We start from the raw sequence: 69,910 nt of genomic DNA on the forward strand, positions 1-69,910 counted from the left end.
TGACCCCACACAACTAAGTGCAGACACCAAGCTGCTGATGTTACTCATGTTTCCCTATACTGACTATGAACTTTGCAGAAGTAGGCTGTTAAAATAGATTAGATAGATTGTGAGTGCACAATGCACAGTAATATGTGGAGGATTCAGTTAAAACAGAATAAAGTTTTAAGAGGCTTTTAAGTAAGTAGGTTCATTAATCATTTGTTCTAAATGATGGTTCTCACCATAGCATTACATAGTATGAACCATATACATTGAAAAATAAATAACAGCATAGTAATCGTGTATGGATTCAGAGCCTTTGCTCACTGCTTAAGTGTGAGTGTGTACGTGAAATCCTAGTCTTTTGTGCAATACTGATGAATAACGAGCCATGCAGAATGCAGAGCATAACTACAGCCCCTGCATTGGTTCCTGTCTCACCACGTGACTTCCTTTCAGGCTCTCTGACTTTTTCCTGTCGCGAGCTGCTCAGAAAGGTAGTCGAGCCTTCCTCTGTTTCCATCAGAGCTCTGAAAGCCGTGAAACGAGAGTCACTCACACACATCCCCATCCTTTATTTGGGGCTCTTTTGTGTTGACACTGCCAGCCACTGAAGAAGATGCTGAGGAGGAAAACTTCCAATGCCTCAGAGAAGGACTCGGGACAGGTTTCAAAGAGGAAGGTAAGCAAGATGCCAGTCTGCTCTTGTTGTTGTTGTTGTTGTTGTTGTTGTTGTTGATATTTAGGATGATACTGCTGCTGTTGTAGTTTTCGTCCCTCATTTAGTTTTCTTGAAACTTTGCAGTAATGAGGTGATATGTGCTTTGTGTCATTAAGTGTCTACTCCAATGCAGATTTTACATTTTGAGTGAGTTTTTATACGCAAACAGATATAAAAAAAAAAGGCTTAAAACAAGTATTTTGTTTTAGGCATAAGAAGATGAAGACACAAAGTCGAAGACGGTTACGTTGAAGTTCCTCTAATGACTCAGGTTGCAGAAGTTTCTTGCAGCCTGAGTCATTTCATTTTCGTGGCTTTGCGTGCCTCTTGCTAGTGGTGACCTCAACTCCTACACACCCCACACCAGATCTACATTTCAGATTCTGCATGGTTGGTTTTGCGGTCTGATCAATGCTGTAAAACGGTTTGCCTTCACCAGCGGAGCTAGAACATAAATGTCAGGAGGAGGTTCATGCACATTCATACATGTATTTGGTGATGAGGAACAGAGGAATACTCATGTTTGTTTAGCATTGGGTTTGTGTTTAGAGATAAGTGCTTTTAAGCAGAACTCAACAAAAGTGAAATGCAATTAAATAAAATATAGCTGGGTTGATTCCCCAAGAACAACACACACACACACACACACACACACACACACACACACACACACACACACACACACACACACACACACACACATGCACACACACACACACACACACACACACATCTAAGGCCGAGGTTGACTACCAAGGTTAATGCTTAATGTCTGATCTCATTGGTGGGCGACTGTTGCTCAAGCTGCATCTGTTTCCTGTGGTGTCAACCAAGACATTTGCAGACAGATTGAGTTATGCTTGTAGACTGTGAAGTAGCTCAGGGCCACATAGAGATGCATCTGTATCTTCCAGTACAACAATAGAGTCACTTCTACATGTTAGGAGCGCACCAGGGCGTTCATGTTACAGGACGTGATGCCAGTAGGCCATGGCGTTAGGCAATAACAGAAAATAATATCTAAGTTACACAATATCTTAATTTTTGATATTTTTTTACTCTTTCTCAATAAGGGTGACTTTAAAAAGTATTTCTCTTTTTGATGTACTATCCCACCTGGGATTCATCAAGTAAATCGTACTTCAGACTGGAAAAATTGGATAAGCTTAAAAAAAAAAATAATCTTAAAAAAAATCCCTTTGTGTGGTGATTCTTATATAACTATTGTGTAATGATTCGTCTCTCTTGGGCTCTTCCACCAACAACAATTAAGCTGCAACCAAGAAAATTATAATCTTCTGATTACCGACACTGATAAGCAGCACAGGAAATTGTATATCCTAGTCTAGTTTCTATTCCACACACTAGTACCTCACAGTAACATAGTATGCAAAATCTAAATGGGTGTTCATAGATGAATGATTTACGATGATGATTGAGATCAAATCATGAATCAAAATACATTACTGTAGATGGAGCTGTAGCTAATTACAATGCATAACAATGTCTTTCCAGATCAGTCTTCAGAGGTCCAGCAGCTTCAAGGATTTCATGAAGCCCAAGTCTCCTGTAGTGGCAGAAGAACTACACTGGGATGAACCTGTGAGTTGGAATTCACTCATTCACACACATGGACACTGGCTCCCTTACATAGACACTCACTCACTCACCCACTCAATCATTCACACAGACATTCACTCAGTCTGTCACCCGCTCACTCACTCACTCACTCACATAGACACTCACTCACATAGACACTCACTCACTCATTTACATAGACACTTACTCACTCACCCATCCCCTCCCTTACATAGACAGGCACATATACACTCACTCAACTCTCTTGTTCAACTACTCCCTCACTCACACACCCAATCACTCACTCCATCCCATGTACACTCGCCCCCTCACATATATTAACACTCACACAGCCACTCACACCCTCCAATTACCCATCACTCTTTCACCAACTCACCCACTCACCTACCCACTCTGTTCACTTGCCCATTCACCCAACCATTCTCACACACAAAGAAAGAAAAGAAAAGGGAACACATATATCGGAAGGAGCAGCACAGTTCCCTTGTGCTGCTCAGTTCCTAGAAATAGGTACTGGGAACTCAGCATGTTTCCCCAGCATAGATGTATTTAAATGAAATGACACAGTGCCTTGTAGCCGCAGGCAAATGAAAGCGCAATTTCATTGAGATTGAAATTGTGGATTCTAAGATTATAAAAGCGCATCATTTGATAAAATATCCTCCTCCTCAAACGTTCGTGTCGTGTGGATTGTGTTCGTCATACTTTACATATCGCGGGAGGAAGTCAGGCAAAACATGAAATTCAAAAGAAAGAGAGTGACACTGAGGATGATGGTGTTGCACTGCATCGAGCCATTACGCTTCTGCACTCAGACAGGATGTCCTGTGTCAGCCAACCAGGCAGAGAACCTGTGTCTCAGAAGCACAGGTTAGCAGACATGCTCAGGCAATGCCAGGGATTATTGCCTCATAAAAACTGGCAGCAGCACTCTCAGCTTTCACTCAGGTCTCAAGTCCATGTTGCCTGGTTTATATAGCCTGATGTCCCTGGTGATGATGGTCATGCATGTGTATTTGCATGTGTATGCGTAATTGTGTATGCAAATACACATGCACATGCAAATACACATGTATACACCAGAAAATGTACATATGCACATACATTTTCTGGTGTGTGTGTGTGTGTGTGTGTGTGTGTGTGTGTGTGTGTGTGTGTGTGTGTGTGTGTGTGTGTGTGTGTGTGTGTGTGTGTGCAGGTGCGTGCCTGTGTGTGCGTGCCTGTGTGTATATGCGGATGTGTGTGAGTATTTGAGGGTTCATTTGTGTGGAAAAGTCAACGAGTTATCATTTCTATAATACTTAATTGTATTCAATGAATGTTATTGTCAGCAAAAATGACATTGATATTAGACCTTACATGGTAAAATGTCATTGAATCCTGCCAAGCATTTGCAACATTTGAAACAGTTTGACAATTTTAAGAAACATACCAATATGTAATAGTAACCATAACATCAATGGCATTTCAGGAGAATGTCACTGTGGATGAAGCTGTGAAGAGTGGCAGCAGGCAGGGAAAGTCATGGCGAAACGTCATCTCCCGCACTATGACCCGAAAGACATCCAAGCAGGTCCAGAAGGCTCTGGCTGAGGAGGGGGTGAGGCCTATCAAAGACATTCCAGGGACCTCCTTCAAATAATAAATAGTCTACATTCTGTCTCGTACAGTTTAGCTCATATTTGTCAATATGAGCAAATATAGCAAATATATTATACACATATTTTTAAAATAAACTTTTGAGATACATCTTTTTTTATAAACATTGTGTACAGTGGTAGCTATGATGTAACATTAGAGAACAAACATTTAAAGAATTGCTTGAAACTGTTTAATACATATGAGCCAAACAAGTTATTTTAGTTGAAATGTGAGGTAGCACAGAGAAAAAAGTTCGTACAAAAGTAATACAGCAGCTTTAACGACCTATACTTCCTCAAGAGCTACATCAGCCGTTGCCTTCGCAAAGATATGTACAATGCTGCCCCCTAGTGATCACATGGTGCACATAAAGTCGTCTTTATTTTGATTCAGAACTACTGGAAGTTATAGAGCATAATCAAATAGTTAGTTAAAAGTTTAAAAGTTGTACTACTAATTAAATTCAAGGTCAAACTTGGTTAAGGCTTGAAGATCTAAAACTATCCACCATTAAGCTACTACATTACCCCAGTAGGCTACCCAAAAGCAAGACACAAGAGTAATTAGTTAGAGATTTATTTTAATGTCGATAGTAATAGAAGAGAAAAGCAGTTGAGGTGGAATTAGGAGTACAATTATGTGCGATGAGGTTTCCAGTCCCAGTTTTAAACTTACCAGAACTTTTCCATCGTCCTCCAAGAATGAGAGCTATGAGGAAGGCCCCCTATCTCCATCTGACTGGCTTCCCGATCAGAGTGCTGCTCGGAACAGATCTTCCCTCTGTTCCTCGGGATCCGAAGAGACGGTGTCAGGCCCTCCGTCCAGACAACTCTCTGCAGGTAAACATGCGTTAGCAGACCCTTTGATCCAATGTGACTCAGAGTCATCTCAGATACATGTCTTTAAGGAAAAGCTAGGTGCGAGGGCCTCTAGTTCAAGGATGCCACCACTAGACTTCTGCGATTGGAGATCAAAACCAATATCTCTCGAGAGGTGAACTTGCATAATAATAATATGTTTATTTTACATGGCGCCTTTGTCACACTCAAGGTCGCTTTACAGATTCATGAGATCACACACTGAGAAAGACAGAGAAAAACAGGAAGTAAAGCAACACAAATATAAATAAAAATAAATAATATATACAGAGGGTCTATGCAGTGGTTGAAGAGGAGAAGTGTTCTTGAGACAGAAAGGTCTTGAGGTGAGATTTAAAGAGAGGGAAGGAGGGACAGTCACGGAGGGATTAAGGAAGGGAATTCCAGAGTTTCGGGGCGATGGCGCTGAAAGATCCGCCACCCAGGGTAGAAAGTCTAGTGCGGGGGGTCAGAGAGGAGATTGTGGTAGCCATTATACTGTCCATCCTCCTTGATATCAACCCCCATGTATTACGTAAAAAAACAAGTATAGCAAGCAACTAAATCTGATCTGAGTGTTTCTGGAATATTTGAATACAGTGTTGGGTTTGTTTACGTCTGTGTTTATCAGGCAGTGACAGACAGAGCCTGGACAGTGGCTACAGCCAGAGAGACAGCATGAGACTGGAAGAGCAAGGGGCCTCCTACCTGGGACCCTTCTGTGGTCGCGCCCTGGTCCACACCGACTTCACCCCCAGCCCATATGACATGGAGTCACTCAAACTACAAGTACGGCCCCCCTACATAGCAGAACCCCCCCCCCCCTCTCTGTAAAGCAGTGGTCTTCTTCTGGGGGTGATTCGAAGGCATCATATTATGGTCCCCCTGTTAAAAATAAATGTGTATTACCAATTGCTTATCTGGCTGTTGAGCAGTCTAAACCTGCCAAAGAAGAAACATAAAAGGTCTGGTCGTTCCAGGGTGATTAAGGGGGGAATAGGGCGACTTGGCCCCTATTTTCAGAGTCTGAAATAGCTAGTAAGAGATCAGGTTTATGAGAGGTCATCCAACGCACTAACGTGCGTTGTCATGAGCATAGTTGTATAGCGTAAACATAGCCCATACATACATTACGTCGGTGAGTTAGCCACAAGGCTTGGTTTGGCTTGTGATAACTGTACACCTTATCATAGCTTATACTGACCTTCACAGCGCAGGACTCAAAGGGGGTCAAACCGTGTTTCTGCCATCCTCCAAGACTCCAGAGTGCTGTAGCTTCACTAAATCAAACCTCTCCCTCACAGAAAGGTGACATAATCCAGATCATCGAGAAGCCCCCCATGGGAATCTGGACGGGGAAATTGAACACCAAGGTGGGGTCCTTTAAGTTCATCTACGTCAACATCTTGCCGGAGGAGAGCCCGCCGGTCCGGAGGAAGAGACCCCAGGGCATGACAAGCCAGGCCCGGGGCAAACACCAGCTGCTAGAGGACGTCCTTGACAGGATCGGCCTCTGTGTAAGTTTACACCCTCCCTGGAGAGGATTCACTGCGGTTGCTCCACCTGTCAGATGATAGGGCTATGCTAGCCTCTACCACTCTCCTCGCCATAGCATAGCAATGCGCTTTTTAAGATGTTGGCTGTTTAAGATGTGTTTGCTAATTAGTGATCACCAGTAAACATCATTATGTTCTCAGTTCATCAATGGTTATGTATAATTTTAATAAAAATAGTTTTGTCTGTTTGTTTCAGGAGCTGGGGTCTCTGTTGTCCATGCATGGCTTCAAGGGCATCGATGATTTCAGGGGCTTGAAGGAGTGTCACCTGAATGAGTTGAACATCACCGATCCCGAAAAGCGCAGCAAGATTCTGAAGGCGGTTGAGCTCCTGAAAGAGTGTACGTTTACATCCGGATCATACCCACAGGCCCGCTACACATGGAGAATATACAATAGCAATCATAGTCATGGTAGTCCTGATCAGGAGAGCCACGTTTCAAGAGGTCCCTCTTTTGAGTTATTGAATATATTTTCATGAAAGTACCCTTTAGATACCCTTCTGTATTTGTTATCAGCCTTTCAGCCTTTTTCTGCTCCAGAACATTCGATAGTCGGATACATTTCATACATTTGAATCGTACACCCGTCAGGTTTTGCAGTTCTAATCATTATTGTGCCATTTCTCAGGAAGGCATTGATATGCGATCTTGTCTGCACCTCAGAATGCTCATTGTGTGTAGGCCTGTAGCGATACCTGTGATTTGACTACCATTCCGGGTATTATCCCTGGGCTGTTAGAACACAACATTACTGCATTGGCAACTCTCCTGAGCGTCACAAAAATTGATTTAGGAGGATCAATTACAATATATACTTTTTCCCAAACTGATTGAGTCTCAACAGATGTGTCATGGTGGATCCTTGAGATGTTCTGTTTCATAGTAGTCGTCATCTCTCTTCCATTCCAGCTGAAGCAGAATCAGACTCTGGGGAAGAGGAGTCGGCCGAGAGCGATGGCAAGCAAATCCGGGACTCGGGCTGTTTCGAGAGTTCCGAGAACCTGGCGACCCCACGCGAGGAGCCGAGGACAGAGGCCAGGGTTCTACATGAGGAGACAGAGGAGGAGACTGAGCAGGAGGATCAAACAGAGAAGCTGGATGAGGTCCAGCAGGAGCTACAGGACCTGACGGTGCAATAGACACACTTGAGAGGAAGAGCACCACTTACAAACAGCTTTAGATCCCTCAGTTCCCCAGGACGCCAGTAGGGGGTAAGGTACCACTGCAAATGTCTTGTACAACGGTAGAGGAACGGCTGGGAGAATGGAATGAGGACAGAAGTCGAAGAGACAATGATTTCCTGATATGAAGAGCAATACTGTTGGCTACAGTTGGGGTTCAACACACACACGTAAGAAATGTGTGTTTTTTGCTTTACAAATCGTTAACCATGTTCACATTTTACATGCAGCAATGGGTGTTTTTTTGTTTTGCAAATCGTTAACCCTGTTCACATTTTGCATTAAGTATAGGTGTTCATCTATCATGGATCAAAATTGCTGAGTTAGGATAAAGGAACGGTTACTGATTATAACGTTATGCAAGTATTATGCTTCATGGAAATAATGCTAAATAATGATAGTTGCGTATTAATGTGTATGGTTGAAACATAAACAAAAAAAAGTGAAAAGAATGCAGTTTGACACGGTGTAAGCGGTAAGTATCAAAGTTTCATAACTGTTTTTGCTATAATGACTAGTTAACCTGAAATCCAATCAGTTAGTTGTTACTTTTTTACTTTGTATATATTAAGAGTTTGACTTTGTTGTACATATAATTTGAATAAAGGATTTGAATGGTTGCTTGTATCGTGACATGTCCTCAGATTGCACTGAAAATATATATATATATATATAACTGAAAGTCAACAGACACAATCAATAAGACAATAATTTTTATTTACCAGACACGTCAATCATGTAAAAACAAGTGAAGGGAATTTAATTAAATACTTATTAATCACAGTGTTATCAACTAAACAAGGGCAACATAAATAGGAGTTCCATAAATGGCATAGTACAGTATTGATATACATGATGCTTGGGTTAATAGATTGGTCACATCGTTCAGATTCGATTAATGTTATCATGGAAATGATACAAACGATAAGCAAACGCTGACTTACCTCAAGCGACTATCGGCCTTATTCTGGTTGTTTAAAATTATTTGCAAAACACATGGAGCCAATGTGTCATCTAAAAGCCTCAGTCGTTATTCCCTTTAAAAACATCCTACACTTCATTTCAACATTAATGACACAAAATGACATGTTATGAAATCATCCATGAATAACCAATCATATACATTCTTGCTTCCCGGTGCCTCAGAGCCTTCAGAGTCATTTAAAGCAATACACTACATCGAGAGTGTCCATGGATATATCGTCAAATTTGTTTTATCCCAAATGAAACTGATGTAAATTAAATGATTTGGTGTTAGTGCCGTTTTACATTGATCATGAAAATGCATCTCAATGGAAAATATATATATTAGGGAGTCTTTCAAACTATAAAGGTCAGCATTTACTGTTATACATTTACAGAAACAATGCGCTTGGCATGTTCACAATAATTCTCTTAGGATGTCACATAACTTGATTATACCGTTCAATATATCAAATCACAACTCATTCAATACTACAGATGGTATACCTTAAGTACTGTTGAATTGAACGACTCATTCATCATCTCCGGATCTAAATCAAGAATAATACTGATGTTAAAAATCAAATATCTATACAGTTATATTTCAGAAACGTCGTCTCTTGCCTTGCATACAGCACGATGATACGAATACATACTAGCATCACACATCCCTTTAACATAAAGAACCTTTCCCTATTTTGGCTTATCATCATTAAAACAAAATGACATTTCAGGCCTTGTTTAAAAAAAACAAAAAAAACGCTTCCACGGCTGTTACAATTCAGAGGTGGATAAAAAACGAACTGTGGTGCAGTAATGTGTGACTAACTCCATCATATGCCTTATTTCATGTGATAATGGGCCAGTGATTCAGAAGTAGCAGACTAGACTGCTACACAGACCAACAGTCACAGCCAAAACAGTAGACGTGACTACAAAGAGTAGAGAGAGAGAGATGTGTTTCAAATAAATTAAATAAAAATAATTGCGTTGTTTTGTTTTTGAACAAGGAATGGACAGTAAGTAAAAGAAAAGCTCTTGATTCCCTTTAAAGAAGTGATACTTCCAGGGAGCTCTGCAGAGCCTGATCCCACTTAACACTCTCGTTCGCTCTTACTAGGAGACGAGAGGAAAAACTCCCTCTTCGCCATCGGGGCACATTTCCGCATTTTTCTCCACTTCCCATCCTGTCTGATTGGGAGAGTTTGAAAAGTTGACCGTAATCATCATCATCCTCATCGTTACTTCAGAGCTCGAGGGTGTGTCGGCCGGTATACCCTGTAGTACATCGGCGCTGTTGCCACGGATACGGCAACGTGTTTATGTTAAGGCACTGTTACTGATGACTTTAGTACGGCGACTTATCAACAGCAACCTGGCCTGCGCTCCCGCATACCCAAAGCGAACACTGTGACTGTTCAGATGTCAGCGCTGGATGTGAGCAACATTGCACAACCACGACATAGCAACGGCATCACTCCCCTTGACATGTATATAAAAATGGAAAGACGGCAGTCAACGGTAAATCGGAAAGGAAATCCAAAGTTTGAGAATAACAGTAGTAATTGCAGCAATACCAGTTTACAAAGTACGATTGATCTAGAAGGGACGTTCACTGAGATATTTCTCGGTATCTCAGTTCAGAACTCCCCCCCCCCCCCCCCCCCCCATTACTAGACATCATCATAGTGCACAGACAGACTTATGTTTACTCGTGTAGGTGCACAACTGGACTCTACACTTATAACTAATCACAGAGCAACTATTAAAACCATGGATTGCATAGGGTAGGTTCTGTATGCACTGGGGGAGAAAACAAGGACGGGGATGAATGTACGGCGGTTAATGATGTACACGTGTCCAGGGAAGAAACATTGTCTTGGGAGACACTTGCAATCCTAAGAGAGTATATTGGAACTGGCCTTGTACAATAGGAGTCATCACAGCTATAATAAATAAAGTATCATTGACAATCAGCAGAGTACACCCATAGACAACGTGTGGACACGGTTGTACACTTGTATTCTTTTTTTCTTTTTCTTTATTTTTAAGTTCAAGCTCCACGAGTGTTCTACCTATGTCTTTTCCATGCAATGCTCAAGGGACCTAAGGAAGAGTCTGAGTTTTTTCCCTGTTATATTACACACACACACACACACACACACACACACACACACACACACACACACACACACACACCTCCCCCCAACACACTGAGCGATACGGTCCATCATACAGTTCTGCCGCAGCCGCTGTTTGGAAGTGAGACGAGGAGAAGGGGCTGTGGCGTCCGAGAGGAGGGTTCCAGTGGAAAGTAGGGCAGGACTACAGAGAACTCATTAGTCACCTGCACCACAATGTGGAAAATCTGGATTATTATCCCGTCCTAGTTCCTTGTTGGAAGGAGGCTCGGCTGGGAGAAGGGAAAGCATCGGGGGGGGGGGGGGGCGGGGGGGTTGGTGGAAGAGCGGGACCAGAGCGGACATCTCTCCGCTCTGCGCCACGTAGCTAGTGCGCGGTCGCCTTGGCGATGGACGCCTCTACGTCGGTCTCGGGCGAGGCGAGGGGCGGGACCTTGTGGGCGGTGGCCTCAGACTCCTCCGTGAGGGAGGTGCTGATCTCCGTGGAGGTGGCGATGCTGGGCTTGGCGTCGTCAGGCGTCTGCTCGTTGGGGATGAGCGGCGCCGTGGGTTTCTGTGCGCAGAGGACGGCACGCATGAGCAAGGGAGACACGTAAGCGGAGATCACAGCGCCGGGGAAAACTCTCAACGGAAGCACGTCTCCCGCGAGAGGAAAATCATTCTTTGAAGGTCCCATGACATGCCCCCAGGTGTGAGTGTGATTCGCCGGTACAAAGTCAGCCCCTTCTGATGTCACAAGTGGGCGTGTCCACCTAGATGTATGACGGATAGATGGTAGACTGATCTATCCAGCACACATCTAGGTGGACATGCCCAGTTGTGACGTCAGAAGTGGGAGTTTTTCAAAACGGCTTGCAACGGCTCATCACACTCACACCTGGTGGCATAATATGTCACCTTTAAATAAATCATCTTCTTGTTCTATAAAAAAACGAAACATTCTACAAACGTCACCTCCACGAAGCACCTTGGAAATTGATCTTTTCAAGGTTGTTTGCATCGTACCATTTTCTGTTAAACAGCTTGAATCCATTTTCACATTTTCATGGAGTATATATATAGAACAGATCAGATTACTAGCAGCAGTCACTGCAGTGCTAACAAAGGGATTACTTTTTTTCCTGCAGCTTTACCTACATTACACATGCATGGCCTCTCCATCATGACTTGTCTCTATGAGCTACAGCCAACAAGTGGCAGAACATGAGATTATTCACTTCGGGGGCCTACATATAAAACCCCTTGTTGATGGAGCGAGAGGGAAAAGAAAGGGTCGGTGTATGTCTGTCTGTCCGTCTGTCTGTGAGCCTGGGTGTGTCTGTGTGTGTGCGTGTTGGCTTACTGTGGTCTGTGGTACTGTGCTGTCGCTGGTGGAGGAGGGGGTGGCAGGGGTCGTAAGAGACAGCGAATCGTCCTGCTGCATCACTCCTCGTCTGTCCAGAACACTGGTGAAAAAAACACAGTAAGAAACACCCAGTCAGTAAACCTCCTATTGTTTTATTCAACAGAGGATGGAGAAGGCAGGGCTCAGCGGAAAACCCTTAAAAGCCTTTTGGTATTGCAGTCATAAATTTAATGATGTTATTAGCTTATGTGCTTTTATGATGTTATGCAGTTAGTATCACACACGTGTGCAGATATTTAATTAAAGCAAACAAAATAGATATTTTCTTTTGTTAAACTGCTTTAATATAATCAACATGCAGCTCCATTTCTCTTTTGTTGTTGCTACCCTAGCCTAGCCGCCTTGCTGCTGCAAGTCACCGTGCTTTCTGCTCTGTGCTGGCTGGGTGGACTGGTTGTTTACCTAGGGTACGTGGGTCCACAAAGGATCTCAGAGCAGTTCTTCATGATGTTCTTGTGGCTGTAGGGGTTCTGCACTCGGTTCTTCCCTGACCATGAACCTTTGATCTAGGGACACACACACACACACACACACACACACACACACACACACACACACACACACACACACACACACACACACACCTCTGTTAGGAAAATAGATTTCCTGACAGCAGACTCCAACCTCACTTTATCTCCAACAGCATAACAAATCCTTACAAAGGAATGTCCAGGCAACAGGAGACCAATCAATTATTCCAAACATAAAAAATATCCGGTCCACGCTTCTGAAAGGCTCTTCGCCTTTCATGTCTGCATACCTGCATTCATAATCAGCTACACTTTTAGCATGATGTTCCTTAAGCCTTGGCTTTGACCTACAAATACGCTCTGGTAATGAGGTCTGGCTTGAGGGGAATATTCTACGCTACCTGTGTGAAGAATAACATGCATCCCAATGATAAGAAGACTTGAATACTTGTGGACTATTTTCTTTTGGCCGACTACTTTCATTGCACACCATATCTCTTTGACTATTCCCTTCAGAAATACCACACTTAAAGCACGCTTAAAGCACTTCAATCCTTGAATCAACACACCCACTCCACCCACTCCATCCTCTCCAAATAGCAGCATTTCAACTCAAGTGAGTTTTAACATTAAAATGAAATACAGATCGCCCTCCCAGAGTTCAAAAATGACTTAACTACATATGGGAGCATTTGTTTGTGTGAACGTGTAGTGGACACAGACATCCTCCCCAAGAGAGACCCCACCAGGCACACCACTCAAGGTGCCCTCCCTGCCTCCCTCCCTCCCTCCCTCCCTCCCTCCATCAGTCCCTCTATCTCCTGTTGTCTCCTCCCTTTTCTGCTTCTCCCTCTGATCCTTTGGCAGCCATCCCAACCCCTGTAGGAATCGACGTGTCTATTATTAGACCAATCAGTGTTATAGATAGGCTTGGGATGGACAGGATTGGTCCTCAATTGTCTTGTTTTTCTAATGGGTGTATTTGGTTTCATTACCGGTGTGGGGGACATTTCAAAGAAAAGACGCAAAAACGAAGAGAGGAAGCCATTATCTTAAACCATCCATTACCGGTTTAAATGATAAAAACTTAAAGACGCAAACCAGGCACGCTTGTCGCAGAGAATAGGGGATGATGAATTAGTCATTAGGAGGAGAGGAGGAGGAGCAGGAGGATTAGAAGGAGGAGGAGGAGGAGAGAATCTGAAGTCTTCTACAACCTTCCATGTCTGCTGTAACTGCCGGAGCTTGTGTCAAAGAAATTGGGCTAACAAAGCCCTAGACAAAACCCAGCAGTACTTATACTTAGTTGCTACATGATTGCTATGTAGTTACTAAATAATTACTACATAATTACTACATCATCTGGGGCAGTAGCTGGTTGCAAACTCATTCTCTTCTCTGCTTATCAGTCTGCATTTTTACATTTAGCATTCGTGATGTATGCCTAACCTAACCCTAACTACTCAAACTCAAACATTTCAATAATATTTTAACTCTGACATTAAAATATTATACAGTTATGAATATTTATAAAACAGTTGATTACATCGGCTGAGAAAGAATTTAGATTAGCTAGCAGAAACTAAAACAAAATAAATTCAGAGGAAGTATTCTCTCAATGCAAATGTATTGCTTGGCCCTTCTTTAATCTCGACCACAACAGGTCTGGAAACAAGTCGGTTACCTGTTGAACTTCCAAATGTTTACACAACTATGCGTGTTTATCTTTCCAACCATGAAGGCAATGGACTACACTACACAAACACACCCCGTTACTGTACTTCACTCTAATCCCCCTAGATTTATTAATGATCGTAACACAAACACACACAAACACACACCTCATAAAGCACCCACTAATGTCCTAATAAACCAAAGTTTGTTATGAGATTATAAACAAGTACTGACAAGCTTATAGGAGAGTGTGAGCTCACTTACATCCTCATTGGTGGTCTGGTTGAGAGAGATCAGGTAGGTGTGGAAGCCAGTCAGGCCAACCACTGACCAGAGAGTGAAGAAACAGACAAGCACCTCCAACACAGTGGCTTTTCGTTAAGAAAACCACTTGGATATAGGGGAACATTCTGCACGCATCATTTACAGAGACATATGTAAATGATAAACAAACGTTAAGAAAACATTCATTTATAAGTCTTTAGCTGATGAACTTATCATTACCGTTATATCTGTTTGTAGATGAATAATAAGTGCTATGTTAAAGGGCCCTTATTTTACCGGCAGGTGGGATGTTGATTAGCCATTACAAGCCATGTCAAAATGTATCCTCTAGTGACATCACAAGTAGGAGTGTTCAGCCAGATGTGTGATGGATAGAACAGTTGGTACAGTCCATTGGATAGGATGGTAGGCAGAGCAATTATTAATCTTCTACAAATGTATATTAATGTTTTGATAATGATTGTTTTTTTCTTGCATCACACACAGAACTGGTGAAAGTTTTGGGTGGTAGCCTCAAGGATATGTTCCAGGGGTTTCCTTCAAAGCGTTCAGAAATCCAGAGTCCACCGAGCCTGTGAAGGAGAACACACACACATACACACACACACACACACCTTTAATAATGGTAAAGAGGAACCTGCCTGGTTCTCCGATACAAGACACAGCATTCTAGCAGTATGATAGCACTAGCTGCACTGTTGGCATCCTGTGTACTTGCTGATTATTTTGAATGTAAATGAGTTCCCTTGCTAAAGCTTCCCGGTTCTCAACAAAAGGGCATTGACAAAAGCATAACCTGATGTCATGGAGTCACTCTTCCTCCCACGTGACATCACACTTCTCGGGGAGCCCTGCCTTAGCTAGGCTGTGGTTTAATATTTAACATTATAGATTTGAACCTTTGTTTGTGAAGGTATGTGCTGGCAAGATAGTGTCGAACACGATTGTTCTTGTTCTGTCACATTCCTTCAGCTGTGTTTGTCCAATCCTTCCATCAAAGTTTTTCATCTGTAAGCATGAGCCTGTTTTTCTTGTAATCATCAGTCATGATGAAACCCATTGTCACATAACGACTCTTCCTTACAGTCCCACTAATGTGACGACAGGAAAGAGAAACCTTGCTTTTGTACGGTTAGCATGCACCTTTCATTTTGTTGTGTACAAATGCATTTATTTCTTAAAACGTTTGACACACCGGCCTCCTGAAATACTTACGCATGACTACATGGACAATGTCGAAGGTGAATATGTAGATGGTCAACAGGGAGAGTGAAAGGGTGAAAAGGTAGAAGAAGCGGTAGTTCCGCTTGCCCACACAGTTTCCAACCCAGGGACAGTGGTGGTCAAAACGGTCTGGAGACGGGGGGGAAAGGCAAAAGACAGTGATTAGAACCGCACTGTACGAAACACTGCCCCTATTGGTAGCAGAGGGTCTATTACAACCACACACCTTTAGCTCAGAGTTCAAAAGAAAGCAAACATCCAAACACACTGAATGTTGGGGATCTTAGAAGAACCCAGCAGAAAAGGCTTATACGTACAATATTGATATTTTCACATAATCCAAAGCCTTTGATCAGGTTATTTTTGATCACATTGCTTTTTCCATCAGCGATAAGAGAGTATCATTTGTTGTCCAAATATAGCCCAACCGTTTCTCTATATATACACTTCTCCCTTTCACTTCTCTTCTGCTTTCTTTTGCAACAGACAGAGAAGGGTCCGATGGTAACGCTTCATGTTTCACACCTTCCCATTAAGCAGCAGACTTTCATAACACTAATAAACTAGGAAACAAACACTTAGGTGAACCACCTTCAAAAGGGTGAAATACCACACAAATAATGCTGGAAATACGGCAACAAAACCACATCCTCTCTTTCAAAACTTTTAATCATATACAACAGATTGACAAAACATGTAATATGCTTCAAAACCTCCCAAATACCACAAATGAAAAGAGTTGATTGGGCTGCATGATGGAAGACACAATCTCCGCCCTAAAAATATGCTAGATAACAAGAGGGAAAAATATGCTTCTAGCAAGAAAGGAACCAAGAAGAAAACTGCTGCATCATCTGCTCACTGTGTGTGTGTGTGTGTGTGTGTGTGTGTGTGTGTGTGTGTGTGTGTGTGTGTGTGTGTGTGTGTGTGTGTGTGTGTGTGTGTGTGTGTGTGTGTGTGTGTGTGTGTGTGTGTGTGTGTGTGTGTGTGTGTGTGTGTGTGCAACACAAACAGCCCAGTGTTCTCGGTGACTGGGCAGTGGCTGACTGAGGCTCTTCTGTAGGACTCATCATGGTCTGTTTTACCTGTGAAGCCGCACACTCTTCAAAGCCCCTCTCAGATGCCAATCACTGGCAGAAAATAGTGTAAAGATATCTACATGTCTACAGGCCTCAGGGGGTGTGGCTACACGAACAAACAGTGATTCCAGGGATCACAGTAAGCAGAGTACACAGGGATCACAGTGCACAGGGACCACAGGGATCACAGTACACAGGGATCACAGGGATCACAGTACACAGGGACCACAGTACACAGGACTCACAGGGACCACAGTACACAGGGATCACAGGGACCACAGTACACAGGACTCACAGGGACCACAGTACACAGGGATCACAGGGACCACAGTACACAGGGACCACAGTACACAGGACTCACAGGGACCACAGTACACAGGGATCACAGGGACCACAGTACACAGGGATCACAGGGACCACAGTACACAGGGATCACAGTACACAGGGACCACAGGGACCACAGTACACAGGGATCACAGGGACCACAGTACACAGGGATCACAGCGACCACAGTACACGGGGATCACAGGGACCACAGTACACAGGGATCACAGGGACCACAGTACACAGGGATCACAGGGACCACAGTACACAGGGATCACAGGGATTACAGGGATCACAGTACACAGGGATCACAGGGACCACAGTACACAGGGACCACAGTACACAGGGATCACAGGGACCACAGTACACAGGGATCACAGTACACAGGGATCACAGGGATCACAGGGAGGAGAGTGCACAGGGATCACCGTAAGCAGAGATCACAGAAATCATAAGAATCACAGTGAGCAGGGATCACAGTGAACAGAGATCACAGGGATCACAGTGAGCAGAGATCACAAGTATCACAGTGAGCAGAGATCACAGGGATCACAGTGAGCAGAGATCATAGGGATCACAGTGAGCAGAGATCACGGGAACCATAGGGAACACAGTGAACAGAGATCACAGAGATTATAGGAATCACAGTGAGCAGAGATCACAGAGATCATAGGGATCCCAGTGAGCCAAGATCACAGGGGATCCCCCCGAGGTAGGCCCCGGGGCAGCATTCAGTGAGTACCCTTCCTAGGTAGTTCCGGTCTCAGACCCCCAGACCCCCAAGTCCAAAGGTGTGAGGCTTTAGTTTTAGGATTGATTTAGGTTGTTTGGTATAAGGGTTGGTTGTACGGTTAGGGTTTGGTTTTACGGTTAGGTTTGGGTTCTGGGTTAGATTTGAGGGTTTAGGGCTAGGTTTATTGTACAGGGGTTGGCTTTGGTTGTAGAGTAAAGGCTACGCTTTAGGGCTAAGCTTAAGGGAAAGGGTTTTATGGATAGATTGTATGGTTAAGATTAGATTTCGGGGTTGGTTTTTGTTACAGAGTTACGGTTTTAGGGTTAGGGTAAGCCCAAACCCGACTCTCCAACCAAAACCTACCCTGTTTTTTTTCTTGTTTTTAGGGTTAGGCTTTGTGTTAGTATTAAGGATAAGGGTTTGGTTTTAGGGTTAGGTCTATTGTTCCTGATAAGCCTACCCCAGGCCGACCTCAGACACACCCCTCAGATTGACCACTTGTGACGTCAAAGTCAGTTCTGGGCACACCCAGGTTCAGAGCCTTACCGACGCAGTTGTCACAGATGCTGCAGTGGGAGGCGCGCGGGGGCCGGAAGATCTTGCAGGTGTAGCAGTACTTGAGCTTCACAATCTGGTTGTTGATCTGAACGTTCCGGATGCGTGGGGGGGGGCGCTGGCCCGCAGGGACGTTCCCATTGGCTGCCTCTGTTCAAAAAAGGACAAATTAAACGTCATCTTTAATTCATCATTCGATATTGATATCTCGACATTCGTTGAGATATCTGTCAAACATAGGTTTAATACAAACACACACAGGCTCAAGGGCCTAATTGACGTTTCATAATCGGCACACCCATGTGACCTGGAAGTATGGTCTAGTCATTTTCAACACCGGGCACCATTATACAGTGAGTGTTCCACACTATTGATCGTCGGGCATTTGAATCCACTCTTCTATCTTTGTAAAGTCAAACGATCCGACCTACGCCAAAATAAACATCATCAAGACAATTTAGAAATATATGCATTTGCTCAGTAAATACATTTACAAAACAGACCAGCGAAATCCTGACAATAATTATCCACCAATGAGAACATACAAGAACGACATAACAACCCGGTACTCCAATAAAGTTTCACCGTCTCTCTATTATGGGCGCTTTGAGAACAAGAGAGGCTCATAAAACAGGTAACAGCACCGATCAAATTTTGTTTAATGTAGCACAAGACAACAGATTTGTTTCCTACCCCCCCACCCCATCATGGATTCAGAGTAGGTGAGGGTGCAGCCATGCGATGGGGACAGCTGAACAGGAAGTCATGAGTCATCACCCGTGAGGAATGAGGCCAGCACCGTGGCTCAGTCTCCCGGTGCCCATTCGACTGAGGCCATTATGGATTCCAAGTGTGTCTGCGTGTATTAGCATTCCCCCCCAGGACCACTAACTCCCCAACAGGATAAAGTGGCAGTGTAGTGCAGGCATCATCAGTCTGTCTGCCTCTGAACCCAGACAGATGTGATCTGGGTCACTCACACAACAATCCCCGCTGTGCCTTTGCCGGACGTAAGCAGGCCATTGGTCCGTGGACATGGCCTCTAAGGCAACTGTTAGACACTGGTGAATTTAGTTTCAGTTGAAAACAGTGCTGTGTTTGACTTTTTAGGAGTTTTTTTTGTGTATCTGTTTTGGAGAGTTGGAAAAATTACACATTTGTTAACACCTCTCACACGGCGGTGTGGCACATTTTTAAACAATGGTTTGTTATTTTTGGAGGGATTTGGTTTTGGGCCACTTGACAAGTTGTTGTAGGATGCAAAAACAAAAGAAGCTGTAAAATAACGGTTAAAAAAAGGGTTGTTATTTGTTAGACACCAGATGGTTACGCCAAGGTCATGCCAGAAAAACAATTACCAGAAAGCCAAAAATATATTTTCTATTTGTGATAACACAATCTCCGCTAGTGCAGGCAACGCCCAGTGACCATCACTTGTCTACGATAGCTATTGATGGCTAGCTTACCACGGTGTGATTATCATCGATTTGCGTGTATGACTCACAGCTGCAACAAAAAGCGTAGCATTTAGCTTCTGCTAGCCAGCCCCATCTCAGCGAGCAACCATATCTAAAACTTCTGAACCTTCATGAAGGTTCTCATAAAAGAGAGTGTCTCATAAAGCAGTGGATGGGTGTAAACACAGAATAAAAGATACCACCTAGAGATACAGCTGTGTGTGGGGGAGGTGGAGGGAGGGAGGGAGAGATGGAGGGAAGGAGGGAAGGAGAGAGGGTACCAGGGGAATGGGAGGCATGTTAGTCCATGCAGAGATGACAGGAGTGTCTGGACAAGCAAGGCAGCATCATAGAAAATTCAAAGAACTGTTTGAAATATGGAGGGAAAAGGGAAAAAACAATATATATTGGCAAGAAAAACCAGACACACACAGGTTCTGAACGTCAGCCAAACGCATGAGGTGTGACTATGGTATTCTCTGTTAGCATCAGACTAAGATTTAAGTGTAGAAATATGAAGAACACCAAAAAGCTGAATTGAGCTTTGCATCCAAGGACTAGCAGCCCACACAAAACTTTTAACATCCTTCAGCAAAACAGACATGAATAAATCAAGAGAACTCTGGCTCCATTCCTGTCCACAAAGCTGGCCTGGGTGCTTAACAATTTATGCCTCGGACATACTTTGACTAAAATATTTACATTTCCAAAAGGACAGTCATTACAACCAGATATTTGGCTAAGCAAGTAATAGAAAACCAAGCATACACATGCAAATACCTAAACTATTTATGGAAGAAACAATGACATCATTGAGAATTCCACACCAACTATAAGGGTGTATGAAAATGTGCTAAATATATTTATATATTTATTTATTTTTTTTATTTTGTTATTATATTATTTATAATAACAAAATAATAAAAAATCAGCAGAAGAAATAATAAAAGCAGGACATACTCCCCTGTTCCCACTCAAACCTTTTTTTATTTTCCCTGAAAGCTGAAAAGTGCGTTTCACTCCTCGGACTCACCGATCTCCATTTCGATGAAGCTGGCCTCTTCTGGGAGCGCGCGTGGCAGAACCCCTGGGTCACTGAAGCTGGTTCTCAGCAGCATCGCCATGACGAACAGGAAGAGGACCACGGCAAACACGGGTATGGTGGGAGACAGGTGGACAGCCAGATACGGGCATCTGCAGGGTGAGAATATTTGGATCCAATTCAAACTCACATTTTCACAGTTGTTGTTGCTTTAAAGGGTTATTGTTTCTCCATGTTGGCAACTGATATGAACAATCACACCACAAGTCATACATTCAATCACTCTTATTGAAATTAGTATGTTATAAATATTATTATGGATTCCATTTTGCATTGACCAAATTGGAGGGTGCATAAAGGATTTAGTTGCGAAAGGATGTTGCACACGATAGAATACTCTTGCTGTCAGCAACTGCAAGCAATGAAGTGCATTTGCATATTTCATTGGTTGTGTTCCAATGAGTTTGCTGTCGTCAACATGGGTCCTTTAAAGGCGTGTTCTTTGTGGCTGATCAACAAGGAACGGCACTGCGGTACAACGAGCAACAACAGCCACAGAGGAACAGCACCGCACGCTAGCTTCCCCATACAACACTAATGTTATGCCACAGGAGGATAAGTTGCCAGATCAACAAAACACTGGGACACTAGGGATGGTTTATGTGCACCAGCTGGCCTACAGAGAAGCAGGCCAGTAGTATGAGACATGAATTTAAAATTATCACAAAATATTATTAAAATATTAGTACTGTTAATTATATATTTTTGTATATTTATTTAAACAACAAAAATATCCACCCCATTTTGGTTGCTTGTTGTTCTTATCAACAACCTTTGGTTGAAAACACACTTTAAATATAAGTTTGGACTTTATTTGGAATACATTTGAAGCATTGTGGACTTTTCTTGTGTACTGGTCATTCACACAAGAAGCTAACAAAGAGACAGAAACAAATAAGGAAGTTAGAAAAGATTGCAGAACGATTGTTACAATGCACACCCATGCGGAAAAAAAACTACACCTTGCTGTGCACTGCAGATGAGAGCAGGTTCAGTCAGCATACCATAGCACAATAGCGTCTGGCAGCTACCAGACTGGTCTGATCGGTTTCCCCTACCTACCAGGTTGAGTTCAGGCATTCATACACAGATCAAACCTTGATTACTGTTCCACTGATCCCCATCGGTGTTAAACATACTATAGGTACTGTGTGGGAACACAGGCAGCCAGGATAGGGAGGGGGTTGATGGTGTAATGTCTGGGCTGATGACACTGATAACACTTAAAGGCACACTTTATCATGACTTCCCATCAGGACTCCCGATCCTTCCTGGATGCAAACACTTCACCCTCTGTTTACAAGAATATCTTCATCTGTATGTTCAGCAACAAGCTACAGACCACGACCATAAAAGCAGGCCGAATTACATTTGGTTCTTATTTCTGCAGAAATCACACAGCAAAACTCAAAACACTCAACTCAAATGTATGAATACTGCCTTAACTCCATTAATTAAAAGTGCTTTCCCCCTTCTTAACAGCCTGAAGGGAGATTTCCTCAGAAAAAATATATAATATGATATAATAATATATACAAAATTATCTTAGAACACACTGTACTACATGTGCATTTTATGTATTTACAATACATATATGCAAATCAATTCATAAAGCCTGTGTTGTTTATAGCTCATGATGTGAACTGTGGTGCAACCTGAGGGAATGCATTGGATAGTGAGTTTTTCCAACGTGGTCAACATGCTGCGCTATTTCGAGGGCTGTTAAGGTGTTCAATACACATCAAGGCCAACCCAATACCTCTCCAGCATCACCAATAGGTCACCAGCAGAAGGTGAGCTGGCGCCCAGAATTAACTCTGGGTAGGGAGTAGGGTGCTGGGGTCATTGTATCAAGAGTTTAATCTACACTTAGATCAATTGGATTTCCGCATAGTGGAGCACTGAGGGTGCAACCGCTATAGAGACAGGGCCGGATTTAATGAAATCTTCCCAACAGGACAAATGATGTAACTGAATCCAAACGCCCGTCAATGCCAGATGACATGGCTTAGTGGCGTACAGGGCACTGTCTATCCTTTATTAATACTTTACATTGGAAGCTGCTGTAGAGCTGCCTGAATCCCATTCTGAATGAATTATGCACTGGCTGTGCGAGGGCGGGCCTGCAGAAGCTCTCGGTCACGTCCTGCCTTTTATAAGAACACTCGTGATTCATTCTCTCTCTCTTGGGCGTGTCCATCTGTTTCTAGGCCAAACTTTGGAAAATTATAACTATAGTAAAAGAGGTTAAAAAAATATACATTGTTAGGCCCTCCTATTCAGATTAAATATAACACTAAAAGGAAAACACATTTAAAATATCCTTCTATTCAAACTGCCATTTGACAAGATTCGTATTACGGTTATATAATTTGGTTATATAACTCTATAACCATGGAGGTAACCAAAAGAGAAGATTATGACTTTCTTGTTATACTGTGGCTATGAGTCTTACTAGGAAACTAGAAAGGTTGGTCTGGATAAGTATGGAATGCAAATTAAGTCAATATAGTTCAATTAATAAATATATTTATACGTTTTTCATTTAAAAAAGTGACATTTTTCCAAATGACCAGGGACTTTTATTACATCTGTCCACATTAATTTATCAGGTGACTTTTATTTCATAATTCAACATTTATTTTTGTCTTTTTATTTCCATCAGTTATTTTCCAATAAGTTGGGCATGGTTATCTCACACCAAAGCAACCGCACCGGAACAGCGCTGAGTATGTGGATGTTATAATAGTCCCCTAAAATAAAATAAATATTGAATTATGAAATAAAAGTCCACTGAAATAAATAAAGGTAATCCTTTGAAAAGCATATTTTAATTATATTGATTAATTTCTATATTTTTTATTTGCATTAATTGATATATGTATTGCCTTATTTCATAACATCATAGCCATATTTATTTCTTAGACATATTTATTTATGTATTTATCAAATATTGACTTAAATAGCCTTCCATATACATGTAGCTGTAACTCTTAACCCAATGCACTTGAATTTGAACTTTATACTGCCAATCCACTGGGCTATAATCTGTTATCCATGAGATCCAACGTCTGCATTAATGAAATACCATGATATATGTGAGAGATTATTCATTAATAAGTAGAAGATATGCATACGATTAACCGTGTTACATCATCAGTGGCCAGGCCAGCTGAGCCAGATTCAACAGCAGCAAAAGAGCAGGGCTTATCGATGAAATGGGAAACTGAGAACTGGAATCTGGTCATAATAACGACATGCGGCCTGGGGAAGATATACATTAACTGCCATTTGCAGCAACACAAGAGCCACATACACACTTTTGGAAAAATCAATGCAGGCTTCATGATGCCGTCCATAATAGAATACTTATCTGAAAGGAAAAACCAGTTGCGGCTCAAATATCAGCCCTTGATTTTACAAGCTCTGATTTCACTGGCTCTGTTTTTTTGAGAAAAATATGTATATAAATGTTTTTTGTTTTGTTTTTAAAAGGTGATGAGTTTCCAGCACACTCCTACACACTGCTCTGTAGGCTGTCTGAGAACAAAGACTGTTGCAGAGCACTGCTACTGTTAATGAGCTCTCCTCCGAGCCGCTGGCTGGTTAGAGTCATTCAGGAGCTGCTTCTCGATTGGTCGACTGGGGCCACACGGGCAGGGACAGATGGATGAGAGAATAGAGCGGCCCTAACAGTGACCATTCTCTTCATAACCAGCAGCTCAAGATTCTGGGGTAGAAAGACAGATGAGCCATAAATGCACGCACACACGCACATAAACACACACACACACACACACACACGAAACACACACACACACACACACACACACACACACACACTTGCTGAACCAGGTAATATCCCGTCTGGGATACATTCAAGGAACCATGAAATGAACTGCCATCTACACAAGTTCTAGCCTTCAATAGCATATAAAAGCCGATTCCCATACATATGAATATGATTTGAATGATTTGGAATGGATACCTCTGTAAAAGTCCTTATAGACAGAGCATATCTCCGTAATAATTTGTTAATTAAACGATTTTGTCTTCTCGATTTGTGCGTCTGGTTCCCATTTTCACAAATGATCAGTCGTGATATCCAGTCCCAGATAACGGGAAGGGACTGTTGTGGTGGAGACAGCTTGTAATGAGAGGGAGATCTCTGCTTGGATGTTATTGGACATCGTCCAGCCGACCACAGAAGGCCCCACCCACTACTGCTACAAACCACATTGAAATTGTACATTTGACCAAATGATAATAATCCTAATATTCCACCAATGCATGACCCTTTGAAATTAAAATGGATGGTCGGGGCTTATTGTGTTATACTATCACCTTGTCAGTATTGTATGATTGGAAACATCTACACCAAACCTCTACTCTGTATGGGGATTTGAATGATTCATTATTTCACAGCAACCTGGAATGGGGAGTTTGGGATTACAGCCTCCATCTGTTTATCTGGCATCCATAAAACAAGCCTGCATGTTATTCTTCTCCATGCGAACAAACCCGCCGTCCCACCAGACGGATAACTATGCTCCTCTAGCATATGAAGGTGGCAGCGAGCAAAGCCCTTTATCACCACAAGGCCTTCTCCATGCAGGCCTCAGTGCTTAGAATGGGCCGCTCCTGCAACCTAGTCACTTCCTTTGCCCCCCCCCCCGAGCTAGACAACTGCTCCTTCTGTCCGGACTCAACCAGGATACTGCGATCATTGTGCTGGCTGGACTGGAAGTGAATGGATGGGCCTTTGGGCTCCAGTCTTCTTCATGGGTTGTTAACATTTTTTGCTGTTTTATTTATGCAGGTTACAAAACAGGAGACCATCGCATCTTTGCATCATATTAAAAATATATAAGACATATTAAAAAATATGTAAAAGGAAAATTGAAAGATAGATGTATGGTTAGTGGGGGAGATATAAGTTATAGAGAGCTGATCTGTCCTTTAAGCATTACAACGATTACAATTGTACATCCCTGCCATTAAATGCAACATGCTGCATGTGAGACAAATAGTGTTATGTTGTCCTAACAGCTCTTTTGAGTTGTACTCCTGCGTTAAGATTGAAATGCTGAGACAACAAAATCCCAGGTTGCCTCTCATTGGACAGCTCAGGAAACTCGATACGAGATGCTGTGGCCTGCAGTAGGCTTACACCTGCAAAGCAATGATTAAGGCCTTTGAGAATTAAAACAAATAAACAAACCCCGAAAAGATGTGTTTGTCTTACGGATAGAAAAAAAAATGGCTTAAGTAACAAAACAAAACAAAAAAAATCAGTGACAATCAACACAGCGTCTCAAGATCCAGGTAGGGTTACCACAAAAAAAAACATATAACAGATAGGTGTAACGCAGTGACTTACTCGAAGGCAAAGAAGAGAGCGCAGGTTCCAACGATGAGGAACAGCGTCAGATAGAAGACGCCTTTCTGTCGCGCCATCATCACACGTCCATCACAGCAGAACGTGTTTTTACCAGGGAGCTTTTCCCATTTTCGCACCTTTCGCGTTATCATCACGGCCGACATGATGCCGGTTGAAATCAACGTCCACGGGAAACGGGTCCCGTTGGTAGGCTAACTGGTGGCCTATTCTACCAAAGAAATAGGTCTGTAACGCGAATATCCAAAGAGATGGGAGGCTGCGGCTTGCGCAGATTTAGCAAAAAGGGGTGTCTAATAACCTATTCCCTTTACATGAAAAGTCCCGAATCCTTGAAGTGATATCTGGTAATGATGCTAAACTGAACAGGATTGTACCCTGGGCAATTTAACTAGTACTGCTGAATAAAAACGCCATAAAATCCATTCAAGGCAAATCAGGGATTGTTTCTGTAATAATAACGATCTCCCTTCTAGGACATGGTTATGAAGCATATTCTTCGGTTTCTTGTGTCGCACGCTGATCTTCCTTTAATCCATTTTCTTGACTCCACGTTCTTTTCGCTTACTGTATTGGCACGGCCCCCCGCCGTGATATCAGAAGATAGCCCACGAACCGTTTACAGTCAATTAAACCAGACAACTGTAGCCTACGTCAATGGCAGGATCACATCCAAAGGCTTGCGGAAAAATGTTTCCCAGAGACTCAAAAATATCCCGTCCCGGTTCCTGCATTGAAAGAGTGGACCTTGGCCGGTTGACATTCATATCATCTTGATAAATCATAAACGATCACACACCACTACCACCGCTGTTTCATTAATACGACTACAAACGTGTCTTCGAGCTCGGCGTCCGGGTCCAACTAAAAAAATGCCTATTTATTCTGTTTTAAAAGGCTGTTTTAAAACAAAAAATAATCACAGCCTATATACAGAAACGCTTTTGTCGCGCTTTCCCGCAGGATCCGAGGTCTTGTTTTAGTCAATGGCAGCAGGAAACACGCCTAGATTGAAATGTATCATCTTAAAGGGCCAGCACAGCTGGAACAATACGACAACATGTCGGTCTTGCTTCAAATACTGCCTTAGGCCATAACATAGACCACAGACATACAAAACGGTGAATTCAAGGAAACGCCACTGTCATCACATCGTTTACAATGATATGAATGAACGACGATGTGAAATTTACCTACCGTTGTTAACGCTTACTTTATCAATAGCATCAAACTCATCGCCTATTCTCACTCAAAGCATGCAGCAGATGTTTTTATTTAGATCCATGTAGATTTTTTCTGGATCAACTTTGTTAACATTATTTTGCAGAAGTAGAGGACCCTGCAACCCTACTCTGTGTGTGTGTGTGTGTGTGTGTGTGTGTGTGTGTGTGTGTGTGTGTGTGTGTGTGTGTGTGTGTGTGTGTGTGTGTGTGTCTGTCTGCCTGTATGTCTGTGTGTGTGTGTGTGTGTGTGTGTGTGTGTGTGTGTGTGTGTGTGTGTGTGTGTGTGTGTGTGTGTGTGTGTGTGTGCGTGCTTACGTGCGTGTGTGTTTTACAATTGACTATCTCTATGAACTTGCATGAGTATTGTGAATATATATTCACAATACTGGGTTACATGTTCAGTTACATGTTATATATATACAAGTTACATGTTCACACATTGCACACTAAATGTGCAAATGTGTGTGTGAAGGGTGGTATGCTCCTTCAATCTGCACAAAAGTAATGTTTAATAACATGTTGAAAATGAAAGTCCAACTAAGATTATCAATAGTTCTAAATAGAAAGCATCATCAGGATAGCTGCAAAAACAATGAGAAGGTTGGACCAATATTTGGCCGACAAGATAACATGTTGATTAATATCAATTTCAATGTCTGAAAGAGTACATCAAGGCATTTAATCACTGGACTCACATCCTCACTTGGCAAGGTTCATTTGTTTGATTTAGATTTATTAATCGTGTCTGAACAAAGGAATTCACATAGTGGTGCAAGAATCGATAGTCCTTAAATAATCTGCTGCATATGTATCATATTTTTATTGTTGGTCTACACACAATTTTAACTGAATGAAGGAACAATTATAATGAATGCATAAATACAAATATGAACACATTTCCAACAAATTTATTTTCTTAAACTGCTAGTTTATAAATTGTATTTATTAATAGTAATATTAATAGTTACTCTAAAAAAAAAAGACAGCAGTCAATGTCCTAGTCCCCTTACCCCATCACCTTTAAAGCAGGCAAAGGTAACTGCTGACATAATAATTAGATTGAAAGGTTAATATCACAGGTTCAAAAGTTCATGTTTTGATTGGACTGATTCGAGGAGTAGACTGAACATAGAATGTTTTTATGTGAATGATCGAAAGAACTAGGCTTATTTACACCATGTAAATGTATATTATGGTGCATCTCTTTATAAATGGGAGCCTCCATGCATGGGCCCTACTGCAGGCAGATGTATGTTATTGTTTTTCTCCTGGCTCCGCCCAACCTTGATTCAGGCAAGTGGACTTGAGGTTTGGTAACATGCGAGCTACATTTAGTCTAACGAAAGCAATTCGTGATTTACCGTAAATTGACCGATGACAGCTTCTACGATATTATTTTTATGATGCAAATATTAATAATAATAATAATAATAATAATAATAATAATAATAATAATAATAATAATAATAATAATAATAATAATAGAGGAAAGTCCGTTTGTATTTAGAATTCTGTCGTTTGGGTTAGTCCGTTGAACATGATCGTCCGACTAGAAACCATGTTTGGATCCATTACGTAGCTCGTAAACCACGTTGACTGACTACTCGTCACAACATTCTAAATCGTTTCATTGTATGAATGGACTGCGTTCCGTGCCTCTTTGTATCGCCATGTTACCCACAACAATGGCGATTTGTAAGACTTGTTTATATTCCAATATGTGTAGAAGCGAGGCTGGCTGGATATAAGGGGTCATAGGAAGTACTGCAGTACTTTCTATGACCCATCATGATATCCAGCCAGCCAGCGAGGCTGCTGGCTGGCTTGAACTCATGTCCATGGGTAAACTCATGTGTACCCATCCGGTCATCCAATTTTCAATTACCCCAGGTTTGTCGCCAGTAGTTTCAAAGGGCATGGCGGTGCGAAACGTCTTGCGATGGTGTATCCAGAGACCGATTCAGGACTCCATCGGTGACCATGTTGCTTGTAGACCACAGGTGGGTAACGCATGTTGACAACGGAATCTGGAAACAAGGCTCTGATAAATTTAGGATATAGTCAACGCTAAAGATGTGACCCTGGTATTGTTCGCCTATGCACAATACGTTATTACAAAGAACCAAACACAATTACTGAATAAGATATACAGTATGTTGTCTTTTACTTATTTGTTCTTTAGACAATAACGTTTTATCAAACTGTCAAATAATTCTATATATTTTATCTAATTACTGGTCTGTTGAATCTCCCACCCAACACACGCAAGCACGCACACACACCAGATTGTGGTTCATTGGGGACACATACCGTAATATGAGCCCCCCAGGTGAGTCATTCTTCTTTTCTGTGTTGTTATAATGACCAACAGTTTTGAGCCATCACTCTGTGTTGTCTTGGTATCCGCTGTTCAGTGGAGTTCGACCGCGGTGCTCCATGTGCAGGCGAACGGTATTGGAGGGGCCTTCTTTTGGGCGTGTGTGTGTGTGTGTGTGTGTGTGTGTGTGGAATGGGACCTGAATCACCATATGCTGCACCAGCCTCTCAATATAGGAGTCCATATTGAATGGTCGAAGAGTCCATCGTGCCCCAGAGAACTGAGGCAGCCTGGCTGGTGGCATGGCCACCAGGGAGCGCTCGACGACTGACAGCAGTTCCCCGGCCGATCCCGGCCACTAGGTGTCACTGTTGGCTCCTCTGTGGGCTCAGCCTTCGGCCGCAGCCAGAGTGGGTATCTCCCACTCTATAAATTCCCTATCATCCCCCTCATACTCTCCGGTAACATCCTACTTCTGACACCAATATGGTGTTTGCGTCTCTCATGCCCCATATACCGCACAACCCTGAGCGTTGCCTTTATTTAGCACGTGACAATTGTTACGTTCCTACGTATTCGTGGGGTTTTGTTTTTTTGTGTCACTTTTGTGTCCCTGCCAGTTTGCTGTGTTATGTGCTCTGTTTGTTGCCACAGTGGCCCTTGGTCACTTGTTCTGCTTTATTAGGTATTTCTGCCTGTTGCCATATTTGGTCTATGGGTTAAAGTTTTCTTTAAGCAGTAGGAAGCAGGTAGAGGTGAGCGGCCTTTCATTTGGTGCCCCATTTTCTCCAGTTTTTATTGATCTAGGCCTCCCCTTTGTATTTCTTTGGAGCATTTAGAACGATTATTTAGTTTTAAGTCTGTTGTGTTTATTATTTTGACCAAGGATCACCCTGATGGCTTTCTTGACCTATTTCGGGCTTGATAGTCAAAGGAAATCCTGTGTTTGTACTGTTTGAGTTTGTTTTTTGGTATCTCCTAGACTCGAAGGTAGTAACGGCAATCCTCAAACATCACATGCCCCAACCCCGGACACGATTGCCTCGGTGACGGTGTCGCTCCAGCCGACCCCACCCGTCACCCAGGTGCAACACCCCCCCCAAATAACCCCTTCAACCACACTCATGATTACCGGGTGACCCAGACACAGGAGGGCGCTCAGTCCAACCGTGGAGAGTCCGACCGGTCCCAGAATCCCTTGCAGCCACCCGAAACACAAAGACCACGGCCGTGATCGCCGCAATACTTTATTTGATATTTATTCTTATATGTATACTTGACTTTACTTGTTTGATACTTCATACCCAAGATCTACCGCTACCTTTTTAAGTATGTGTTTTTTTTATTTGTATGAATACAATAAAAGGTCTTGTTTGATACTAAGCCTCAAATCTACCTTCTTTCCCAGTAGTGTACTCTCCTTCAGAAACAAATTTAGGGAAAAACATTTATTTATCAAATGCATTTATAAACAGTGGTTTATTCTACAGTAACCACCACCAAAGATCCAATAATGATGCCTGCCATAGGTTAGGTCTTGCTCTCACACACATCAAATTCACCTTTCAAAACTAACAGTTAGTCGACAGACAATCAAGTTGTCCTACATATTGTACATTATGGCATTTATTACTGACACTTAATGTACGCACCTATTGAATGTTGTACGTCCTGGCACTTAAAAATAGTTCTTAGCATTGTGTAGCAACTTATCCTAGTTGTCTTTGTTGTGTACGGGAAATGGGTTAACTTAACAATTGTTAGTGCTTGGCACTTGGGTCCACGAACATCCTTACTGTACCGAAAGTGATATATTGTTTCTCTTTCTTCTGACAAATGTAATTATTGTAAGTCGATTTGGATAAAAGCGTCTGCTAAATGCTCATAATGTAAATTATGGGGGGAGACTTTCGGTTAGATTGCAGTTCACTTTTGGATCATTAGAAGCCTAAAGGCTTCACACAGGGGCCACCTGTCAGGGACCCTCAGTTGCTATTTACGTTCATGTACTAAACGTCATCAAACTTTTTCTTATTGCAGTTGAATGCTTGCAAAAACATGCATGTATTTTATAAGTAGCTATGGTAATAAGCCTCATCATTTTGTCATCATATATTTTTGCTTCATCATATACTGCTTTGTGAATGCGAGTGGGACAACAAACACAAAGCATAGCGTGCGTGAGTAGGTGGGTCGTTTATTTATTCCCGGTTAAAATAAAGACAGCGAAACTTCACACGGTTAGCAGAAAAGGCTTAACCTGACTCTCGCCAGATGAATTTCGTTCCACCTGGCTCCACTCATGCCAGGTGGAACGAAATTCATCAGGCGATGGTCAGGTTAGAAAAGACTCGCACCTCAATTAAAATACCACCATGTTGTTAGGAGAGTTGGCCTCTAGGTGGCGCTACTTACGCCTCTTATAGCTTATAGATATATTGAACCTGGGTAGGTCAAATATATCGCTTGAAAAAAAAAATCGATATAGCCTATAGATATATGACACCTGGGGGGTAGTTCAATATATCGCTTGAAAATAAATAGCCTATATAGTTGTATAAAATCTGTGTCGTTTTGTTTCTTTTTTTGTTGGCCTTCTGTACATCTGTGTGGCGTTGCGTGTAACAACCATTTGCAGAGTTTACTTATACCAGCATTACTCATTGCGCGGCTCGCAAGCCACATGCGGCTCGCCAAGCCTCTATTTGCGGCTCGCATGGCGGTAAAAATATACAGTGATATGATCATGCAGTGAATACAGATATTTAAAAAAACAATACAAACAATTATTTAAAAAATAAATCAACAGCGGCATTAAAAGGTGGAAATATAGCCTTGTCTAGAAAATATTTTTAAACTTGCTCGGCTCTACGCTGACAGCGGGGTTGCCAGATTGGCGGGTTTCCTGCATAACAAGAGAGAATGTGCTCTTTGGATGGACTTATTCTTATTAACTGATTCTTCAATAGCTTCCACGTTATGTGACCCAGTGTCTCCACATTATTCCAGAAAATAGCACACAGTCACACAAGTCTTAATTTTCCTCTCAAAGTGCACCAGATTGATGCATTCCAGGTTAAAATGTACCAAATTTTCTTCCGGGGAAGCATGCCCCCGGACCCCGCTAAGGACCGGGTTCCCTCCACAGTTTCACAAAATTCTGTGGGAAACACTGCTTCAGGAAGGACATATTATCAAGCAGGCATACTTATTTATGACTGGATTTATAGCTTTTGATACTTTGCGGTAAAAATGGCTCTCCTGTTGACGTCGTCCTGTCAGTGCGGCTCTCCTGAAAAAAATAGTGAATACCACTGGTCTATACAATTAAATACTTCATCATTCTTCCACTGGTCGGCAGCAGAGGTCAATCGTCATAGGCATGGCCATAGGCCCATATGTCTATTTAAACTCGGGGACTAATCATTAAAGTTCTCTTTATTTCTTTTTTTTCGAAAAGGTTCCTTTCACACCCCTCTTTAGGTAAAAAAAAAAAAAGACAGCATTATGTTGAAGTATTAAAAAAAATGAACTTCAGTTATGAAATGTCCTGGAAAGGGAGGTTCCTCTGTCCTCAGTAATTCTTCCTTAACAGCTCAAAACACACCTCTGTGGGTCGGGTTTCCCGGTTTCCCCCTCATCTTTCACGAGGAGCCTGTTTCTCAAGCCAATGAAATGCACCTGTCATGGAAACTAGTCTGCCTTACTGGCTGCCTCGCCTGCAGCCAACTATGCACTAACTTTCCTATCTTCCGGCTTAACATAAAGTCAACATCGCAGGCACTCTAGGTTTTAAAGCGGTCACAGAGGCTTAAGGGGTCTGCAGCCCAACTAGTATATTGGATCGTTTGGGAGGTAACAGATTTGTCAAGTTCCTCACAACTCTTACTTGTATTACTTTTATTGTGTTTCGCTTCATAGTTGACTTGCATGTCGCACATGTCAGGAAAGCGAAGTCTTTTCGCGGAGAGGAACATACCTTTTAACAGGTGTGTCGTTTTACGGAAACAAAGTGTTTTTGTGATTATGTATGGCGTACTTAGGCTTTTTCAATTTTCTCCTGATGTGTCTAATGTGTGTGTTTTAGACTGATACCTATACGATGTGGGTTATTTAATTGCTTTGTGAGATAGGCTATATGTATGCCTTAAAAGTTACAACACGGTTCTTCACTGGGCTACACGGCGTGTATTTTCAATTTGACCTTTTGGATTTTATTTTATTGCTGTATTGTTTTTGAGACACGTTGTCATTCACATAGACTTTGCACGTAACTGTGCTGAAATTGACCTACCTAGGACTAGCTGCAATTTTCTAATAACCGGTTTCATTTACGATAACCATCGAGTTACAATTTCCTTTTGTTAATCTCCTGCAACGCGTTACCTTCACTGTTCCTCTGCCATCCGCTTAAATTTGTTTGACTCGAGGATTAGAAGACGGTAGATATCGGTATTTTTACTGGGTTTCTATATAATTACTAAATTAGCTACTGCTTTTCTCAAAAGAGCGAAGTATAATTTCGGGAATGTATGATAGACCTGACATCGTCATTAACTGATGATTCAGTGGGCTCCACCCGTCTGTTTGTGTCGTTAGAGGGTGGCAACCTTCCTGCGATGCAGAGGCGATCAAGTGTTGGTCATGTTTTCGTGTGTCTATCATGGTTGGTTCCCAGAGGGACCTTTATGGAGGTCCCTGTGGGATTTCCAAGACAGATGATGGCCTGTCATGGCCTGTCTCCTTAATTGAATGTCATGTTAAACTAATATTGACCAGTTTCTTCATGTTCAAGCCCAATGGGAAAATTTAGCAGCACATGACATAATGTGCCTTTTTTGTTTGCACACATGTCATCTGGATTGTTTGTGAACCTTAGAACAAGTTTTCCCTAGTTCCTTTAGTCATGTATTTAATCATAATCTGATGTGGTTTATTTTATGTTATGCAAGTCTGGCAATACTAATATTCACTCATTTCTTTTTGTTTTAATGAACAATTTCCAACAGTGCCGTCTGCGCTTCACCGCATGGAAGAGGAGGCAGGTCATCTACCAGCTATTGACCTGGTATTGACCAGCTAGTGTTCCATTGACCACACAGTGCAACTATTATCTTTGCCCGTTGGTTTCCTCTGCGCTTTGAGGAATAGCACATTCCTGGTAGACCTGCGAAATAGTGAGTTTACTACTTTACTATCCAAACGTCTTGAAACACCATTTAGGGACACATTTTGGTACTCTGATGTAGGCATCGAGGATGTGTGTGCAAAGAGTTGCCCTACTGTGAGCACTATAAGCACAAAGAAATGACCTGGGTTCCAGAATGTGTTTTCTTTTTTTTTTCTAATCCAAGATCAACATTTACATTTACTCAGTTTCAAGGAAACGGCCCTGGAACTCGGCAGTTTTCCACGAAGGACCCATGAAGTAGTCAGCATGCCCGAGGTGGAAGAAATGATTAACCTGGCCTACCTCACAGAGGCAGAGCGGGAGCTGATCGTGGAGGTTCTGCACCGTGACGCCGAGCTGAGGAAGAACGAGGAGCAACGCATTCGGTGAGGGGAACCAAAAATCATCTTTGGGAACCAAAAATCATCTAGGGGAACCAAAAATCATCTAGTATGGGAACCAAAATCCTCTAGTATTGAAACCAAAAATCATCTCGTATGGGAACCAAAAATCATCTAGGAGAACGAAAATCATCTAGTATGGTACCCAAAATCATCTAGTAGAGGACCCACAATCATCTATTATGGGAACCAAAATCATTTAGTATGGGAACCAAAATCATCTAGTAAAGGACACGAAATCATTGAGTAGAGGAACCAAAATCATATACAATGGGACCCAAAATCCTCTAGCATGGGTACCAAAATCTTTAGCATATGTCCTCAGAATATCTTTTATAGTAAACAAATCTTCTAGTATAGAACCAAAATCATTTAATATAGGCCCACAGATTATCTAGTGCAGGAACCCAATTAATCTAGTATTTACATGATTTAAAATTATTGTCTTTTTCACGAAACAAAATCCTGCCTACCACCTGCAGTATGACAAAGAGTGATCTAGTGTAGTCCCTTGAATTGTATAATGTACTGTCAAACCCTTTCTTTTGCTTTGAACTTGAAGCTTTTACGAAATTCTGCTCTAGAGAAATCAAGACATTAAAAGCACTTCACTGAATCCCACTGCATTACGGACACTCACTAAAGGGAACGAAGTAGTATCCAGCATAGTTTATAATAAATGCTTTCATGTATTTGTGGCGGTTGTTTCATGAAACCAACCTGATTAAACAGCATATTGGTCAACAAACATTATTGCCCAACAGCAATTTGGTGCTGATAAGGGTCTGTGTTTTGACCTTGCTCTAACTTATCACGATGAACAAATAGATTTGACAGGGGTCGAACTGAAATTCCTGTTTCCGCTTTCCATCGCAGGAAGCTGAAGTCGGACCTGCAGGACACCAAGAGGAAAGGGGCCAAGCGTGGCAGTGGAAGGTACAGTCAGCGCAGCTGCGGTCGCTGCCAGCAGGCCTTTAGTAGACTGTCTCTCGGCTCCAGTCAGTGCAGGGCGTGTAAACACAATGTGTGCCCAAAATGCCGGTCACCGCGCGCCGACGGATCCTGCCTTTGCACTGTGTGTGCCAAAGAAGCGTAAGCAAGATTCCTTCCTTCGCGTTCCACCGCACTAACTCTCGCTCAGCTTGCCAACCCTGCCAAATAACAACGCTGTGAACGTCGCCATCAGCAATTGATGGTGTGATTCTGTTTGATTTGGCTTCAGCGACTCCTAACCATGAAATCTGGAATTTAGCGTTCTTGCAATTCTACGGAAATCACCTCCTAATCCTTCCATCTCTTGCTACATTCTTTCAATTCAAATTCTTGCTGAATGCGTTGATGTGCTCCACTAGGCGTTCAGCTGGGCTGATGCTTTTGTATTTCTTCAGGGACCTGAAGAAATGCACAGGCGACTGGTTCTATGACCACAGGGTGAACCGCTTCTCCACAAAGCAGGGCCATGAACTAGTGAGAAGCTCACTGAAGAGGCCAGCAGCCCGTGAGTACTGGAACTGGCATGGAGAGCCCGGCTCTCAATGAGGAAATGGCAGTGCTCTGTCAAGAATGTTATCTTGTTTTCAGTGGAAACTGGAATGGAAAAACCCAAAAGAAATGTGATTCATAATACAATTGTGTCTTTGGTAACCAAATAGAAAAAAGAAACTAGATATGTAGTGACCTAGGTCATTTCTGGTGAAACACTGGTTGGGATAAGTGCCATCACACATTTTTTGCCAATAGTTATCCCCTGCCCTAGTTATACGTATATACAGCCATTACCGTTGGTTGAACCAACATGTGTGTACCTCTTCCGTTGGCTAGTGAAGAAGCACCAGACGGCTGGGGAGATTCTGTTGAGTGCCTCAGAAGAAGCTCCACTGAAGGCCCTCCCCCTCATGCCTGTTCCACACCCACGGCAGCCCCCCCGGCAGAAGCCGCCGCCGCCGGCTGCCGACCGAGAAGAGTAAGACCCGGTCTGGCTTCCTGACCCCTACCGTATCCCGTTTATTATCCGCTTCGATCCGAATCTTGACTCCATACACAACCCCGACTCTCTCCCCTGACACAGCCCTGTGTGTGCCCCTCGGATCAGCCCGCCACACGTTAGTAAACCACAGAGCAGTGATGCCGATTCTGCCGACGGAACCAGTCTGTCGAGCAGGAAGACCGTGGCGCTGTCGGCTAGCACAACCCCAGAACCGTTGAGGTGAGGAACCGCAACGCACCTCCCAACCACCACGCCGGTCTGTGTGCTAAACGTGATGCTAACTTGATGTTTGTGGCGCTGTCCCACAGGAGAAGCAAGGTCAAGTCCAGTCCAGCCGGGTCCAATGTCTCCAGTGGGAATGTGTCGAGCTTAGCGGACAGCCTAAGCAGTCACAACTCTACCTCTGACGCTGCTGCGCGAGAGCCTGCCTTTGGTTCCTTGGATAAGGTCTGTTTCCTGGACCAGATAGCCCTGGGGGGGGCGAGGGGGGAACAATTGTTTGTTTTAAAAACCTGAAGATCTTGAAACATTGTCTCATACTAGAGCTATTATTCTATGCAGTCCGATACAGATCCTATTGTTAACTAGTCACTAGTTACTGGCAGCGTAGGTGAAACTCACTGTGCGATCCCAGACAATACCTCAAGGTTTAAGCAATTCATAAGATGCAAATAATTGTATAAATCTCTATGCTTTATACTTTTTTTTAACACCTAACCCGCATCCCTGTACCCCCCGAAAAGGCCCCTGAAGAGCAGCGGGCCGGCCGGAGCCAAGACACCTCAGAAGGCGAGGGCATGTTCAAGAAGAGCATACGGCGAAGAAACACTCCTGGTAAGAACGTTTTGTAAGTGGAGAGTAATGCAAAGCACTTGGGTCCAACGCCGTCAACGTGTGTGTGTGTGTGTGTGTGTGTGTGTGTGTGTGTGTGTGTGTGTGTGTGTGTGTGTGTGTGTGTGTGTGTGTGTGTGTGTGTGTGTGTGTGTGTGTGTGTGTGTGTGTGTGTGTGTGTGTGTGTTACAGTGCACGCCTCCGCCCGGGACCTCCGTGAGGAGGTGGAGGAGGGTGTCCGTCCAGCCATGGGCCACAGGAGTCGTTCTGTCCCGGGTCTCGACATTCAGGTGACCCATTCCCCCGTTTCTCTGAAATTACCCGTTTCTTTCCTGTGACGCTTGTTTTACGTTTTGAGGGAACTCGAACCGGGTTTTAACAAACTTGGTGCTCAATGTTGATGCTACAGGATGAGGAGGACGAGGACATCGACAGCTTGGTCAACCTGCACAAAAAGGCAGTTTCCACCAGTCGGCGGAGCTCATCGGTGAGTTTCACAACAGCGCTTCCTTATCACACGACCAAAGAACACAAAACGCTCTCACAAAACCCCCTGATTTGGACTTGCTGACGATGCACACGTTACAAGCGTTTACCGTTAACCTTTTCAGGTCACGCTGGGAAGCACCATGAGCATTTACAGCTGAAATGTTTGATACAATAATCTAGCATTGAGTTAAACCTGTACTAGAGTGCTGACACACAGCAGTGTGTCATACCCAATGCAGCTACACCCACGCAAGCATATCATCAACGTTGACTTTAAACATGAGGCAGAACATTGATTCTGCTCTTGCTACAAGCGTTTACGTTAACCTTTCAGGTGACGATGGGAAGCACCATGAGCATTTACAGCGACACAGGGGACTACGACTCGGTGGACGTGAGTGGGGAGATCGTGTACACGGTCAGCTACGACGAACACACGCAGAGCCTGATCGTCTTCATCAAGGAGTGCCACGACCTGGCCTATGGTGACGCAGCCCGCCGCCACTGCAACCCGTACGTAGGGAGGGAGGGGTGTGTGGGGGGGGGGGGGGGGGGGGGGGGGGGGGTTAGGGTAACGCAGCTGTGCGGGATGAGATAACCTCAATCCAAGGTCAATAACCTGAGGTTGACCTGATGGACATTTTGGTCATTCAGCAAGCGTTTATACAAAGGTCTGTACAGATGCATGTTATTACCACTGGAACTTTCCCTAAAACCTTCAAAACCGCAGCTATTACACCAATACTGAAAAAACCTGATGCCGACCCCTCCAACTTCAACAGCTTCCGTCCAATTTCCAATCTTCCATTCAGCTCTAAAATCCTTGAAAAAACAGTTGCCTCCCAACTCCATTCTCACTTATCCCACAATAACCTATATGATCAGTTCCAGTCCGGTTTCCGCCCACTCCATAGCACTGAAAAAGTACTACAAGATAACTGACGACCTCCGGCAGCTGATTCTGACCATCCTCATCCTCCTCAACCTGAGTTCAGCCTTTAATACACTGTCACACCACCCTCCACTGGCTCCCGGTTCAGTTCCGTCTCAAATTCAAAGTCCTCCTGTTTACATTCAAGGCCATCCACACCCTTGCTCCCTCATATCTGTCCGACCTCGTCCACGTACCCACTCCCTCCCACTCCCTCAGATCCTCGTCCTCCGTGCACCTGTCTGTACCCTCTGCCCGTCTCACCACCATGGGGCACAGAGCATTCAGCCGCTCTGCTCCCCGTCTCTGGAATGCTTTACCACCCGAACTCAGAAGCATCATTTCCACCTTTCAAATCACATCTCAAAACCCATCTGTTCAAAACTGCCTATTCCACCTGATGCCAATTACTGTCTGTTATTAAAATTTTCTTTCTTTCTTTTTTTTTTTTTTTCAATTGTGTTCCCTTCAAATGACTTTTGTGTACCTCTGTACGGTGTCCTTGAGTGCCAAGAAAGGCGCCTTTTGATTATTATTATTATTATTATTATTATTATTATTATTGAGGATTAGGAAAGGGTTTGCCATCTGGCTTAAGGATACCCATAGACTGCAGACATTGGGATACGAACTCAGAACCTTTCGGCTGGGTGTCAAAGGCCCCAACCTCAACCAGACTATCCTTTGCAACGTTGTCGTTTTCTCTGGATAGTAGGGAAACCTAAATTGCTAGCTTCCCTTATCTTATCTTTCCTCTTGACACAGGCCATAAAACACCAATGACGGTATACTAAATATAGATGGCATGCGCTACTGTCACACACTCCTGTGCATTTAGATGTTTTGCCTCTGCAGCCGAGCTGTACGTGCAGAACAAACACAACTAACTAGTAACTAGCTACGGAAGTGAACATCAAATGTAAATCTTTGTTTACCTCAAACCACACTCTCCGCGTGCAAGGATCACCACGATCTTAGATAAGATGGCTTCCAATGTTTGCAAAGTTTTGCAAAATAACCAATCTGATTTTTACTTGCACGCCATGTGTCTTGCCATTATATCTAGTCAACAAATGGTTCTTGTGAAGTTTTTACAGCGGTATTTGCACAGGATGACAATGAATCAACTTTTTTTCCTTGTCTCTCAGGTATGTCAAGTGTTATCTTCTGCCCGAAAAGTCTCGCCAGAGCAAAAGGAAAACCGTGATCAAGCGAAATACTACCAATCCAGTCTACAATGAGACGCTTAAGGTGTTTACTTTATAGCTTGATTAGCATAGGAGAGCTGACCGGGAGACCATGTCTATATCATTGACTATATTTGTCTCTGAAGAAAATGAGTTTTGACTTTGGATTTGTTAAAACATACTATTACAAAGGATGTTATTGACAAAATTTTAAATATTAATTGTATTGCCTACTTATCTTTCTGCTAGTATTGTGCTAGTATGATACATTAATATAGCATTTAGTTAAACCTGTACTAGAGTGTTGACACACAGTATATATATCACGCACGATACAGACTTGCTACACCCACACAAGCATACCATCAATGTTGACTTTAAACTTTAGGCAGAATATTGACTCTGGTCTTCTTATTTGTCACTATTAATCATGCAGCACAGGCCTAAATACTGTTTCAACATTTGAATGTACTAGTTTCATTTGGATGAATGCAACACTTGATTCAGTTCAAATGTGGATTAGGAAAGAAGCAATTGGAAATCTTGAGTGGATTGGATCTTAAAAACAGTTTGAGTACTCCAAACATTAATGTAGGATTGAATTCAAGGATCCTTTTTACAGCCGTAGGGATGTTCCACCCCTACGTCCTTATCCTCCCCCTCTTTCCTCCATATCCCCTATATCTCTCATCCTCTGCTCCTTCCCTCTCCGCCAGTACTCCATCGGTCGACAGCAGCTGACGAACCAAACCCTGGCCATTGCCGTGTGGCACAACGGCCGCCTGAGCCGGAATGCCTTCCTGGGCGAAGTGATGATCACCCTGGACGTGCGCGACCTGGACTCTCCCCAGGAGGAATGCGTTGTCCTCATGGCCAAGGTATGGCACCACCATCCGAAAAAACAGATGGTGGATATGGATTTTTGCGGGTCAAGAATATCTCATACTTTGGGTGTTTCTCTCCCAAAGGCCAATACACTCCCAAAGGCCAAAATGTTCCGGCTGCGTTTGAACGCTTGTGTCTACAGCTTACGTTCAGGCATGGTTACGCGACTAAGGGTTTCTATTTGAGTTTCTTGTCTTCAAACTCTACTCTGCCCTATTTTGGGCGGTGTCTGTCGCCAAGCAGGCTGATCTTAAATCCTGTCAATATTGATGGAGATAAGTGATGTGTCATTTTGTGTGGGTGTGTGTGTGTCTTCTGTGGTTTATTTTATACAGACAGCCTCTCCCGAGCTAGCCTCTGCCTTTGCACAGTACAAGGGGGAGTTGGTCATCTGCTTGAAGTATGTTACACCAAAAAAGCCTGCAAAAGCCGAGCGACTCTCAGGTAAGACTACATTATGCGTGGCGGTATGATGTATAAAAGAACAAAACAAATTCTAAAGGTTTGTTTTTATGCTGAATTTCTCGACTTAGGCAAGAAAGCTCATGCAGTGCAAGGAGCGGAACTCCATGTCCTAATCAAAGAGGCCACGAATTTGGTGGCAATTAAAGGTGGAGCTACCTCCGACACCTTTGTGAAAGGGTGAGTGTCAAACTAAAAAATAATAAAAGATTCATAGAGGAAGCAAGATAAATATAAGATGTAGGAATTTGATGAATGTCCCATGTACTCGCTCACATTTCCCTCCTCTATTTTCAACACTCCCTTTTCTTGCAATACTTTCAGGCACCTGTTGCCCGCCAACGTCAAGTCGACCAAGAGGAAGACGCCGGTTGTGAAGAAGAACCTGAACCCTCACTACGACCACACGTTTGTGTACAAGGAGCTGAGCCTGGGGCAGCTCAGGGACATGTGTCTGGAGCTCACCGTCTGGGACAGGGAGTCCGTGGCCAGCAACGAATTCATGGGAGGTGTGCGTCTGAGCACCGGCATAGGTACGCGAGCGCCAGGGAACAGCTCCACCGCCTGAAGCTTGTTCCCCTTTCGCATGGTTTATGGGCCCTGTTTGTCTGGGAAACGCCTTCCACAAATACACACACAGGGCTGTAGATAAAACTTTGTTGAAATGCATAGGCCTAAACAGTGGCAATTTTCAGTCCTGACTTTTAAATTATGCATTTTGTATAGGAATTTTGAATTGTAGTTATTCAATGCTGCTTGCATGATTATAAAAGGGACATATGGACACCTTTTGATATATACTAATTTTGTATATATATATATTTTTTGCCATCTTTTCCACTGCCAGGCAATCTAACAGTTGGGAAGGACGGCGTAGAAATGGACTCCCAGGGTGAGGAGGTGAGTGTGTGGGAGAAGATGATGCAGTTCCCTGACTCCTGGGCAGAGGGCACTCTTCGTCTGCGTTCCACCATGGGTAAAACCCCCAAAAAAGGACTCCAAACCTTGTTCTCGCACTGAAATGGAAGGGACTGTTTTCAAACAGATCTTACCCCTTGAGACCAATTCCCTGTGATCATAAAGCTAACAACACCATCTAGAGTGCCTGCTGAACACAAACTATGCACCACCTCATTCTCATTGAATTACAAATATTTACATAGCTCTGTATGCTCCACCTATATTTTTTTTGCACGGCCCAATAACCTAACCAATAGGTGTGAGTATATTCAAATTATACGGATCATAACTATACCGCCTTTGGATGATTTTGTTTTTAATCTGGAAAAACATATCCATCCGTATTTATGACACAGTGATACTAGTTTGAGTATGTACCTCCATGTAAAATAAATATATATTTTTAAAGGCTGTGTAAAGTCTTAATGTTATCCCTGAACCTTATATGTAAATGTTTTGAAGTATAGCACAATAAACTTGAAACACAATAAAACTACTAGGATAGATTCCAACTATGGGTGATATTTTATTTATTTTGAAATGTAATTTAAAGGTTTGTCTGCATTGCCTGGCCCTCAAATAAATATTAAGATTCTGTGATAGTGATTTCACACTGGTAACATGGTTACGTTCTACCTTAACACCACATTATATCGTGTAACTTAATTACATCTTCTTTCCTCCGTCTCTGGTCTCAGTCAGCTAGTTTTGATCAGTTTATCGTCATGACAACCAGGGGGGCCACCCTATCGGGTTAGGTGCAGAAGTCTCGGTGTAGTTCCAGCCTGTCCCGTTCCTCCTCGTCCAGCAGGAAGTCATCGATATAGGCGAAGAGTTCGTCCGAGGACATGGGGGTGATGAACCTCTCGCGGTCCACTCCGTTTTTGTCCAGAATCAGCATACTGAAGTAGGAGCGGGAGATCCTGAAGGCTTGTCTGCACAGAAACACAACACCAAAATAAGAGTCCCTTTCCTCCGCTTTTCATTAGAATTCAAACTTGAATTGTTTTTGAAGAACAGTAACTAGAGAACTGTTCAATTACACACACACTAAACACATTCGGTATACACTTGGAGATCGGCCTGTGCCTTCAGGCATTCAGCTTTGACTCTTGTCTAGTCTCAAATGAGCCACAGCACATCAAGCTCTGTTATCTTCATCCATAATTATGCGTTATAAAAAAAGCGTTTGAGTGTACAAACCTGTACACTCAAACGCTTCTGGATGAAACCAAGGCTATTTGAACTTGATTTGAAAATTTCCAGGCACTGAACATGGATATGGACTTGCTGTAGTATCATTTGATCGGCCATGTTACATGGAGCCTCAAGGCAGAGGCCTGGTTACCTGAGACCCTCAATGACTCCTGGATGAAGTGGTTTTGCTTTAATCCGGCCACGCTCTTGAGGAGCCGAGCCCAGGAGCTCGATCACAGTCACATGACGCAGGTCCAAGCCACAACGCGATTTCTGAAAGTGAATTGCAAAGTGGGTCTGACAAAAACTGTAGGAATATTCAATCTTGATGAACTTTGACCGTATCCGATGAGATATGTGTGCACTACTCCTCACCTGTATCATGAGGTTCTGCAGCCTGTATTCCTGGTTCATCAAACCAGGTGTGGAGATGATTAGCAATCTCCTCTTCTCATAGAATTGATCCAAGAGAGCAGAGACTGTCTTTACATTCGACCTGAACTCCATTTCTATGGAATAGAATACACTAGTTAGCATATTCATTAAATGTATAGACACGAACACTTAAGGTGAGTGTGTGTGTGTATGCACGTGTTACTCCTATAGACATTAATGTCCATCAAATCATACCAGGACTTTGCAATAGGGAAAACAATATGCAATAGTGTTTAACATATTTAACATAGAATATCAGATGCAAACTATTTTATTAATCTCTGCTCTTATTTTATCATACGGAAAATAAATATTCTTATCATATTTCATTGAGAGTACAGAACAATGTTCCCAGCACTCCGACACCATTGAAAGATGATAAAAAAAAAAGCTGAAAAAAGCTGAATTAGTGCCCACACTACCCTACCCTGATGCAGACCGTGTGTTTCATCCAGCTCTTAGGGCAGTCCAACACTCACGTCTACACTCTGCAGGAGCGCCACTCCAGCTGTGGTTAAACTGGCACACGCGGCTCGACGTCCCTGTCCTCTCATAACCTCCGTCGCAGTGGTACTCACACACCGCCCCGTAGTTATTGGTGTCCGAGGAGCAGGACAGGTAACCATGCATGGGCGGTTTTAGCACCTCACATCTTCTGACTTAGCATGAGCAGAACATGGGGGGAGGGGGTAATAAAACGACCACATTAATGATTTTTACATGCACACATCACTTTAAATGTGCAAATATATGAACAGGTTGTAATTTCACCTGAAATCTGAGACCTTCTGTGACACTTCTTTTTCTGTTATATTTGAACTTGAATGTTTTGTTCATGAAAAATTAAGGAAGTGACGTCTAATTAGGATCATGGCGAAAATAATTGTGTTCTTTAAGTTTATTTTAAGTTGATTGAACAGAAATGTATGATTGTTATGCTCTCAACCCACGGAGCTCGAACTCAATTGCTCCGGATGCATGAGTTCGGTCAGGCTGCAGTTAATTAACCGGCCAAAGAGGCCAGTAATGAGAAGGGACTGATATTTCTCAATTTTAGTCTATTTTTTTCCCCCCACATATGTTGATGAATCCAGCCAAATTCAAACTAAGAGAAATAAATACAATCATTTTATGTAAAGTAAGTTAGTGCCTTACCCACAACTCGAACAATAAACTTGCAGCCGGCCCTGTTCCTTGCTAGATCGTACACTTTATACCGGACAATGGTGCCCCCTTCTTTAAAAGCTGTGTCGGGCCCTTGGCCCACCAATATCACCCTGCAGAGAGAAACAATGGCACACATGGTACTTTTTATAAAAAGAGCAGACCGGAAGCTAAAAGAACAAAGTGTTGACATACTCAAGTGCTTTATCAGCCGTGTCCGTGGCAACGGGGGGGTCCCAGGCAACCTTGGCGGTGAGTGCTCCCGGGTCGGCGTACTTGGCTCTGGACATAGGACACCTGATCTTTGGGGGATCATCATCTGAAGAAAGAAAGAAACTAAACTGAGTAATTAACCCTGCAATACCACATGGGAGGGAGGGAGAGAGAGAGAGAGAGAGAGAGAGAGATATGGCCCTTTTCCATTGGCATGAGTTAATTACCAAGGATTTATTTTCGTTTGAAGAGGACTGTGCAGTCAAAGATAATCTGTGGTGTTGGAGGCAGTCCAGAGATGGAGAGGAAGGAAGCATATGAATGGCTGGGGTGGAGATGAGTGTGTTTGCTGTGTGGGTAGAGACAGGATGTTGGGGGAGCTAGGCAACACATGGATCACTAACGGCCATCTTATTGAGAGAAAGATTTAATTTAAGTATGTTTCATTATGGGGAATCAGGACTTGCTCTAAGAAAAACACTTTAAGAATTCCCCAAGAAAATGTTGGGGTGTTATCTAAATAAACTGGAACTGTACCTGTACAGACGGGTTCAATGCTGCTCCACGAGCCGTCTGGCTGGCAGGTGCGAGAGTGTTGTCCAATGATACGGTAGCCGGCTGCGCAGGTGTAATCACACCTGGAGTCCACCACGAAACCCTGGGTGCAAGTGTACCTGCCGTGCGGGTTCAAGTGCAGCACATGGCAGCGTTTCTCTGCAGAAAACACACAAGGGAGGGGGCAGGTACTCTCGTGAGGGGCATTAATTACACACTTTGACCTATATGATGCTCGAAAAGGTTTTATTCTTGACATAAACATTTAAGACAGCTGTGATACCTGTGATGCCACCGAATATCACGTGGTATTCCTATAGGAGTCACCAGAACCTCAAGGAAGTGCATTTTGATCTTGTAGCCATAAATCAGTTACAGTCTCAAAGGATTTCAAAGACCCACTTTGAGTGTGTGTGGGTGACGGCTGGTTGAAGTGCAGTAGGTGCTTAATGGCCATATGATGGCACCGTAAAACAAAGAAGGAACGAGGATGAGGACGTACGTCTGCAGAAAGCCGTGCCGGACCAGCGGCGGTTGGCCAGGCAGAGAACCGAGGACTTGCCCACGAGCTTGTACCCGCGGTCACAGGTCATCTCGCAACGTGTGCCTAGCGTGCTGCGGTAGCTTCTTCCCCGAGGGGAGACGCAGCTCAGCTCCCCATTGGCCAGGCTCAGAAGATGACACCAGGTTGGATCTGAGGCCACAAAACACATTGAGTACCTGAGTCGCTGGAGAAAAGGTGGAACACTGGGTGATGTGGTCGGCAGTCAAAATGATGAAAGATTTAAATTCATTTTCTACTGAAATTCAATTCTGATGCATTGGCATGTCTTACCAATGTTTTGTGTGTGTGTGTGTGTGTGTGTGTGTGTGTGTGTGTGTGTGTGTGTGTGCGTGTGTGCTTGCGTGCGTGCGTGCTTACACACATACCGTTGTAGTCCAGCCTTGGGCCTTCATCAATTGGTTCTTCCTCTGACACCAGCTCATAGTTACTGTACATTTCCTCCGCTCCAGCTGAAACTATAATGGCACACCGTCAAGTTTATGTTCAGTTTAGTTCCTCTCAACTCAAAAAGCTCAAAAGCGTTTCCCCTCCAGCACCATGCTGCTCTGTACTGATCGTTTGCGTGTGCTGTTTCTGGTGGAGCAGCTCAGTGGCATTCCACTCCTGATTCACCTGGACTTAAGATCAGTAAAGCAGACAGTGATCCCACAAACACTCCCTGGGGGCCTTAAAAATGAAGTGCAAAACTATGGATGTCTGTAGAGAGGCCAAAATGTCTTAGCTTTTTCAGTCATTTGTTGAGTACTGAAAAGCGATCTTTTTTTGGCAGTTTCAACACTCTGCTTTGGCCTCCTCTGATTCATGCAGGGCTATGATCTTTTGTGTCGTAAATGTGATCCTTTCCACCCATGTAATGTGAATGACTTTTCTGACCATAAGTTTGAGCAAAAACAAACAAATTTGCTCAGACTATAAAAACATGTTGAAACTGCTGCCCTCCTGCTGTGTTGGCTGAACTATGCCCACGTAAGCACGGTCTCTCCGGATGTGAATACAACTTTCCATACAGTAAGACTCTTGCTTGCCATTTGTGGCTAATGCTTATAGTCACTCTCTCTCACACTGGGATCGTAAACTATGTTTAGAAGACAGGGGAATATTTCCCACCCCCCATCTTCACTAGTTTGTTTTTGGCATGACATTAATGTGATGCTTGCTTTGACTCAACCTCTTTCATTTGGCACAAGGACAGCATCGAGGAGCCAGATTAGCTGTTTTAATTAGGAGTACATTATTGCATTTTTTTGGAGTTGCTCATATGGAACCTGGAACACATTTTAGCCTACGGTAGTTTGGCTGCTTTTCCACTTTTCAGCAATTTCACTGGGTGAAATGTTCCATTCAGTGAAAGCTTCTTCTCATTTTTCACACAGAGACTTTAACAGAAAAGCTCCAGAAGAGAAGAGTGAACAGGACTTGTTACCAATATACATGATGGTCTTGACATATTCTGAAAGCCATGTTTATTGTGGTTCTACTACAGACTTATAACACTGTAGTGCAACAAAATGCATTAAAAACACATCTCTGATCTGATATCAGGGATCATCTATGACTATTGAGCAAGGTCATATAAGAACTAAAATATATTTCTTAATATCTAATTTATTTCCAGCTTTTAGTGTTCATCATCTGAATCGTGTGGATTCTAAGGAAATTCACTATGTGTTTGTGTGTGTGGGTGTGGGGGGGGGGGGGGGGAGATAGCTTTGCGCAGGAGGTATTGGTGACACAGTAATAGGCTGGTAGTAGAGATAAAAGTGACACTGTAATGACAAAAACATCTTCTAACACAGGAAAGAAACCTGAATACACACACACGCAAATACAGGAGGCCATAGAGTAAGCTATGGTAGAACCCTATCTGGTATTGTTTGTTTGAGCCTATAGTCAGAGTTGTGAAGATTCCTTGAGTGAGGAGATGGATGATCATCATAACGGGGGCATATCTGCAGGAACCCAGCCCATCTGTGGTTAATAAAATTGTTATTGTTTGTGGAGATGCAACTGTTTCTGATTCACAGAGAACTGTCTAGAATCTAGCCCGCAAGCCTTTTTTCAGCAAACAAAAATTATCTATTCAGTTGCAGTTAAGTAACGCCGTAGAGTGAAGAGCTTAAATGGTTGGTTACACCAAAAGAGAAGACACAAAGCATTTTTTAAAAAAGTACATATTTCTTAAAAAAAAATCGAGGTCCGATTTTCTTAGCTGCTTTGTTCAGATCCATAACTACTCACCTGTGACGTAGAAAATCAATATTACAACGACGCCGTGTAATGTAACTGCCATAATGAAACTTGGTCGTCCAAAGTAAAAGTTAGGTGGATCTCCGGGGATAAATTCCTAGCATGTCATACGGCCGTTCCCTTTAAATACAATCTAGTGGGGAATACCAAAGGACCCAGCAGCGTGTTCCGAGTTTCCCCCCAACTATCCAACTCATCTTACAAAATATAGAAACTGCCACTAGGTGGCACTTTATTACTTCTTGGTCAATGCCTCCCAGACGGCGCCCTTATAAACCAGTTCCCATGCTCAAATGGAGGAATCACAGCTGGAGCTAGGTGTAGCGTGTTTGTTTTCTGAAATCCTAAGTGTGTAAACCTATATCTTAAAAGCCACCTTAAAAATGTATTGATCGTCTTGGACGCACGCCGACACACACACACACACACGCACACACACGCGCACACACGCACTCACACACACACACACGCACAAACACACAAACGCATGCACTCACACACATACATGCATAAACACAATCTACGCTACAAACAAACGGGGGCCTCACATCCATAATGAATCTTTGTTGTTTATTTGTTTTGATTTGAAACACACTAATCGGCGCTCCAGCACCATGCTCAGGACTCTCCCCACTCCCTCAGGAAAGTGAAATGTGGGTTAGTGACGACACTTCCCCCACTCCTAGGATTTATCCTGCAAGTTTTTTTCCTCAATAGGACGGAGCAAAGTTTTCTCTTCTCTTCCACGTATCGGAAAAAAGCCAACATGTCGCCACCGTCGAGACGGCTTCAGACAAAGCCCGTGATTACCTGCCTCAAGACCTTCCTTATTTCCTACAGCCTTATATTCTGGGTAAGTTTGTGGATATATATATCCGCAGGTCTTGTACGCTAAGGTAACAATGGGCTAAAGCGGCGATGCCCACGTAGCATGGATCCTTCTACAACCCGAATGTAACAGGATATCAGGATCTTGCACCCATACGAAGGGGTCGATTATAAAGGCTTTTGTCATGAGAGATTGAAATCGCGACTTCTTTGTTGAGAAGCGCTTGTTTGAAGTTCACAAACGCAACAACACACGGAGCATGACTGTCTGTTGTGTAGCCATTCGGCCACGCAAATAGTTGCACTTTCCATACCACGAATACTTTTTCTAAAACGTACGTCTGACATTGAATGCATGCAAGTAACCATTGATCAAACAACACTGTAAGAATTATAGAATGGGACTACCATAACTGAATGTAGCCTATATTTTAGAAGCAGGAGTTTAAACGCATGGACATTGTCTCTATGGTAATAACCCGTTGTTGTCCTTTTGTGGACATTAATCATAACGTCACTGGTCTAAGTGGGTGCAAAGTTCAGGTTTATTTGACAATTTATCGGTTGGGTGAGCTGATGACTATCGCAGGCTAATGCAGAGAGGCTGATGTGTACAGTCTCTAACCTGCGGGTATGCGGCCTAAAGTGTTTAAGTGCAGGATGGACGTGTAAATCTCAGTATAGCGTCTAAATATCTTAAGTTTAAATACAGCAAAGCCTACGTTGCCTCATGGCAGATGTTACTGACAACCTCTTTGTCTTAAAAGTACAAAATAAATGGTGAGACAAACAAATCAAATATTACAAATATTCAAATGTGTGTGTGTGTGTGTGTGTGTGTGTGTGTGTGTGTGTGTGTGTAAACCTTTTCTTTAAAAGCCACTTTGTATCTACTGAGAATTTGTGCTGACTATCTGCTATTGCTTCCAGGCCACAGGCGTGATCTTGCTGGCCGTCGGCGTGTGGGGGAAAGTCAGCCTAGAAAACTACTTGGCGCTGGCTGCTGACCAGAGCACCAACGCGCCATATGTCCTCATCGGGACCGGAGCCTGCATTATTGTCTTTGGGTTGTTCGGTTGCTTTGCGACCTGCCGAGGAAGCCCATGGATGCTCAAACTGGTAAGCGTTGTGCATGGTTCTTGCGATATTATTTTATATCCTTCAAGCGTCCTTTGAACGTGTTGCAGTGAACTAATCTTTTGGTGGTGTTTGTGTTTTGTCAGTATGCCATGTTCCTGACCTTGGTGTTCTTGGCTGAGCTTGTGGCTGGAATCTCAGGCTTCATCTTTAGACACGAGGTGAGAAATGGACTCCAACCCACTTCGAGCACTACCAATTAAAATGGCCACATTTCTTTTCAGTTCACATGAATGTCATAATATTTCCTTCCCCAGCTCAAACACATACTGGACAAGGCCTTTACCACCGCTGTGACACAGTACAACACCACCGACAGCCACCCCAATGCCCTAGACACCATTCAGAGTACTGTAAGTAGTAAACACTGGCGTTGCTCTCACCTGGTTCTAAAACCAGGTAAACCTAGGAACCTATTCCTGTTTGAGGTCTCTTTTATCTTAAAACACTCAAATTTGCATACAGGTAACACGTTTCAACAAAGCCTAAGTCTATTGCACCCGTAGTACGGTTTTAATTTGGTCCCACTTTTGGTCCACATCGTTGCGGTCTAACTTGTTTCCTGTCACTCGCTCACTCCTTTACCTGTGTAGTTGGGTTGCTGTGGCGTCACTACATACATGGACTGGAACGGGACGGCCTATTTCAAAGAGAACGGCATTCCAGCCAGCTGCTGTAAGGTCAAGCACTGCAGCCCGGAGAGCCTCAAAGATCTCAAACAGGCCGCCACAGAGGTGTACGAGCAGGTACGGATTGAGTGTGGTTCCACTCCTCGGAAAGTTTGGTTCTCAGTTGGTGTTGGTGAACTTAATCGTGGATTGATAAAGAATTGGGTTTTGCGTGATTGAAGGTGTCGTTGAGGGTGGGCTGACGGTGTCGATGTGCTTGGGTCTTGGCTGGGATGTCTTGAATTGTGTTTTATGTATTGCATTGTCTTGTTTTATTCAGGGCTGTTTCTCTGTGGTGTCCACTATTATGGAAGCTAATCTAGGAATCATCGCTGGCGTCTCCTTTGGAATCGCATTCTTCCAGGTACAAAAGCTGATTCAAAGAATGACCCACTGCTGCCTTTGCCAGGTCAATTTTATATATGTAGCCCTAAATCACATTTACAGTCTTCAAAAGCACCCCCCAGGCCTCACTCTACAACCCCCACCCCCCCGTAAATTTAAGGATAGACTCTCTAATTATAAGGGAAGGTTAGGAGTGCCATAAAGGGCCAGGCGTAATGGCAACAGAACAAGCAGTTTTATTAAAATGAAGTTGAGCCATGAGTCCATGTCCACTGCTGCATTCTGCGGGGCTCCATGTGTTGGTCTACATGCTGAGTGTATGGTTCTTATCCTCACAGCTCATTGGAATGTTCCTGGCCTGCTGTTTGTCCCGATACATCACCAACAACCAATACGAGATGGTCTAGGATCGAAACACAGGTAAATTGCTAGGGCGTATGATTTATAGGCATGTTCATTAATGCTCAATGCAATTTTGTTGAACGGTGAGGCCTCATGTAAAACGTGTAATGAGGTTTTGATAAAGCTGTTCTCAAGTCTTCAACCCTTTATCTAAAATACCTCCCTTGTATTAATTGCAGACTTCAGTGGCACACTTTAGTGATGATTCAAGGAGGCCTTATTTGTCTTCTATTTAATTATTCAAGTGTACCATGAAATACCAAAGGCCAACTAACTACATCGATCTCCCTCTCTGTCCCGCTGTCTCTGTCTTACAGATGTGCACCAGCAGAGGAAAAGACTTCAATGTTTTTCTCATCATTTTATTATTGTATGTTCACGTATATTGTTTTAGGGACAAAAATAACACTTGCTGCTTCTTTTATTTGACGAAACCGATGCCAACCAAGCAGAAGAGAACTGCTATGAATTGACAAGGGATATTTGCTGCTTTTCTGAAAGGCAAAATGAAAAAGGGAGCCAATTCATTTAGTAGTAAATATAATGTTTGATTTAAGTTACCATTTCAGTCAGTCGTACCCTGCCAATTGGTAAACATTTCCAATACTGTCAACGATTGTGTTGATGTGCTGCCTACAATGTTTTGTAATTTTGCTATATTTAGTCTGTGGTTATGCTATTAAAAAAGCTGATATACATTGAAGCAAAACCACGTGAGTTTTTGAGTGAATTCTGAGTATGTTGCTTATATAAAGGGTAAATAAGAGGTTAGAGGCATTTAATCTCATGCTGTATAACTCTTGCTGTATAACTCTATTCTCCATAACTAATCTTTATGACGGTTGTCGTTATTATTAATTTGTCATAAATAATGGCCTGTTAAGCCCTTTGAGACTATATGTGATTAAGGGCTATGGAAATAAAGTTTGGTCGATTTGAAACGCATGTTTTTTTCAAATACAAGTACGTAGGATATTAGTCTGACAGTTAAATAACATGTTGGCTACAGGTCAAAAAGATATTGGATTTGATTGGTTGTGAGGAACTTAATGGTAAAGTGGTGTGTCAGGTGTGCAGAGAAGTGGCTCAAATATGAGGCAATATAATAGTTGAATTGAATGCTGATTATCTGTTAGCAGTGTATTATCAGAATACCTGTAAAGTTTACCTAAAAGTAAACTGTATAACAAGACCATGCATATAACATATGTGCTGTGCGATTTATGTTGCATTTGAGAGGTTTATTTAATATATTATTATTCACGGGGAAAGTACGATATTCCTTTCCTACCTCTATTTTCTGAACCACGCAGAATTCTAACGAAGCGCAACACCATCTCAGGCATGATTTCATTCTGAACACCAGGTGGCAGTACTGTACTGCACAAACAATTGCGTGCACAACTTGTGTGTCGTCTTTAGAAGGTAATGTTTTTATCGTGTTCTTTATTTCTTTATGGTAAAATAATTGTAGGGGCCACAAAAAAACTCCACACGGTCTTAACCTGTCCTTTATAAGGAAGTGTATTATACGATGCATATTATTGCGGAAACGCCAATGGTAATGCCTTTGATGGAGATCGCAAAAGTGTTCTGCGATTGGTTCGCTTGGTATCAGGCGCCCCAAGAGCCCGCCTTCAAACCGGTCCCGTCCAATAGGCTCGGTTACATTGAGCAGAGATGGGGGCTATTTGTTCTAACCCGGCGTCGTCTCTATAAAAGCCCTTTTCCGCTGTAAACTAGTCGGGGGAATTTTCACCTTTCTTCCCGGCAGGTGATGTGCAGAGGAGCTCGAGAAGTCCTCGAGTTGAATACGAACAAAGCACCATCACCATCAAGAAATCACCTCCTCGGTCTACCTCCTAATTCAGGTCAGTTTATAAATACAGCGTAATCACAACAGCTCATCCTATTGTGTTGCACTCGTGCTAGACCTACTATTTCAACTAAGGCTATTAACTCCTAGTTTGTGTGGTTGGAATACTTCTTCGTTCGTCTGATCGTAAATGTCTAACCTTTCTAGTTTTTCAAACCTTTATAACTGCTTCCAGTTAATCCGTTACCGCGACATACCGCGTCTAGATGTGTCCTGTGCGACGCGCCCTGCAGCCTCGCTGCACTCGGGTCTTGTGTCGGGTTACCTAATGATGGTTTCACTATACATAGTTCTACGATATTGACTATCTGTTGTCTACATGCCCACATTATGGTAGCGTCGGTACAGCCTCAGGCCTACGACTCATACTAACGTTTTTCTCTTTTGTGCTTATTTTTTTAATTCATCAGAAATTGGATCATAGCCCCACGGGTAATTCGGCGTTTCTTCTTTGACTCCACCTGCCTCTTATTCTATCACCAAGCGAACTCAAAACAATCTTCAAGATGATGCAAATAATCAACGACCCGGCGAGCAACAAGCACTCCCTCATCAATATGATGAACCGTTTCATCGCGGCCGCCAACAACATGGATGAAACTATCATGGTGCCGAGCTTGTTGCGGGATATGCCGCTGGAGGAACGAGCCGAAGCTGCAGAGATTGAACCCAACAACAACCAGCACCAGCAGCAACAGCCCTGCCTCAACAAGCAACGGGATATGTACGAGCACTACCTCCTCCTCAAGTCGATAAAGAACGACATGGAATGGGGGCTGCTGAAGCGGGAGCTGAGCAGCGGAGCCAGTTTCCTCGAGATGGCCGTCAAACAGGAAGAGCAGAAACCGGTGACCGGGGATCTGCCCAACGAGGACACCAACTCGGACTTGGAGGAACAGTTCCACTTCCACCTCCGCGGACTGTTTGGTGTCCTGTCGAAGCTCACCGTGCAAGCAGACCACCTCACGAATCGCTACAAAAGGGAAATCGGGGGTGGGAATTTCATGAGATAGGGTTTGCTTAAGTTAAACCAGACTGCACACTTCGTTAAGACAGGCTTGTTTTCAAAGAGAACGTGGCCGCCAACTCTACTAAAATAACTGCAATGGACAGCAATCTGACCAGGGCCTTTTCTTTCCCATTCCTTTCAAAGTATGCGCCATGCTACCCCTTTCCCCAACGTCAGCCAGCTCCACTAAACTTATTTTAAACACCTGCTGTACTGTACCCTGAGCCTTTAGGATCTTTTTAAACAGGATTATTTGCATCGTCTTGAGGATATAGGCACTTAGTGGTTATGCGGAATCTCCCCCTAGTCGTTCATTTCAAGTTTGGCAGGGAATTAGGTCAACGGGGCACTGGATGGGACTGACCTGTAGGAGCATTTTGAATGCTGGCTATTCTGACACACAAAAAAGTGAGTAAAATTCTGGGCTTTAGGTCCTTGTCAAAAGACATTATATATTTCAACATTTCCAACCCAGTAATTGTAACATGTGCCTTGAATTTTATATACTATCCATGCCCTCTCCATTCGGTTCCTATCTGGTCCCTCTTTTCAGAAATTGGTTTAACAGTTGTAACCGGTGTTGTTATGGTAACCACTTATTTGTTTTGTCCTTTTGAATATTTCATTTTTTTATAAATATATATATATATTGCATTATTGCAGTCCAAATAAATAAAGAATTGGAAATAAACGTCCTTTATTTGTGTACTTTGTTACAGAATGTGCCCTTATGTTCTGCCCTCTAGGAGTAGGCTACTAGCATGGCGTGACTCCCTCGGGCAGGCCTGAACATGAACCCACATTCAACTGTTGCTTCAGTCCTTATGAGTAGTCTTCCACTGATTCTGTTATGTGTCCGGGATCCCTGAGTTGATCCCTGAGGTGTGCCCTAACTGGAAGGGCTTTTGCCAAGGATCGGACAGCAATGTTGATATCTAAAGGTGTGCCTGTGAAGACACTGGTATTGACATTTCAAAGGGAACTGGAATCCTAATATGCTTCAAGTTGGAATACATAAGCTGGAGTTCGTGGTGAAGTTTTTATTATATGCTGTTAACCATGGCCTCTTGCAAAAACGAATTGCATGGCTTTTAAATTCTATGGCCCCATATTTCATATAAATTTCTTCTGGAAATGAACCGCATTGATGGCCACGTGCCAGGTAGCGCAGTGGAATCAGGTTAGATATTTTTTTAAGGTCAGACCTGTCTATAAAATTGTTCTCAAAGGGTCACTTAGATGCTGTTAAAACAATTATGCATTAACCTACTAGATGACACCTTCATATGAAGAGTCTTGTCTTGTACAACATTGCGCTATGGGATACCGCTTAAATACGTTATCTTTAGTTAATATGAGGTCATTATCTCAGACTGACAAATTGATCCATCCCTCTCGATACCCCGCCCCTTAGCAACAGTTCCACCAACGCCAGCCAATCCGGTTCTTTCTCTTGCCTCTGACTCCCCTTCTCTCATATCCACAGCAATGTTGTAAACAAGCATTTAAAAAAAACGACCACTGAACAGCAGTCACCAATGAAAAACCATGCTCCTTTGACAAAACACTGAACATGCTGGGACTGAGGACCAGATAATTGAATATACAAATAATTGCACAAGCTTTATCATGTTGGCTTGCAGGGCCTCGTTACTTTCTGTTCACAGATGCCCACAGAAATTCTGCCAAATCAAAATGGCAGAAATTGCAGGCTATTCTGGCAAATGGGGTTAAGCACACTGCATAACAACTTTGAAAACATAGAATTAAAATAAGGCTAAATAAATAAAAGCAACTTACCATCTAAAACCATGGGATTAATATGATTTTATGAGGAATATAATATTTTACAATTGTATCATTTATTTGTACGATTCCATATTTGATTTATTCATGAGATATTGATTTTGCATGCAGGATTCCCATTGTAAATAACCACAGGGAAGTGTAGACAGACATGGTTACTCTACAGCAAAAGCAAGTCCCCCTGCTCACATTCACCTCTTGGGAAAGATGATAGCAAATGATAGTCACTCTCTGCCCTCGAGATTACAGCTAACCATGTGACAATTAAAACATAAACTATTTTTGCAGTTGTTTAGCAATCGGGCCTACAAGTGTGAAGCAACAGTGTCCTCTTGCTTCATTCAATTATAATACGCAAATTGTTATTTTGTGCGTGCGAGAAAACCACCTTCACGAGTCATAACTATGGAAATCTCTTGCAAATACAGTGATTCGACGTCAGTCGAACCACAGCACCCCATAACAGGGAAAAATACATCCCACTTATGAACAAAAATCAGTGGTATTTTTTCCCGGAGAAGGTTTTGCAACAATTCATGAGGGAAGGACATGTTGCGTGAGTAGTAGGGGTTAGTGTTTAGAGCGTGGGACCTCGGTGGCTGACAGAGTGGGGAGCAGTGCATGGGAGGCATTTGGTGTTGAAAGGTCCTCCCTCGTTCCCTCTGTGGCTGGCACAGCCCAAGGTCCAGGCCTTGGCCATCCCGAGGTGGCGTGATCACACAAACAGATGATTGGGCAGAGGATGGCATTGGCAGCCGTATTTAGCAACAGCTGTATCATTGGCAACGGGCTGTATTAGAATTACCATGGCATGGCATGTTTATGGGAATGGAGCCGCAAATACAGGTCAGGGCTGAAAGAGTCATGTTTACTGGACCAGTCTGGAAAGTTTAACTGATTACAGGTCGATAGACGCTAGGGTCAGACGGTCAAACAGTATTTATTTTTGTTGTGTTATCTTTTTGGCAAACTGCTGTAACCAAAACATACGATATATGTTTTACTTCCAAGCCAAAACCTGTTGAACCAAATCAACTCCTGCCCTTCACCTTGTTGCTTGTCGTTTGAGAAACCTGAGATGATCTAATTGTCAAATAAGCCTCTTACAATTGAAGTAGCTTACGTTCTGTGCTGCGTCGCATCGCGGGCCTGGAGTCACTAGGCATCGCCATTGTGAGGAAAGATCGTCCAGTGGGTCCGTGGGGTTCGGCCCACATCACAGAGCATGCTCGGACTCACAATATGTGGCCTTGTGCTGCAGACGTAATGAGCACCAGCATGCTCCGTCAACTGATTAGCATTTTACCAACAGACATCTGTTAAAGAGCTGAGGGGCTGAGGGGCAGCGGGGTCGAACCAGAAGACTAGGGGCGAGAAACTTCGACTCCCAAAATAAAGAGGACATCTCCTCAGGGAGTTTCTGAAAGCTTACCTTTATGTACTTTGGGTTATAGTCCTGTTTTCTGGCCAAGTATGCTTGAAGCAGAAAACAGGAAGAAACATTTTAGTTAATGTCAAAATCCTTAAAACAAACTTGAGGTAGAATGAATATTCTTGTAAACAGAAATGCATCTCGTGCATGCATCGATTGCCGTGTCAATGCAAAAGCCAATAGCCGTCGCAGTATCAAACTCTCTATTTGACTCTGTATTTGTTTCATGACAGGAGAGGACAGTTATCTCAGAGAAGGAAGTAACTGGCACAACAAGCAACAAGGAGACAGAAAGCCAGTCACAACAATATCAGTGTCAGCCCAGGGGCTCCCATGACCCTCCCATTTCCCTATAACTGCCACTTCTACGGGCCGCCCTGAAGAACAGTATGTTCCTTTTAGCGTAGATGTTTCCCTCCAGGCTTCCATCAACACGGCCTCAGAGCCCTCCCCACTGCCTCCCCACAACCCCTTGATTGGGAGAATCACTCCGTCATGCGGTGCAGAACTTGTGGAACATAAACCAAACGCAATGGCGGCGATCTGGCTACTGTTTGAACAGAGCACGACACCCAAGTTGTCGTGAAACATGACACCTCTGCAGCTATCCTGTTGCAACCTTGCAAAGTGGCCGATTTTATTTGCCAGGCGAAAAGAATGACAGGGTGTGCGTATCCGAATAAAAAAATATATAATGCAATAAATGCAAAAAAATGCAACAAATGCAAACGTTGAATCTTGAAGTTCACGCACGCTGACACCACATGCGTGTGTGTGGTGCGGCGAACATGCAATGTAAGCGGTTATGTAAGAGTCAAGTGGGCGTGGAGCCCAGCTGGTGCTCCATGCAGCCTGACACAGGCAGCCTCTCAAGAGACAGAGGACCCCGCTGCCAACGCTCACACACTGGTTCCTTACATACTCCCAGCCCCAGCCCCACTCCGCGCCTTGCCCCACCTCTGCTGGGTCCGTTATACGGCTCACCAGCGCTTTGTGCGCGTCGCTAACGTGTGCGCTCGGGATTTACTCCCTGAGGTGTATGATCTAATAGGCTATGCTGTGTGTGTGTGTGTGTGTGTGTGTGTGTGTGTGTGTGTGTGTGTGTGTGTGTGTGTGTCAATGACAAATACATGTGGACAATCATGCACATTTCTGGTCAGAGACAGAAAGATGTGTTTCTACTGGTCATTAAAAGTGTTGTCTCTGTAATCAATACTGCTTTTAAATAAGTGGAAATGTGTCTAGTCTAAGGAATCGGTGTGCGCTTCATCGAAGCAAAGTTTGACACACTCATTGTCTGGTGATGAAATCCTCTGTTCCAACAGGGAGATAAGATACAGGAACTCTCCACGGCTCACCGCGACATCCAAACCCTATTTGCTGTTCAATCTACAAACAAACACAAAACAAACATAACACAATAAAGGGTTGTGTATGCATGGGCGTCTGCATGTGCGTGTGTTTGTGTGCGTTTATGTGTTTATTTATAGTTTGGAGAGAGAGAGAGAGAGTGTGTGTGTGTCTGTGTGTGTGTGTGTGTGTGTGTGTGTGTGCACGTGTGCGTGTGCGTGTGTGTGTGTGTATAAGGTGGGACTTGTGATTATGTTTGCCAGCCTTTTTTGTATGGACCAGTGCATGTCCACTGTTAAACTATAGGAACCCCCACAGTATAGAATAAGAATTGAACATTCAGTCAAGTCACAGGTAAAACCAAAGGACGTAGGTGAGTGTGGATTAGGAGATGAGATGCTTATACAACAGATTATAGCGCTTATTAGTTCTAATTCTAGTACTAATCTCTGATTTTCCACGCAAGGCTTTTCAGCTTGTTAGGTGTCATAGCGCGCTATATGTGACAATAGTACACCTACGTGTTCCCTGCTATGTTTCAGAAGATTGCTTAAGGTGAACAAAGCGATAGATTGCAAAGCATTGCATTTCATAAACTCTATCCAAATATAGGGTTTATCATTTGCACCACAAAGAAGTGCTGTGCGTGACACAGCGCTATTCAAACGAAGGGATACGCTCGCTTTGAATAGGAGTGGAGGGTTAAATGGGGAAAGGCCTTGGCCCTGGCTTCCTGATGTTAATAAGTTACTACAACCAGTATAAAAAACAGGGTGAACATAATGCCTGATATGATGAATCTAACCCTGTGAGTTAGCCAGCCTGAGAGATAGCCAACCATATGGCTGTAAAAACATTCATCAACATTTTACTACATCGTTCTGCCATAATCCCTGGGTCGTTTGAATAGGGCTGCAACTATTCTCATTCTTTATTTAACCTTTATTTATCAACATTGTCAATTCATCGCTTGGTCTATAAAAAGTCATAAATAACAGCAAATTCCTACCCAAGCTACTAGAGTCCAAAGAGATGTCTTAAATGTGCTTGCTTAACTTGACAAGCAGCCAAGAAAATAACAAACTGTTTCTTTTACGGTGATCCCTGAACCAAATGTTTGATTTGAACTGCAACATTAACCAGCAAATATTTGTTATTTGTACTTGATAAGTGACTAAACTGATTAAGTCATCGAGTATCAAGATACAATAAGTAACATTATGTTCCACTTATCATTGCTGTTCTACTTCATTCTTTTGGGCACATCCAGACACTTAGTATCTTCAGAACAGGACCGTTCTGTCTCTGGATGTGGCTGAGGTGACACTGATTGAGATGCTGGTCTGCTATCCCCACGCAGGGATATGGTGAGCTAGCTGCTATTTAATAGGAAACGAGAGAAGAGTGCTGAGGCCAAGCCCAAGACACTGGCCAAGGGAACCGTACTTCCCCTTTGTGTTTCGTTTATATTTTTTTCAAAGCAGGTTGTTATGTAAGCCGATGTAGGAAAAGAATGGAGGCTCTTTGAAAACTGAGAAGCCGAGGAGAGATAGGCGACATAAAGGGAGAGGGGAGGAGTGGGTTGATTTAGAGAAAATGGCTCAAGGGGCTCGTTGTTGAATTGTTTTGCATTCAAGGGCTAGTGTGTTAGCTATGATTGAAAGTAATATTTAATGCACTTAGAATGTTGTTTTTGTGTGGAATAGTGAAACATTGTGGCTGAATACTAGACTGGGTTCGTTTAACCCAACAACTCAAACAAACAAGGCTGAAATCCTTTCTTTTTTTTTTCTCAACAGGATCTACATGTCAATACAATACATGACTCCACTAGGCTCCCCCTTTCAATGTTGTAGGTCTTGTAGAGACTTGCCCTCGTTTCGGACCAATCAGAATCCACTGTCCCACAACGGAAGACCAATGTGCTGCACGGGATCACAGGGGCTTGGTGAGCGAGCGGGACTCACGGCTGGATTCCATTCGGCCTGTGACGTCCGGCTGGAGTTAGAGGACCTCAGTTTGGCCTCTGTCGATGTGACAAAGAAACGCACTCACTGCCATTTATTTTGTTGTAATCTAAACTTTAACCAAAACTTTCAAATACGTGTGTCGTGATTTGAAAAAACATTCGGCACACAAAGTGGCTTTTTTAAACGAGTGTAAACATTTAGACGAAAGGCTAGTTTTATAGGCGTTCAGACAGGCGTGTTTATACGGATGCGCACGCACCCAAAGCACTCCTAGCTTCTTGCGCGAAAGCGGCCGTGCTGCTGCTGCGCTGGCTGTGGCTGAACGCTGGTAACCCCGCATGGTCTGCCTGTCACACGGGAGTGTTTAGACACCATCTGGCCAGTGGGGCTCTGTGTAAGGGGAAGTCACATTCTCACGATACAATGCAACCAACCGAGTAACCGATCTCTGATTTGCATGTGTTGAAGAATAAAGTAACAAATAACAATAAGATATTTCGTGTTCCTGTTCTTTTTCCACATTGTAATGATATGCTTATGTATGCCGATTTTCCGTCATAGTTTAATTATCTAAAACAGAAGTATCTGCTGGTGATTGCGTGTTTTTTTTTTAACAATTAAACGTACGCCAGGTTGGAGTTCTTGACAAAGGTTACGTTGAGGTTTTTGCAATTATATGTCTCAACTATGTCACACATACGGTCTGAATTCAGGATATTTAAGAAGGTGGTAACTCATGCTAGGCCTACCAACTCATTGTATAGTCTACTAGGAAGAGAAAAGATTGATTTCAGTTCAGCGCTTTCAGTTTCAAATGTTGATTTCCGGTCCCTGGCGCCCTCTAGTGAACAACCTCTCGGTGATATCTGGGCCAGCGGGGGTTTCCCCGCTTCGGTGTACTGTTTGTCACTTGTATAAAAACCTTTTGATCCGCCCTGCAAATGCAGACCTTTATTTTGGCGCCCCTTTTGTTTACGAGTGCAAAAGCCCTGAACAGTTGTAAAATATAATTTTTGTTTGTACAGATTCCTAGCTGTAGTGCATATCAGTCAGCAAATTGCACTCATTTTAGACTTATTCTGATTAACACATTAACAATCATGCTTTATTCCTGTCAATTTCGTACAAAAGGAGTCAAATAAAAGTTTCTTTATTGTTCTCACACAGGTTGCTTGAAGGCTTGGTGTATCCCATTCACTATACTTTTATTTACCTTTCGATCACATTATCTTAAATATCTCTTCTTTACTTCATGACCTCCAACAAAAACTTCATTGATTGTCAACACAAAACTTTAGCACCAGTACATTAAAACTGTACTTTTGCTTTGCTGAAATACTGTTTTTTTTCCAATCAGGAAGAGAAAAAGAAAAAAACAGAATCAAGGAATCCTAATTAGTACAATTCAAAGAAATGAAGCACCAACCATATACAAAACAAAATTTCAAAGATAGTTCTGTCCCATACACAAAAGGTCAAATATATTAATGACTATTAAATTAAGCACAGACAAACAAAACAAAAACAGTGTAAATAAAAACACGCAGCAAGGAGAGTTCCAGAAGACCACATGGACGGAGGGGCGGGTCAGGGGTCAGGGGTCGGGGGTCAGGGGTCAGGGGTGCAGTTGACAAGGCTTTAGGGTGCGGGGGGGCTGGAACGGCTCCGGGAGGAGGCCTCCAGGCTGAGGGCGGGCGGAGGGCGTAGCTACAAAAACTTTTCATCTTCGCAAATCTGTAAACAAGTTCACATTCTCAAGTATCCCCCTTGAAAAATGTTACAAATAAAAACAAGAGGAAGGAACCCCAAAGAAATTAAAATCACTTTGTAGCCGAGCCTGGGACATTTGTTTTGTGTGAAATGGTAACACACCAAAAGAATTATAAAGAAAAAAAAATATGGTGTGTCCGGTAATGTTGTGTACACCGTCTCCTCTGGATAAGAACATGAAGTGTGTCAGCGGTAAGGGGGGGGGTCGGGGTAAAGCTGTGTGGGAGAGATAGGGGGAGAAGGGTGCGTTTGCAGGACAATACGATGTGCCGTGGGGTCGGACTGCTGCAGGTGGTCCAGGTGTCCCCAGGTCCACAGAGAGACCATCTGGACCCGGACGGGTCAAGCCGGCCCTAACGCCTCGTGCCCACTGCGTCCGTCCGTTGACTGATCCCCCATCCGTCAGCCACGCCTTCCGACGTCCTTTGACTGACGGTAAAGTGGGCATGAGGCGTAAGCCTCTTAGCCGTAGTTCACCAAGAAAAAAATAAATAAAAAATTACTTGGATTATCTTTCCCCTCGAAAGAAAAAAAAAACATAAGATATTATTATGCACTTTCCCATCAGGTACAAACTCAAAACCAAAAAGTTCTGATCGTCGACGTCGTCCCACCTCTCGCCACGAGACTACAATTATAATTATAATTCAATTCCATCATGTTCAATCAAAAAAAGTGTTCAATAATTCGTGTGTAATCAAATTTACCTATTGATAGGAACCTGATAGCTGTTATATTTATACTTCTGAGCACCAAGTGTCGTCACTTGTCTGTTCCTGTGGGGTTTTGTCCTTTCTTTGACCACCAGATGATGGACCTACAGCTGAGGTCAACAGGTCAGGGAGACCGGTCCAGTCCGGACCCTGGCGAGAGTTTAAGAGCTTGGACCCCCAAATCATCCACCAGCCTTGCTGAAAAAAAACCGGGATGGCGAGGATTCTCTCTTACAACTGCACCCTCCCGAGGTCAATAGGGTGGACGCAAGGTGAAGCTTTTGAAGCGCGACGAGTTCATATCAGCGTACCGCGCGGAAAGTGTGGGGGGGGGGGGGCTATCGACCACGAGGCCTGCCGACACAAGCACGCTCCACCTCCGTCGCCTGCTCCTCCTCCTTCTCCTCGGGCAGGATGTGGATGGAGGAGCCCAGCAGTCTCTGGAGCTCGGGCACACAGCGCACCAGCTCCACCTGCCCTTCGTCGTCCCCACCTTCCTCGTCTCCCTTCTCGTCCTGTTCATCCTCCTCCTCCTCCTCCTCCTCGTCCTCGTCCCGCTCCGTCCGTTTCCCCCGGTGGGGCGGGGCCAGGGCGCCGCTCACCTGGCTGAGCGCCACCTGCCTCCAGAGCTCCGCCCCCGCCAGGCTCACCACCTCCAGGTGGGGGTGGCGTGAGCGGAAGATGCGCGTGGACATCTTCAGCCGCCGCAGGACGTCCGCCAGCAGGAACCAGTTGCAGTAGCTGAGGGAGGAAGAGAAGGAGGAAGAGGAGGAGGACCGACATTACAGGGGGGGAAACATAAGAATCAAGGTACAGGATGAATCAACAACTTGGATCTGATGCAAGCCATTTTCAGGCAGTGTACTGCTTGTTAGTCGTTATCGCCACACAATTATAGATGGGAACCATTCTGTGTGTTTTCTTGTTCTAATGAATACATGTTTAGTTATTTCTTGTGTAACTGTTGAGAAATCAAATCCTGAATTCCTCTAGCGTGAGGCCAACGACGAGGCTCGATGACTGCACTGCTCTAGGACTGCAGCGCCACAGACGCGCCGCTTATCAGAGGTCCCCTCCAGGGTCCTCTGCAGCCCCCTCGACCCCCAGACTCACCCTTGGGTGAGTGACACCTGGACGTGGTAGCAGGGCAGCAGCGGCTCCGAGGAGAACTCAAACAGCAGGCCGTCTCTGTCGGGGTCCCCGTCGGCCGGACCCCTCCCCTGCTCCAACTGCTCCCCGTTCTGCTCAAACAGCAGGAACTCCCAGCAGGGCTCCTGATCGCTCTCTGTGACGAGGTGAGGCCAGGGGGAGAAAGGGGGAGAGCGGGAGAGACTTGACACATGCATTTACAAAAGCTGAGATGCCTCTCTGGAATGGAGCAAGATCTCCCTCTAGCGGTAGTCTTGTTTACATGAACAATACAGGAGTTGTTACTCTGACCCTTTAATAGAATCTGGCTGACGGTAAGTCAGCTGCCTCTAGCTTCTGATATTGTGAGTTGTGTGAACGTTTACACGTCATCGCAAAGCAGACGATTCAACAATAGAGCTATATATTTTCATTGGAGGAGAGATATTGGTCAGCGTTACTATTTAAAGAGTGACTGTAGCCGTAAAGAGCCTAATGGATTCTCTGTTGCCCCACTGTGTGACCATGGCTTGCCTCTGGACATCTTAACCACTGCATCTACAGTCTGTAAAGCTTCTCCATCCTGACCTTTGAGTGCGTGACGCAGTCATCCTGTTATTCAGTAGCTGAGAAAATAATTATCATCACTAGAATAGTCAAAGTAAAAACGAGCATTCTATATTTGTAAAGAACAGAGTTGAAGGAGTGATTTTAGACCTAACAGTCCTAACAGGAACTGAGCTTGATATATTTCCAGTGCTTAATATGCGTTTTTTGGGTGTATTGAGCAAACCTAAAGCATTTTAAATAGGAGACAATACACATCTGTAATGACAGAGTAACATACATTTTTTTGTAAGTAAAAATATATATGTCATGAATGTCTTAAAGTATCTTATCCTATCGCAAAAAAATATTAAATATTGAATATCAATACATAAAAGTTAAAAAATAAAAATAAATCCCTGTGGACTATGAGAGGTCTCTTATTATCTAGACCTCTCATATCAGGTCTAGGTTTTAACCCAAGTCGTATTCTTTTATTCAAGCCTTTATCACAGAAACACCCGAGGTCAAGTTTTGGAGTCTCATGTTCAATGACATTTAACTTACATAACTTAACAGGATTAGTTTAGTCCTTTCAATTGCATGTGCAAAATATTATCTGTGTTCTTGTACTTTTAGACAGTTTGGCATTGAAACAATCAGTTGGCACTATTTGCGCACTTTGGATGCCCTGAGGTCTGCATTCAAATCTGTTACAATTGCCTTGCTCCTCAGTTGTTACGTTTTTGTGAGGGAACTTTTTATCTTCACAAAAAGGAAAATATAGGACGGCTGGGGGGGTGGGGTGGGGGGGGTAAGACGCTCTCCAAGTGTCTTACCATCTTAGAATTATTAACGGCTGCGATCTGTGCCAGAAAACTGACGAAGGAATCACTCCCAAACCGAATAACTTAAAGCAGTTTCCCAAATAGCCCCTCAGATACTCAGTGAAAAGTCGTATTCAGGCCAAGGGGAAACACAACGCTAAAAATAGACCAAGTTACCTGTCCAAATATACATCACTAGGCAAACTGCACTCCGATGGAGAAATTTCAACATGCCGGATCTGCAAAAGGAAAAAGGTGCCTCACCAAACAAGGAACTGCTGTGGAAGTCCCACAGCAGACAGGGATCATGCTCGCTCCGTCCTTCCAAATCGGTGAAGTATTCTGCAGAACAAAGGGGGAAATGTCTCGTGTTACATCATACCCAGAAGGGTATGGCGTATACCCAAGTCCCGGAAGTATGACCGCTTCTCAGATGCTTTCAGATGTATGAGGAAAACCATATTAGGAGTTGTGTGGGAAAAATTTGACCGCATCACATGGCATGAAAGCCAATCCAGGCCCTGACTATTTCCAAGATCAATTTGTCACCTACATTATTATTTACATAGTTCAGGCAAACAAGCACAAAACTCTGTTTTTTTGTTTGTATATTTCATATCCCTTATTTTCCATTCCTCTTCAGTCCCCTAAAAAGCTAATTTAATTACAATCCTAACTCAGAAGATGATGCATTATTAGAATCCAAAGTAGAAATAGCCAGTGGTTCTATATACTTTGAAATTAGACGTTATTAAACTGCTGCTGATTGTTGTTATTCGAATGCTGAGGGGGTAACCAAAATCCCATAACAACTGGTCACACAACACACAGACTACTACCAAGTGGGACTGTTAACCAGCATATTATACAGTAGGTGAAACATATACGGTAGAAGGTGAGCGGGCTGCAATATCCCGGGTCTGAACAAGCCCAGAAAGTAGCAACCAGGTATTAACCTGAAGTATACACAGACACAACAACCAACATGCATCACACTTTAAAGAGACGGTTAGCAACGCAACATTACAATCATTGCTGATTAACCCTTCCTCAGTGATCGGGCAAGAAAAATAATAAAGGCTGATGGAAATTTCCTTGCTGTGTTAGGAAGTATGACTACAGCTGCACAGTAGTTTCTCTCTGTGTGGATTCTGTACATGTAGAGAGACAGTTGTGTGCTTATATCAACTCAAGGTAAAAAACTCTCCAAACAGATACTTCCAGGGTCCCCCTCCCCTTTGAAGATGATACAGAAAACAACGGAATTATAATCGATTAAGATTTAGAAAATTTTGGAAATTCTTGTTCAATTAACAATTGTTACTATTATTGATGGGTTCTGGAGTTTATTAACGTGATGAATGTGTACATTGAACTGAAACAAACAACTTGACATTTGTATAATTGGCGTGAATCTACGGATATATTTATTATAATTCTACTTAACTTCTATCCATGCATGGATTATTAAAAATATATCAGGTTATATATATTCATTGTGAAGATGAATTTACCTGTGAGGAAGGTCTTCATGTTGGGACTGTGGGCCAGCTTGACTGCTGTGTGTCCGGAGTAGGTGGCCAGGGAGGGGTCTGCGCCGTGATTGAGCAGCAGCCACACTATTGGCAGGTTATCACTGGCCACTGCATCGTGAATGGGCCTGAGAAGCAACAGAGACTTTGGATTGGTCTACATTTACATCACTCATAGATTACTCAGTATTAGTAGTATTTGCAAAGTAAATATAATTAATCAAACACGTGTACTTTGAAAGCTGCCACACTGTCTAAGGCATAACACAATTGATCATTAAACCAAATGATGTTTAGATTTGTCTCCATAGACCCATTTCACAGAGGCATCATAGGAAGAACATGTTATGTACCAGGGCAACGGTAGGTAACTTATCTGCCCTCATTTAGTCTGCTGGTCTGGTAAAAGTAGCAGACCCATAATTACTATTATGAGCTACACCCTTGTTTCTCTTAAAGGATAGATCAGTCTACCAGCCTACCCAGTGGACTGAAGTAAACGTTGCTCATCTATCCAGCACAGATCTAGGTGGACACGCCCACTAGTAATGTCATATATGGGGCAGATTTTCGAAATGGCTTGTAAGGCTAATCACACTCACACCCGGTGGTATAATATGTCTCCTTTAAGATGACACCTCTATGGAAAGGTCTCATATCAACCAAGTCAACATTCTTCCCCAGACTACAGTTTAAGACTACAATACTAGTCGAACAGGACAAATGTTTTGTGAAACCTTAACACTGAGCAGCAATGTTAAAAACATTTCTCGTCCGTTGGGAAACCTAACCACTCTTCCCAACAGTCCACTACGAGGACACACAGAGATAAAGCCCTTTCTGGAATGGATGGGATATGATATCCTCTACCAACACAAAAGCTGCGACGAAGATTGTGGGGTTGAGAAAAGACACAGAGACCGAAAGACGTGATCAAAGTTTGAAGTGCCGTTGGTGTTTGAGGCTGTCGTGTTTGGGCCGTGTTTGGGGACGTATTCTCACC

General features: G+C 43.2%; 7 protein-coding genes across 9 annotated transcripts in view; 4 read left to right on the forward strand and 3 right to left on the reverse strand.

The window, feature by feature from the left end:
- The first annotated feature begins 482 nt into the window (after window positions 1-482).
- On the forward strand, window positions 483-8,159 carry sash3 (SAM and SH3 domain containing 3). The gene is made up of 8 exons (XM_079744709.1): window positions 483-664; window positions 2,219-2,305; window positions 3,774-3,902; window positions 4,644-4,782; window positions 5,432-5,589; window positions 6,105-6,317; window positions 6,553-6,697; window positions 7,268-8,159. The coding sequence occupies exons 1-8, from the start codon at window positions 602-604 to the stop codon at window positions 7,495-7,497; spliced, it is 1,164 nt and encodes a 387-aa protein (XP_079600835.1). The 5' UTR covers window positions 483-601; the 3' UTR covers window positions 7,498-8,159.
- Window positions 8,160-8,237: 78 nt separating this feature from the next.
- zdhhc9 (zDHHC palmitoyltransferase 9) lies at window positions 8,238-27,326 on the reverse strand. Its single transcript, XM_079745014.1, has 9 exons — window positions 26,332-27,326; window positions 20,883-21,043; window positions 18,384-18,542; window positions 15,693-15,830; window positions 15,001-15,049; window positions 14,457-14,559; window positions 12,451-12,554; window positions 11,986-12,088; window positions 8,238-11,196 (listed from the first exon to the last, which is right to left on the reverse strand). The coding sequence occupies exons 1-9, from the start codon at window positions 26,493-26,495 to the stop codon at window positions 11,011-11,013; spliced, it is 1,167 nt and encodes a 388-aa protein (XP_079601140.1). The 5' UTR covers window positions 26,496-27,326; the 3' UTR covers window positions 8,238-11,010.
- A 6,262-nt stretch (window positions 27,327-33,588) lies between these two features.
- On the forward strand, window positions 33,589-43,680 carry sytl4 (synaptotagmin-like 4). 2 transcript variants are annotated; one of them, XM_079745168.1, is made up of 18 exons: window positions 33,589-33,744; window positions 34,899-35,066; window positions 35,266-35,445; window positions 36,337-36,552; window positions 36,849-36,958; window positions 37,282-37,423; window positions 37,529-37,666; window positions 37,756-37,894; window positions 38,191-38,281; window positions 38,471-38,568; window positions 38,688-38,765; window positions 39,102-39,280; window positions 40,847-40,949; window positions 41,602-41,763; window positions 42,106-42,214; window positions 42,304-42,412; window positions 42,557-42,765; window positions 43,080-43,680. In XM_079745168.1, exons 3-18 carry the CDS (start codon window positions 35,327-35,329, stop codon window positions 43,250-43,252), a joined length of 2,175 nt encoding a protein of 724 aa, XP_079601294.1. In that variant the 5' UTR covers window positions 33,589-33,744; window positions 34,899-35,066; window positions 35,266-35,326; the 3' UTR covers window positions 43,253-43,680. The 2 variants fall into 2 exon arrangements, with proteins under 2 accessions (XP_079601294.1, XP_079601295.1); XM_079745169.1 differs by having other exon boundaries at window positions 36,337-36,396.
- A 198-nt stretch (window positions 43,681-43,878) lies between these two features.
- Window positions 43,879-49,736, reverse strand: srpx2 (sushi-repeat containing protein X-linked 2). The gene is made up of 10 exons (XM_079745170.1): window positions 49,560-49,736; window positions 47,687-47,776; window positions 47,259-47,450; window positions 46,739-46,915; window positions 46,184-46,307; window positions 45,980-46,101; window positions 45,304-45,483; window positions 44,765-44,898; window positions 44,541-44,662; window positions 43,879-44,127 (listed from the first exon to the last, which is right to left on the reverse strand). Exons 1-10 carry the CDS (start codon window positions 49,609-49,611, stop codon window positions 43,947-43,949), a joined length of 1,374 nt encoding a protein of 457 aa, XP_079601296.1. The 5' UTR covers window positions 49,612-49,736; the 3' UTR covers window positions 43,879-43,946.
- A 438-nt stretch (window positions 49,737-50,174) lies between these two features.
- Window positions 50,175-53,883, forward strand: tspan6 (tetraspanin 6). Its single transcript, XM_079745512.1, has 8 exons — window positions 50,175-50,421; window positions 51,327-51,515; window positions 51,620-51,694; window positions 51,791-51,886; window positions 52,127-52,279; window positions 52,482-52,565; window positions 52,885-52,966; window positions 53,266-53,883. The coding sequence occupies exons 1-7, from the start codon at window positions 50,335-50,337 to the stop codon at window positions 52,951-52,953; spliced, it is 753 nt and encodes a 250-aa protein (XP_079601638.1). The 5' UTR covers window positions 50,175-50,334; the 3' UTR covers window positions 52,954-52,966; window positions 53,266-53,883.
- Window positions 53,884-54,662: 779 nt separating this feature from the next.
- mid1ip1l (MID1 interacting protein 1, like) lies at window positions 54,663-56,528 on the forward strand. Its single transcript, XM_079744279.1, has 2 exons — window positions 54,663-54,819; window positions 55,235-56,528. The coding sequence occupies exon 2, from the start codon at window positions 55,331-55,333 to the stop codon at window positions 55,835-55,837; it is 507 nt and encodes a 168-aa protein (XP_079600405.1). The 5' UTR covers window positions 54,663-54,819; window positions 55,235-55,330; the 3' UTR covers window positions 55,838-56,528.
- A 7,051-nt stretch (window positions 56,529-63,579) lies between these two features.
- Window positions 63,580-69,910, reverse strand: part of bcorl1 (BCL6 corepressor-like 1) — an 18,205-nt gene continuing 11,874 nt past the window's right edge. For both annotated transcript variants that reach the window (XM_079745273.1, XM_079745274.1), the window contains exons 8-12: window position 69,910; window positions 68,890-69,035; window positions 67,640-67,717; window positions 65,988-66,159; window positions 63,580-65,615 (exon numbers count right to left, since the gene is read on the reverse strand). The exon at window position 69,910 is cut by the window's right edge and continues 166 nt beyond it. In XM_079745273.1, coding sequence (XP_079601399.1) covers window positions 65,213-65,615; window positions 65,988-66,159; window positions 67,640-67,717; window positions 68,890-69,035; window position 69,910 — 800 coding nt within the window. In that variant the 3' untranslated portion in view covers window positions 63,580-65,212. The remainder of the gene's footprint in view (window positions 65,616-65,987; window positions 66,160-67,639; window positions 67,718-68,889; window positions 69,036-69,909) is intronic.

This window comes from Pollachius pollachius (assembly GCF_949987615.1).
Source record: "Pollachius pollachius genome assembly, chromosome: 10".
NCBI lineage: Eukaryota > Metazoa > Chordata > Actinopteri > Gadiformes > Gadidae > Pollachius > Pollachius pollachius.

Coding starts and splice junctions, on each gene's coding strand:
- mid1ip1l (XM_079744279.1), top strand. CDS start 55,331: ATGATGCAAATAATCAACGACCCGGCGAGCAACAAGCACTCCCTCATC.
- sash3 (XM_079744709.1), top strand. CDS start 602: ATGCTGAGGAGGAAAACTTCCAATGCCTCAGAGAAGGACTCGGGACAG. Junction 2,306..3,773: donor AACTACACTGGGATGAACCT/GTGAGTTGGAAT, acceptor ATGGCATTTCAG/GAGAATGTCACTGTGGATGA. Junction 3,903..4,643: donor AGGCTCTGGCTGAGGAGGGG/GTGAGGCCTATC, acceptor TCGTCCTCCAAG/AATGAGAGCTATGAGGAAGG.
- srpx2 (XM_079745170.1), bottom strand. CDS start 49,611: ATGGCAGTTACATTACACGGCGTCGTTGTAATATTGATTTTCTACGTC. Junction 46,916..47,258: donor CGGCACGGCTTTCTGCAGAC/GTACGTCCTCAT, acceptor TGTTTTCTGCAG/AGAAACGCTGCCATGTGCTG. Junction 44,663..44,764: donor TGCAGAACCTCATGATACAG/GTGAGGAGTAGT, acceptor ATTCACTTTCAG/AAATCGCGTTGTGGCTTGGA.
- tspan6 (XM_079745512.1), top strand. CDS start 50,335: ATGTCGCCACCGTCGAGACGGCTTCAGACAAAGCCCGTGATTACCTGC. Junction 51,695..51,790: donor GCTTCATCTTTAGACACGAG/GTGAGAAATGGA, acceptor TTCCTTCCCCAG/CTCAAACACATACTGGACAA. Junction 52,280..52,481: donor CCACAGAGGTGTACGAGCAG/GTACGGATTGAG, acceptor TGTTTTATTCAG/GGCTGTTTCTCTGTGGTGTC.
- zdhhc9 (XM_079745014.1), bottom strand. CDS start 26,495: ATGTCGGCCGTGATGATAACGCGAAAGGTGCGAAAATGGGAAAAGCTC. Junction 21,044..26,331: donor GCTCTCTTCTTTGCCTTCGA/GTAAGTCACTGC, acceptor CTCACCCTGCAG/ATGCCCGTATCTGGCTGTCC. Junction 11,197..11,985: donor GCACAGTACCACAGACCACA/GTAAGCCAACAC, acceptor CTCTGCGCACAG/AAACCCACGGCGCCGCTCAT.
- sytl4 (XM_079745168.1), top strand. CDS start 35,327: ATGCCCGAGGTGGAAGAAATGATTAACCTGGCCTACCTCACAGAGGCA. Junction 35,446..36,336: donor AACGAGGAGCAACGCATTCG/GTGAGGGGAACC, acceptor TTTCCATCGCAG/GAAGCTGAAGTCGGACCTGC. Junction 36,959..37,281: donor ACTGAAGAGGCCAGCAGCCC/GTGAGTACTGGA, acceptor TCCGTTGGCTAG/TGAAGAAGCACCAGACGGCT.